Genomic DNA, 60,056 nt, shown 5'->3' on the forward strand with positions numbered 1-60,056 from the left:
ATAGTTGAACCAAACTCCACTAGACAAACTTTTCAATAATGTAGACTGACTAACAAAACCTTCCACTTTACTCTGAAATTGGGACCAGGATATGTAATGCAACATAGAAAGAGTTGTGTGGATAAACAACTTATGCATAAAAAGTCTTTATGCATAAGCTATTTCTATTACAAGAGATAAAATAAAGTTATACGCTGAAAACAACTTATGGACATGTCATAAGCAATTTTCATTAGCTCTTTCAAACAGTCTCACAAATGTTTATGCCAGTTGATAAGCTCAAGTAAAATAAGTCAACTGAAATAGGCCAAAATTTTACATTGAAACATCTCTTAATCTGGCTTTCTTAAAGTGACAGATAATTCGGCTAATACACATAATCTCAAACCAACTCAATTTCAAACTCCATGTGCTACTACTCCCTTCCTCGACATTACTCATCACCAGAAAGTAAAAGAACAGATTTAGACCAGCTCAAAAAATGTTTTTCTAGAAATAAATAAAGTATTAAATACAATAAAAACGGAGAAAGCAATCAACAAACAACTCAAGACCAAAACTATATAATGGGCTGAGCAAATTATGACACACAAACTTCTTACTCATCAAGCTCAATTTTCTTCTTGTATCCAAAATCACTTGAGACGAAATGATTTTCTCTCAATCAGAGTAGGGTTTGATCTTGAACCTGTAAATAAGCCTCTTCTTTTTCACGGTGGGATTGTCGACAGTGAGGAACAACTTTCCAAGTTCTGCAACTTTAAAGCTATTTGAAACCACTGGTTCATCAGTCGGGGTCATCTTTGTAGCCTTCTGTATAATAACTCCATATGCATCCTTATCATCTGGTTTGAATTCAGCACTATAACTAACCTCCCAGCCTACGACACGCAACTCCCAGACAATAATGCATTTCTGCAGATCACACACGTCAATTCGCTGAGATATTCCATTCATAAACTAACAAGTAACAACAAAAACATGATAGAGTCTAGCGTAGTTAGAAAAAGAAGAGCGGAAACACACCTCATAAATAGCAATTTCCACAGTTTGCTTGGTGCTCGGCTTTACAGGAATTTCTGTGGTGGGATCATTAACGCTGAAATCCGGGTTGCAATCACAAAAATCAACACTCAGACCACCATATTGAACCGGCACTTGCTCGGGAGTGATATACCTATTTAATTTCAAAAACAAAAATAGAAAGTAAGTTCACAAATCACAACCCAAAATTAAACCGAAGAGCAAACACTGAAAAAGATTACAAAATATAAGGGTGGTTAACAATGCTTTCATTGTTCACTTCACTAACTTGAAAAGTGTATCAGGAGACTTGGATGTGCCTGCAAACACAAATTTGCTCTTTGTCCTCTGAGTCAAGAACGGATTGAGGATGGTATAGAATGCAAGATACCACCATGGCACATTGATAAAAACCTAGTGAATCGAAATTAAACCACAAAGAAAACACACCATATCAGTCATCATTTCGTAACTCATATCACTTGCTATCTATAAAGCACTAACACTAGACATAACACTGATGCATGAATACCAGTAATAAAAGCTCGAATAATTGAATATAATCACACATTGGACACCGGACACACCTTCAGTGTGAACGGTTAGTTCCACATACTATTAATTTCCCCTTTCTAATTGACTAGATAAATGAGTGAATCACCATTTTAATCCTCAAAATTGTAAGGATCAAGTAATTTGATGTCCAACTATTCAAAATGGCAAATTAGCCCCTAAAATTGAAACTCAAAAATCAATTTTGTCTCTCCATCAATCAATTCTGATAAATTTATCAAATGCTGGAAACATGATGCTACTCAGCATGACCTCAACAACTAGTCAACTCAACATTTCCAACTTTGTCAGATGACATAGGGATTGAATTGACTAGCAAAATTCGATTTATAGTAATAGTACCATTTCATAAATTTGGTGACCAAACTATCCAATCCCTAAAATTTCAATAACTAAAATAGTGACCGACTCATAAACAATAGGGTTAATACCTCAAATTGCCCTTGTGATTCCATAAAATACGAAGAATCCAAAATTACAAAGGTGGAATTGTTCTTTCATTTTACCTATTCTATTTTCAGACCTCGCCCGAATTACAGGGGCTATTTGAGGTATTTTTTTTTTTAAGAAGCTAAACAAGCCCATCCAAATCGGCACCGGGAGAATCGAACCTGAAACCTTAAGGAAGAGCACACTCCCAGGTCCCACGCCAATACCACCAGACCAACCCAAGTCAGTTCGGCTATTTGAGGTATTAACCTAAACAATTAGATAACATAGGTATATAAATAGAAAAACATTAAAATTGAACCTGTTTAGCAACAAACTCAGGATAATTATCCTGAAGCAACTGCAAAGCCATTTTAGTAGCAACCCTTAATTCCTTTTTAGCAGGACCAGGAGAGTTTTTAAGATCATTAACTTGAAAAAGAGTATTAACACCACCAGGACTAAAATCAAGTTTCCTAATACTTTTCTCCAAAAACTGAACCCTCCAACGCAAAAACCTCTCCCTCTTTTCTTCACTCCCAAATGTTTTCTCATAAAGCTCCTTATTCTGAAACTCACCATACACATTATAACAAACAGGATGCCCTTCCCTTGAAAAACCATGCATGAAAACAACTTTATCTAAATCATCGCCAAGATCTTCGTCTAAAAGGGCGTCTATGTTGAACGATTTTCTCCATTGGAGTGTGTTTTGTAGCATTGTGTGTGATTCTTTTAGTTTGAAGTCGCGTGCTCGGAGGAATTTGAGGAGGATTGTGTCTGTGCGTTCGTCTTCGAGAAGAGGAACGCCGTAGATTGAAACGGATTGGTCTTTAAGGGATTCTGTTAGAAGAGTTTTGAATTGTTGAAGGGAGGTTCGTTCGGATTCGGTTAGATCGGTTACTCTGTTGCTTTCTACTTTGAATGAACCTAGATTCTGTGGAATCTTGTTCTGATTGGGTTGGTGTTGTTCTTTTTGTTCTTCTTTTGAGGATTCTGGTTCAGTTGCAACAAGTTCAGCTGGAACAACATCTTCTTCTTGTGATGGGTTACCTTTAGTATCGGTTACTGGTTCAGGTTGTTGTGGAGGTGCATCGGTTAGTTCAGTTTTCTCGGCAACCGGGAGTTCCGGTTCAGGGGTTAGGGTGGATGAATAGGTTTCTGCATGCGGCGGTGTAGGAGGAGGAGGAGGAGCAGGAGTAGGGTTTGGGGGGTTATCTTCGGCCATTTGAGAGAGAGAGAGAGAGAGAGAGAGAGAGAGGTTGAACAAGATGAGCTAGTGTACTTACGACAACTCGTAGATGGTTTCAAAAGACGATATTCAGCGGCCGAATCCTATGCTGTCTGTCATTGTTCTTTTTTGCAAAGTTATCTTGTTTTTTTTTTCTTTTAACATAAATGATATTTATTCAACTACTTTTTATACTCCACCTGTTCCATAATAAATAAAGAAATAAAAGGTATTGTTAACAAATATCTTAGGGCACTAGTTAAGGATTCAAAAATAGAAATAATTGATGAATTTTATATAGAAAAAGTTACTTTTTAAAATTTTAATGTGTTGAATGCATCATTTTCAAGAGAAATTTACTTATTTAAACTTCTTAACAAGTGCCTTGAGTATTGGTGCATTTACCATTTTTCATGAATGTAAAGAAGAATATATTAAACTGGGAGTGATGAAATTAGTATTAATAGTTGAAAAGTGAAATGAGTCAGTTATTTTAGGACAATATTTTTATTTACAAAAAAGCTCACTTATTATGGAACGTACTACTTTCATCACTCTCAATTTAATATATTATATTATGCATTTATGATAATGAGGAATGCACCAATATTTGACAAGACACTCAAAACTATTTTTCTTTTTTTCACTTATACAATTTTTCTTAATCCGTATTATATGAACAAAAAGTTCACTTATAATGAGACGAAGGGAGTAATAAAAGTATGTGAGTTGCTTCAAATATGGTCGTTGTACAAATATATTTTCTTTTACTCTCACATTAATTCTAAAGAGATGAATTTATAGCAATTAGATTACCTGATCAACGAAAGAAAATGAATTCAATAAAGAAGGAAAATATTAGCAAATATCTTTGGGTTTGAAGCAGAAAACAGAGTTCTATTCAAATTCTGAAACAGACAAAGTATGAATGCAGCGGATAAAATAAAAAACAGAGCGAGAGATAACACAAAGTAATTTATACAAGTTTCTTTCACAAATCGAGAGTAGTCTAGCCCCTTTACAATTTCAAAGGATTTTCACTAGAGTCACTAAGAATACAAATGCTAAAACACCCAAGCAAAATACTTTTATAGCTCAATCACACAAGAAAGCTACTTCCTTTGTTCAATCAAAAATGAAAAAGACTTATACAATTTAACTTAATAAAATAAAAGATTGTTTTGGTGTTACACTTGATATTATATTAGAGGTGTAATCAATACAATTCATATTGAACTATAAGACTTAAGAATTTATAAGATATGGAAGTTTATAAGAAATTTTTTTAAGTGTTTGTGCGCTTTTGATTTTGACAGAGTAATGAAACTTGTAAAAGTTCAGAGTTATTTTATTTTTCAAGTCTTTAGCTCATTATATAGAGGGAAATCTGAGAGACGTTGGAGAGAGCCGACCCATAAATTTAAGTCATTGAGAAGCTTGATCAGAGACGCTGTAATGTTTCTTGATTTGATTAATGTGGTTGAAAGGTCATTTGAAATTTCTTTGCTTCAAAATTGGTTAATGTTCTTTTATACTTTGTTATCATCAAAACATGAGAGACGTTGTACAAAATCCATTTGTATCCAACACATTCTCTCATCTTGTCTATTTTGCCTTAATCTCAATTATTCACCGTTCATTTTTCTACTATTTTATTTTCACTTAAATGAGTATTAGGTTTGTTGTTTTCTCAATGATTTATTATGTTATGGATTTGGGCTTGAATGTGAGATGATTCTCGATTTTTTATTGGCTAAAGTGCATTTTTTGCCTTCTAAGTTTCAAAATGTTGCGATTTTTGGCCTCCTATTAAAAAAAATAAAAATTTTACCCCTTAATTTTACAAACTGTTGCAAAGCTGCTGAGAAGACGCCACATGTCCTAAAATAGGGGGCCAAAATTGCAACTTTTTGTAAAGATAAAGGGTCAAAAGAGCTTATTTCACTAAAGATATATGGTCAAAAGAGCATATTTTCATTAAGTTGTAGGGTCAAGAGAGCATATTTTCCTAAACATAGGGGACAAAATTTTCATTATTTTTAATAGAAGACCAAAATCGTAATTTTTTGAAACTTAAGAGGCAAAAAGTGCATTTTATCCTTTTTTATTTATTTATGTTCTGGTTAAAGTTTTGTTAGGTTAAGGAGTTTGGTAGTGTTGGTATTTTGAAATTTTAGGTGCTTTCTTTAATGCTTTAATGCATGTTCAATTTTTGAATTTCTTAGTTTGTGCTTTTGCAAGTTTATCGAGTATTATTATAAATTTCTTAGTTTGTGCTTTTGCAAGTTTATTAAGTATTATTATAAAAAATTATAAATTAGTGATGTGCATAAATGATATCCATTTAGATATAAGAAATGAATATTTTTATTTTGAATGTTCTAAAATAATTTCAATAGTAGTAAGTTAATTGGAACTCATCCATATGCTAGGGGATAAAAGTATTTTTAAAAAATTGATATTTATACAACTATTTTATTACAACTTTATCTCCATTGTTTAAAGAAATGATATTATGTTTTTATTTTCTCACTTCATTTTTCTTTCTCTCTATTGTTTTTACCAATAAAAAGATAATATTGTCACAATAGTTGCCACAAATATCACTACTCATATTTTAACCCCTCATAACTCTCAACCAAAGTATCCGTGTTTGTGATCAAGGACTTTTATTATGAGGATAAGGCTTAGCTTTGAAATTAAACAAGCAAAACACTAACACAGTCCTTGAGATTGAGATTCATGAAAGTAATAACAAAACTAAAAATAAAATTTTCTTTGGCTGACATAACATACACGTGGCTTATAGAAAGATAAATATAGTTGGCCACCAACTAAAAGAAACCACACAAATACCATTGGTCCCACTTTAAATCCTCTCATAGATTTTAAGATAACAATACCAAAATAAAATCAAGGCCTAAAATCAAATACCAATTGTAGAAACTGAGTTAACATTAACAAACTATAGGCTATGAATTGTAGCCTAAAGTTACCATTTTTTTAGTTTATGAATGGCACATTTATTTTCAAGCAACCCCCATATTTCTCATAAGCATGTTATATGTTCAAATTTAAGGTATTATGATGTTATAACAACACCAAAAAATGCATGTTATAGAATAAGAAGAAAAAGAAAAACTTGGAGTGGTTCAAAGTTGCAATGCAGTAGAAGCAATAGTACAAGTAGTTCAGAACAATTATATTTTGCTGATCAGAAAGTGATGTTGGAAATTGAGAATGATAGTGAAAATATGAAGCAAAAGTTGGATTTTTTGGTGTGTGAATATGGATGGAGGATAAGGAGATTAATTGAGAATGCAGATGAGATAAAAATGGCTGCTCAAGTTCAAGCTGAAGCTTTTCATGATCCTGTAGCTCTTTTCAATGATTTGTTCTTTCAATTCTTTAAGGTTCTGCTTCTCTCTTTTTATTAGTGTTTATATTTTATCTTCATTTTTATGTACTTTTCATATGCTATTTTATTTCTTAAGATTTTATTTAAATAGTAACAAGATTTTGAGTGGAACTTGAGTGTAAAAACTGTTTGATCCAAACTCTCTTTATGGTGAAATTGCTTCTCAAATTGTAGGATGGTAAATTTAATTCTTTTCCCAAATTGTCTAGTGGTTAGAATTTCTCCTTTAAGACAATAAGTAGAGAATCTGGAGTTCGGACTCTGACTTTCACATATATAATACAATGTCGTATTAACTGAGCTATGTTCAGCGAGACAAATTTAGTCTCTTTAGATATAAGAAATTTTAAAATAATTTTTAAAAATTGAAAATGATTAATCTAATAATACTTTTAGATTAGTCAAATTAGTCCTTTAAAATAATAAATTTTGACCATTAAGCACCTACCACATTTTATTTGCCTTTAAATGGTTGTTTAATGTTTTATCCATTCTTGACCCAAATAGGCTGAAGTGCTTTCAGGACTGCTTTACAAGCTTAAATACTCACCTCCTGATAGGTACATTTGTTGTTATTTCTAAACAAGTTTATGTAGATTATCATTTATCAATATGAAATTGGTGACCTAAACTAATTATTAATTTTAATTAAAAAAAAAACTCATGATAAATCTGAGCATGAGATAATAAATTGATCTTGTGTAAAACATTAGCAACTAATGTATATACTATTGTTTAGGTATGCTTGTTTGGTGGCTGAGAATGATGAAGATTCATCAAAGGAACTTGTAGGTGTTATAGATGTTACTGTAATGAGAGACCAAGATGTGCTTGAACATCTCCCTGCTGATGCACAAGAGTACCTTTACATTTCAGGAATAGCTGTCTCCAATGCTTTCAGGTGATTAAAAGATTTAATTACTATTACATCTCTGAAATATTCAAGGATTTTTAAATAGGTCATTGAAATAAAATATTTGTAACTTAGTCCCTGAACACACAAAAAGAAAACTGTTATATAGCGACTGATATTAGATATCAAAATATTAAATCGATCGCTACCATTAGCAACTAGTGATTTAGCGACATTTTACACATTGATATTTTTCATGTGATGTGTGAAACTATATGTTAATGAGAGTAACTAATTGATGGCACAGGAGGAGGAAAATTGCAACTGCTATGTTAAAAGCATGTGACATAATATCCAATTTGTGGGGTAATGAGTTTCTTGTCCTAAGAGCTTATGAAGAAGATTTGGGTGCTCGAACATTGTACACAAATGCTGGCTACCAACTTGTGTCTAAAGATCCACCATGGACAAGTAATTGGGTTGGAAGAAAATGTCGTGTTCTTATGATCAAAAGAATTAGTTTATTGCCTAATTAAGTAGAATATTAATTCAAAATTCAGACAAAATATTAGAAATGGAAAATGTATTCTATGTACATATCATATGTCAGCATATTTAGTTAATTATTTCTCATTGATTACACACAAAACAAGTTTATCCAATACTATTTCAGTGTCATCAATCGTGGATAGCGAAAAAAAGCATGTTGTTTAAATCGATGAATATGATACCTTGCAATCGTCTTTTCCTTCTGCAAAACCTAGTTCAACATCTGCTTTGATTGATCTACTGTATAAGGTGACACGAGAGAAGTGCAATCTGAGATCGATAGAGAAGAACAATCAAAGAGAGAGCTCAAGGGAGTGAGAGAGAACCGTTGAACACGGTGTGTTCGTCAGCGATGTACGAGAGAGGGACAGGAGTGTGGTAGGCAGAGAGAGAGACCCTCTTCTTCTCTGAGGAGAATTCTACTGCTGTAGTTATTTTGTATGCAAGCTTTCTCTCTTTTCTTGATACTTAAGTAATAATACTAATACTTCACTCATATATTCATCCGTTCTAACAAAATCTTCCATCCAAACACACTCTAAGTTCCGTCTACAATCTGTTGTGGGAAATTTTGGCTTATGCTAGCAATATTAGAAAGATGTTACAATTAGAGAAGAAAACTACTTTATATCATTAGAATACTGAATAATGATCATCAACAACAGCAAATCACTTTCTCCATTCATAGGATCAACTACGTCAATCAATCGACCTCATGAAATCGTATCAAATACATATCCTACATATGTCATTTATTTTCAAATCACTCCTCAAACGAGAGAACCATTTTATTTCACATACAAACCAGAAAGAAAGAATCAACACATATATATGAATCTAAAATACTTGCAACATATAAAGTATCCAAGGTTATTCATTTCTATATAAAACACAAACAATCATATACAAAAGTAGAAACTATATAAATACAGCATCACCAAGCAAACTGTGCCTATGGTTCGACAATGATTTTTCCAGTAGCATGGCCATCAATACTCTTAGCCCAAGCATCTTCAGCTTTGCTCAAAGGAAACTTGGAGTCAATAATTGTCTTCAGTTTTCCATCCTTCACCAATTGAGCGAGATGTTCCAAGCCCTCACGTTTGATAGTTGAAAAAAACGGGACCAACCGCTTCTTTGAAAAAGTAAGTTTCTGCAGCGCAGAAAACAACATGGAACTTGGGCCAGGTGTTAAATCCACGACAACCCCTTTTTCACTCAAATTAAGATCAAAAGTTGACCACAGTATTCCAGTGGTGCAATGTATCACTGCATCATATTTTTTACCAGATGGACTCTTCAGTGATGTTCCCTCTGGAGTTTTGTAGTCAAGAACCTCGTCAGCACCTAAGCTCTTAACCAAGTCGATGTTGCGAGCACCACAAGTGGCTGTTACGTGGTTGTTCCCTAGTTTGGCAAGCTGAACAGCATATGCACCTACACCACCTGAAGCAGCAGTTACCAAAATATTCTTCTGCTTAATTCCTCCGATTTTGGTTAAGGCACCATGAGCTGTGAGACCGGCTATAGGTAAACCCGCAGCTTCAGCAGCTGATACTTCAGATGGTCTGGCAGCTGTTAAGTTTTCGCTAGCCACCGCAAACTCAGCTAGCCCACCTCCATACTGTCATTCAACATAAAGCAAAATTGAAATCGGATGATAATCATTGTAATTAATATACTGACATGAATAATACAGAGGATTGAAGATAGGATCATATCCCTATAGTTGTGGATCGAGATATATATGTTACCAGTGCATATGTACCACAAATTAAGGGGAAGAGGAGCATATGAATCAATTTTACCAATGTGGGCTACAGAAAATAGCAGAATGCCAAAAATATGCTGTGTGATATAGCAGGTAGCGTTGCGGGAAAATAGAGAGGAAGCCGCACAGTATGTATGTACGTATGTATGTATCCCTAACTCTATCAAACAATCTATCTATCTATGCTAATCAAAGCCTTCCCATATGACACACGGAAAAAGTTTTACACTTCTTTTTCCTACCATGATTTTCCCAGAATCGTGTGTGCGCTGGATCTTTACTAGTGGAGATTGTATACAGGGCTGTCGCTATGAAATTGGAGGCCTGACTATCATAATAAAATAGGCCATAGAATAAAAAAAAAAGATTTAAAAAGAGGAAAAAAATGTGTTTTATTTTATTTTATTTTTGAGAGAATAATTATAATGTTTGTTGTTAGAGTTTTGCTATTTTGTACGACAAGTATGAGTCAAAAATTGCAACAACTGCACTAAAAGTATAAGAAGTAAAAGTTCATTTCTCTTTCATTGATGAATTTGTTTTGAAATTAACTCTTAAAAGCAATAAGATAGATGATAGAAATAAATCAAAAACAGTAACCCTAAAGAAGTAAAAGAAAGAGGTTAGTACTTGATGTGTGAGGACAGCAATAACTTTTATCTCCTGCTTTAAAATCCTTGACTTGGGGTCCAACATCTACTACCTCTCCGGCTACATCAGTGCCTGAATCAAAGTACGAAGATCAAAAGAATTGTTAATGATATCATAAAAGTATGTAGGGATAAATTTCTACAATCAAAGAAAAGTATAGTTAAATTTTTTTCAGATAAGCTATAAGTTATTTTCATAAAATAATGTGGGTATTTTCAAAAGCATAAAATATTGAAAACAGTTTATGAACATGTTATAAGTTGTTTCATTAGTAATGATAAAGGCTTTGATTGGAGAAACAACTTAATTAAGTGTTTAGCTTATCATATGAGTGTTTATGTGTAAATATTTCTATAACAAAAGATAAAATAATGTCAAATTGTTTTCATACAAGCTATAAGTTGTTTTCGTATGCTATAATTTAGACTTTATGGAAATAAGCTGAAAATAGATGGACATGACGCAAGTTGTTTCACAAGTTTTTATGTTAGCGGATAAGTTCAAATAAATCAATCCAAACAACCTCAATGAGAATTGCTTGTGTCAGTAAATAAACTCAAATTATTTTTATTAGTCAATCCAAACTCATATTTAAGTAAAAAAGATGTATTAGTGAGTCATACAAGGTATGTGGGGGGTGTAACCAAAAAAAAGGTATGTGGGGAAATTTTCGAGGAAAACGCATAATGCGAAGAACACCCTTCTGAATCTTGCAATCAAATGGATTAATGTTAATTGCTTCCAACTTGATTAAAACTCCATCGGTCTTTGGAGTTGGAACAGGAACTTCAACATGCTGTTTAAAAAGAGAAAACCCAGTATTAATAACATTTTCATCAATAACTATTTTACAGCTATTTCAGATGAGATTTGAACTCTGTCGCTCCAGAGATTATGAAGTCAAACTCTTACTAGTGGGATGACAACTAGATTTATTTAAAGAAAGAGCGAAAAAAAGAAAGAAAATCTTTTGTAAAAAAGATGAGAAAGAGGCTATCACCTTCAATGCAGATGCACCTCCACCATAGGAATTGTACTGAACAGCTTTCATAAGTTTTGGAGACATGTCTTTCTTCGAACATTGTTTTGCTCACTTGTCTTTAGTTTTTAAACTATACTAGTATGTTATTTTTGACTGGAAACTACAGTATGTTATTGTTGAACATGGACTAGTACTCATTGGAATTCATATGATACCTGGTCGTTACGTAAACATGCATGAAGACCTTTCTCAATAAAAAATAATTCAAACTATATTTTTTTTGTGGATTTTTCTTATATACCTTTCAATAATAAAAAATACCTATAAATATAAACAAAGTCTCTCTCTTTCTCCTTTTCAAACCTAGCCGTCACCACTTTTCTTCTTCTTGATCTACCGAAGAAAGGTGATTTATGGTCAATTTGACCGAAAATCTCCACTCCAAACCTGTTTTCCTTCTTTTTTAGTTAAATAAGATATTTTCACATATTTTCATTCTTCCTTCGCTTGTTTTTGTGATTTCATCGTCTTTGCACGAGTCTGTTTGTTTTGATTTCCCGTCATTGTGCATTGTGTTTTTGATTTCTTGTCTTATTGCGGCGGTGTTGATTTGATTTTGGTTGAAAGATTAGTTTTGAACAAATGCAAATCCAATCAATGACTTTAGCGTCGTCAACGTTGCAGATCTAAAGATATGAGTATTCCGAAAACTTGAATATAGCCATATTTATAAGCATAATTGCTTTGCCGTTTTATGCTATTATGAATGTTGTGAGTTTGTTCGCAGATTCATCCTTTTGTATTGTATCGATGTACTTTATCAATTTGAATGAATGAATACCGTTTATTTTTGTCAAAATAATAATAAGAAAAACCTATATCAAAACAAATTAAAAAGAAAATACCTCCCTCTCCGAGTTAACTACACAAGGGTATATAATCAATGGGTTTGGTTTTAGAATTGTTAACAATAAAAAATAGTTGGGTTAAATAATGTTTTTTCCCATCATTTGGACGAGTTTTCGTTTACTCCTCTCCAAAATATATATTTTTTTAATTCCTCCTTGCCATTCAAATATTCCATCGAAATCCCTTAAAAAAAAAGATTCCATCGAAATCAACTTGATGCCATATGACTGGTCAACTTATTTGACGTGGCATGTTGATTGGATAAATTGTTTTAATTTTTTTTTAATTTCTACGTGTCATTTCTATTATTAAATAAATTAAAAAATTATTCAAAAATAAAATTAAAACAATTTTTTTTTTTGTTTTCCCCTCTCTATTTTCTTCAAGATCCCTACCACCATGATCTTCATCTGTCCCATCGATAACATGTAAAATACACTATCTTAACTCGATTCACACTTGTCTTAGAGTAGTTTATTGCATTTTGTATGGACGTTGGCTGGTGTTTTGTTTGCATTTCAGGTACTTGTGTTGCTATACTTTTAGCTTGTTTCGTTTGGATCAAAGTCTCCCTTCAGAGCACTATTAATTTCAAAGTCCAGTTACCATTAATTCTCAAGGTTTCATTTCTTTATTGTTTCTTATTATGAATGTGTTAAAAGCATAATTTGTATGTTTAACTATGTCTGAGTTGTAGAATTTTCGTAGTTCTGCACTATGAAAAGTCTGTCTGGTAACGCACCAACAAAAGATACATACAGCTGTATTTGGCTAAACATAGAAACAATAGACAGCGGTGGTTGTAATTGGTCTCTGTGGATTCGATAAACCTTTTATACTAAATACGATACCGCTGTATACTTGCGGCTTATCAAGTTTTTGGCGTCGTTTTCGAGGACCAAATTTTGCAATATCGCGATTCTGTAGATACGCCATCTAGACTAACACATTTTTCTGTTTTTAATTTTTGCATGCGAAGAACCTGAAGTACCGATAATCTTATTAGACCCATAGATGAAATCGTGCGCTACTTCTGAGTAAGACGCCGATTGCAGTGTGAAACTCAGTTAGAGTCCGAAACCCAGACATAAATGGGCGACAATAATGATAACCCTTAAGACTTCGGTGTGCCCTCTGATAAGGAGCTCCATTCGAGCATTGTTTGCCCTGCGATTGCAGCGAATAATTTCGAACTTAAACCCTCTCTACTGCAAATAGTACAATAGAACCAATTCTCCGGAAACCCGACGAAGGACCCAAACTTTTGCACCTTTCTGTCTTCGTGTTTTTTTCTGATGCGCTTAAGAGCAGTGGTGTCGATCCTGAAGCCATTCGCCTGCGTTTATTCCCATTCTCCCTTAGGGACAGAGCCAAAGCGTGGCTACAATCCCTACCGTCTAATTCTATTACAACATGGAATGAACTTAAGAAAGCATTCCTCGCTAGATGCTTCCAGTCGAGCAAAACGGCACAACTTAGGAACCAAATTACCTGCTTCAGGCAGATGGGCGGTGAATCACTTTTCGAAGTATGGGAGAGATATAAGGAGTTAATGAGAGCTTGCTCACACATTCTACAATGGTCTTCTTTATAATACAAGAATGGCCATTGATGTCGTTGCAGGAGAGACTCTCATGAATAAGTCATTCAATGATGCCTATGGCCTAATTGAGGACATGACTCAAAACCATTACCGGTGGGGGAATGAACGCGCTCCCGTTGAGAAAACACAACATATAAAGTATCCAAGGTTATTCATTTCTATATATAAAACACAAACAATCATATACAAAGGTAGAAGCTATAAACATAACATCACCAAGCAAGCTGTGCCTATGGTTCAACAATGATTTTTCCAGTTGCATGGCCATCCATGCTCTTAGCCCAAGCATCTTCAGCTTTTCTCAAAGGAAACTTGGAGTCAATAACTGTCTTGAGTTTTCCATCCTTCAGCAACTGAGCGAGATCTTCCATGCCCTCGCGCTTGACATCTACAAAATACGGTACCAACCGCTTCTTTGAAAAAGTAAGTTTCTGCAGCGCAGAAAACAACATTGAACTTAGGCCAGGTGTTACATCCACTACAACGCCTCTCTCAGTCAAATTAGGATCAAAAGTTGACCATGCTATTCCGATAGTGCAATGTATTACTGCATCATATTTTTTACCAGATGGACTCTTCAATGATGTTCCCTCTGGAGTCTTGTAGTCAAGAACCTCGTCAGCGCCTAAGCTCTTAACGAATTCAATGTTGCGAGCACCACAAGTGGCTGTTACGTGGTTGTTCCCTAGTTTGGCAAGCTGAACAACGTATGCACCTACACCACCTGAAGCAGCAGTTACCAAAATATTCTTCTGCTCGCCAGTCCCATCAAGCTTAATTCCTCCGTTTTTGGTGAGGGCATCATGAGCTGTGATACCGGCTATAGGTAAACCGGCAGCTTCAGCAGCTGATACTTCAGATGGTCTGGCAGCTGTTAAGCTCTCGCTAGCCACCGCAAACTCAGCTAGTCCACCTCCATACTGTCATTCAACATAAAGCAAAATTGAAATCGGATAATAATCATTGTAATTAGTATACTGACATATGAATAATACAGAGTTAGATTAGAGATAGGATCATATCCCTATAGTTGTGGATCAAGAAATATTTAATGTTACCAGTGCATATGTACCACAAGTACAGGGCAGAAGGGCATACGAATCAATGTTACCAATAGTGGACTACTGGTACGTCGCGCTTGAGTAATACTCACTGACACTTCAGTTTTATTATTTTAAAAACTCTAAAATTCTGTTTTTATTTTTTTTATTTTTCCGTAACATCCACTAGCAGAAACTGGAAAAGCAGGCGCTAGCGCTACTGCCTGATAGCGAAACTAGGATAGTGTAGCACCACTATTTGACGAAATTGATATGAATAAACCTGTTCCACAACAATACAATTTCACAATAGAAAACATGTGCTGTCATCAAATATTACACTAGTGTTCAGATAAACACATGAGTAGTATACACCTCTATATGAGGGGCAATGAAGCAAAACTACATCTTGGGATCAAGCTGCACAAACTACATCTGCATATAAGAGGGTAAGGCTTCATAAATCATACCTTTCTAGTGTTCCTCCATATACCTCCACGGTCTTACTTGGTTTACCAATTAGAACAAAACAGTAATGTAATAACAATTTATCTATGCTAAGAAAATCCTTTGCCTGATGACACATGGCAAAAGTTTTGCACTTCTGTTTCCTACCATTTTTTCCCTAGATTTGTGCATGAGTGCGGGACATGATCTTTACTAGTATAGATTCTATAGAATAGAAAACCATTCCTTTCATCCCCGTTAGCTTAGCTTAGTTGGTAGGGATATTGCATATTATATGCAGGGGCCGGGGTTCGAACCCTGGGCACCCCATTTCTTCACATTTAAATGTGTGAGCTCTAGTCACTATGCTACTGTGAGCTCTAGCCACTATGCTACTTAACCAAAAAAAATAATTCCTTTAAAAAAAATGTTTGAAATTCACACTTGAAATAACACAGAAGATAGAAACAGAAGATAGAAACAAATGAAAAACAGTAACCTAAGGAAGGGAAAGAAAGATATAAGTACTTCATTTGTGAGTTTAGCAATAACTTTATCTCCAGCTTTAAAATCCTTCACTTGTGGTCCAACCTCTACTACCTCTCCTGCTACATCAGTGCCTGAATCAAAGTCCCATGATCAAAAGGAATGTTAATGATATCATAACATTAAGGAGGGAAATGAGTCGGTTCGGATAAACAGTTTAATTAAGCCCTTTTTGTAGGATAAATGCTATCATATCAGCACTTATATATAAGTTATTTCTACAATCATAGAAAAATTTAGTCAAATTGTTTCATATAAACTATAATTATTTTCATAAACTATTGTGGATAGTTGTTTTCAAAAGCATAAGCTATTGAAAACAGTTTACGAACATGTCATAAGTTGTTTCATTGGTATCACACCAAGGTCTTGCTTCGATAAACAAATTAATTAAGTGTTTAGCTTATCATATGAGTGTTTATGTATAAGTTATTTTTGTAACAAAAAATAAATTGTTGTCAAATTGTTTTCATATAATCATAAGTTGTTTTCATATGCTATCATGTAGGCTGTGTGGAAATAAGCTGAAAATAGATGGACGTGTCGCAAGTTGTTTTCATAAGTTCTTCTAAAATGTCTCACAAGTGTTTATGTCAGTATAAGTTCAAATTAATCAATCCAAACAAGCTCAAAGAGAATTGCTTGTGTCAGGAACTAAACTCAAATAAATTATTTTTGTAAACCAATCCAAACTAAGATTTAAGTAAAAAAGAAGATGGATTAGTGAGTCATACAAGGTATGTGGGGAAATTTTCGAGGAAAAAACATAGCGCGAAGAACACCCTTCTGAATCTTCCAATCAAGTGGATTAATGCTAATTGCTTCCAACTTGATTAAAACTTCATTGGTCTTTGGAGTTGGAATTGGAACTTCAACATGCTGCTTAAAACAAATAATTGAATTGAAACTTATTCAAATGCAAAAGGAATTAGCAATGTGGGACTAGAAACAAGCTATATTTACATCTATCTTGTTAAATGAGCCAGCCGAGGAACCTGAGCATGTAAGACTAGAAACAAACTACAAACAATTTCAAAACCAACTTCAACACCCACCATCACATCTAGCGTGGGTCTGGGTCCAATTCCCACATTGCAATCCTTAACCCGGCTTTGATACCAGTTAAATGAGTTTGGATCTCATCCCAAAAGCTAGCTCAAAGTCAAACGTATTCAAGCATATTTATACACTCAACAACCCAGGATCCTAAGCAATATGAGATTATAAACAAACTACAAACAACTTCAAAACCAACTTCAATTTATCTCATGAGATTTGGTATTTGACTAGTTTGAGGTTATAAAGACAGACTCTTATCTGACTAGTTTGAAGTTATAAAGTCAGACTCTTATCACTGAGCTAACAAATTGGTTAATTTCATGAAAAAACAATAAAAGAACAGTTTCATCACCTTCAATCCAGATGCACCTCCGCCATATGAATTGTACTGAACAGCATGCATAAGTTTAGCAGACATATCTATCTCCGGACTTAGCGTTGTTCATTTGTCTTAGTTTATATAAACTATAGTATGGTATTTTTTTAATGGAAAATATAGTATGTTATTGTTGACCATGTACTCATTGGAATTCAGATACTTGTTCATTACGTAAACCAGCAGGATGACCCTTTCTCTCAAAAAAATAAGGGTTAAATATGTTTTTAGTCTTTACATTTTGCGCCCCTTTGAAGAATAGTCCCTACATTTCATTAAATGTTTTTAAAATCCTCACATTTTATCTCTGTTATCAAAATTAGTCTCTGCTGTTAAATTCTCTAATGGAATGCTGATGTGGTAATTAGTGGGTCCCAATTATTTTAAGGTTAAATATGTTTTTGGTCCCTATATTTTGCGTGACTTTGAAAAATAGCCCTTGCATTTCAATAAATGTTTTTAAAATCCCTAAAATAATAAGGATTATTCTTCAAAGTCACGCAAAATGTAGGGACCATTGACATATTTAACCCTAAAATAATTGGGACCCACTAACTGTCACATCAACATTCCGATAGAGAATTAATAACAAGACTAATTTTGATAACGGGGATAAAATGTGAGGATTTTAAAAACATTTAATGAAATGTAGGGACTATTCTTCAAAGGGGCGCAAAATATAAGGACGAAAAACATATTTAACGCAAAAAATAAAAATAATTCAAACTACAAAATTTTATGGATTTTTTTATTTCATATACTTCTTCAATAATAAAAAAATATTTACTCCCTCCTATCATTATGACAAGCAAATATTTGATTTGTAGATTCATTGAATAATTAATGTATCTAGTTTGTGATATAGACCATATACATTAATTATTAAATGAATCTAACAAAAAAAATATTTGCTTATAACAGTTGTTGAAGGAAGTATATAAAAAGAAAATTAATAAAAAAATATACCTACCTACCCCAAGTAACTAAGCAACTAGTAAGGGTATATTCCATGGGTTTGGTTTTAGCCTTTTAGGTGAAAAATATTGATAACCGGTCAAAAATAGTTAAATTGGTTTGATTTGGTTGCATTTTTGCATTCTTCTCTCACAAAATTCAAACCAAACAGAGTCAATTTAGATTGATTTTTTGTTTTTAAATAAAAAAGATTAGTTTTTATGTATTGGTGGTGTTTTTTCTTCTACATATGCATCTAATCAAATCACACTATGCATCTGATTCGTTCAGCTTCTACACCATCAAAAATAATTTTAGTAGACTCAAAAGTAGGGATGTCAATAGCTACTCATGGATATGGATCATATGATACCGTCAGGGGCGGATCTGAACTCACAATATTAGCGGATTTGAACAGTTTCATCACCTTCAATCCAGATGCACCTCCGCCATAAAAATTGTACTGAACAACTTGCATAAGTTTCACAGACATATCTAGTTTTGTTCACTTGTTTTCTGTTAACAAACTAGTATGTTGACTATTACAGTATTACTCATCCGAATTCAGATGATACTTGTTCATTACGTAAACTAGCCTAAAGACCTTTTCTCAATAATAAAAATAACTCAAATTGCAAAGTCTTATAGATTTTTTTACTTTTGTATACCTTTCAATAATTAAAAATACCTTCTTTCCCCAATTAACTACACAACTGGTTATAACGGATCTTGATTTTTTTAAAAAGAATTATCGGACTAATTTAAATTAGTCTTTTTTTTCCGTCGTAGAACCAATTGGATACATAAAGTAGGTTCTCTCCTCTCAAATAAATTTTCTCTATACACAGTGTCTGTTTGGGCCCACGGTGGAAAAGCCTCAAAACCACGTTTTGCTTAACGCTACAATTCTCAGCTTTGGAAAATCACGGCAAACTATGCATTGGACAGCGTGCACCGTGGAAAAAAAGTGATACCAAACACTGCCATAGTAGCTCTTGAACCCTAACCTTATGAAATCATATCATCTATGTTTATCCAAGACATAAGTATTTATTACTAATTTACTCATCAAAGAAGAAAACCACTGTACACGGCTGGAATAATGTCCAATAAAAGAAAAAAACTACTATTTGTGTGTTCGGTAAATTCGAAATACACGTCGATAACTTGTAGAGTTTATCAATCACGCGTTTACATCCACACTAACGTGAAAACAACCAAATCACTTATCGAAGAAGAGAACCATTCTACATCACATACAGCCACTGTATGAATTGAAAATCCTTACAGGTTACAGCATCAGATGTATCTCAAGTTATCCATTTCTATTTCTATATAAAACACGATCATTGTGTAGAGAAGTTGGAACTATAAATAGAATATCACCAAGCAAACTGTGTTGTGCCTACTGCTCCACAATGATTTTTCCAGTAGCAATTCCGGCGGTACAATTTTCACTGCATCATATTTCCTACCAGATGGACTCTTCCAGTGATGCTCCTTCTGGAGTCTTGTAGTCAAGAACCTCGTCAGCGCCTAAGCCCTTAACAAAGTCGATGTTGCGAGCGCCACAAGTGGCAGTCACATGGTTGTTCCCTAGTTTGGCAAGTTGAACAGCAAATATACCTACGCCACCTGAAGCAGAAGTAACCAAAACATTCTTCGGCTCGCCAGTTCCATCAAGCTTAACTCCTCCAATTTCGGTGAGGGCATTACGAGCTGTGAGACCGGCTATAGGTAAACCGGCAGCTTCAGCAGCTGAGATTTCAGATGGTCTGGCAACTGTTAAGCTCTCGCTAGCCACCGGCTATAGGTAACCTAAGGAAATGAAAGAAAGAGGTTAGTACTTGATGTGTGAGGTGAGCAATAACTTTATCTCCAGCTTTAAAATCCTTGACTTGTGGTCCAACTTCTACTACTTCTCCTGCTACATCAGTGCCTGAATCAAAGTTTCAAGAGCAAAAGGAATGTTTATTATATCGTAGAAGTAAGTAGGGAATGAGTCCGTTTGGATTAATAAGTGTTATGCTTATCATATAAGCTTTTATCAGTATAATTAATTTCTACAATAAAAGAAAAATTATATATTGTTTTCATAAACTATACTTAATTAAAGAGTTGTTTTCATAAGCTAAATATAACTCACAAGCATGTCATACGCTATTTCTTTAGCTTCACGATTCACGCAAACACATTGGAAAAGAGTTTATGTCTATAAATAAACTCATTTCTACAATAAAAAAATATAGTAAAAAATATTTTCATATAAGGTATTATGGAGAGTGGTTTTCATAAACTAAAAAATATAGCTTAGTCATACTGGTGGTTGCGATTTGGTTTTCTTTGATTTCGTTTTGACAAATGAATATGAAATATGATCTAACTCATGCGAATTTCACGAGAGTGGATTGAATAATATCAAATAATATCCAATGTGCTTGTCAGTTTTTTGAATCGGTTTCGCGCTTTGGATACAAACAACCCTATTAGAGATTGTCATGAGTTTGTTTCTTTAGTACAACGCAAACACTTCGGCAAATCCTTATGCTAGTAAATAAACTCAAATAAGTTGTTTATAAGCCAATCTAAACGCAGGTTTAAGTAAAAAGAAGGGTAGATTAGTGGGTCATACAAGGTATATGGGGAAATTTTCGAGGAAAAAATAAAACACGAAGAGCACCCTTCTGAATCTTCCAATCAACTGGGTTAATGCTAGTTGCTTCCAACTTGATTAAAACTTCATTGGTCTTTGGAGTTGGAACAGAAACTTCAACATGCTGCTTAATAACAAATATAAATGTAAATGGACTTAGATTAATTTAACAAAGAAAAAAAACATGCAAATTTAAAAACATAGTACTGAACATAGATTATCACCTTCAATCCAGAGACACCTTCACCATAGGAATTGTACTGAACAGCTTGCATAAGTTTAGCAGCCATATTATCAAACTCTCTGAATCTTGTCTTGTTCACTTGATTTTAGATTACAACTCTGATCCTTTACTATATATTAATAAACCTAGTACTACGTTGACCATGCTATTTATTTTTTATTTTTTATAGATGTTGAGTTTTTTTGTGGTGTTCGGGTTTGAACCCCAGACCTTACATATACTATGCATTGTCCTTACCAACTGAGCTTATCTCACGCGGACAGATGATATATTATTCGTTACTATGCAAATCATAACATGCATACATGATACAGGCATGTGACTGACTCACATGCTGGATGATGATACTGTAATCGGTATTTTCTTATTGTTTAACAACAATTTGTGTTAAGTATTCTAAACACTGCGGATCTAGAACTTCGGGTTATACCTATAGGGGGTGTAAACTTTTTAAGATGTTAGATTGTCCAAGTGTCATAAACAATAAAAATTTCGAAACGTGCAAGTGCAAAAACAAAAAAAAAAGGTTCGAAACGTGCACGTGCAAGTGCAAAAAAAAAAAAAAAAAAAATTAAACAAGACAACTCTTATGTTATTAATGTTTATGCTCCTTAAATAGGGCTAGAAGAGCACCTTAAAGTAATATTGAGAGGATTAAGAAGTCTTGATTCAAGAAATCACTTTATATAACTAGAGAATACTGTTGCTCAAAAAAAAAAAAAAAACTAGAGAATACTGAATCAAGATCATCAACAATAATTAAACATTTCATTACCATATAGGATCAGCTACATAATTGACCTCATGAAATCATTGATATCTAAATCACTCATCAAACAAGAGAGGCAGTCTATATATCACATTCAATTGTACAAACCAGCAAGAGAGAATCAGGACATATATCAATTTAATATCTTACAGCATATGGTGTATTCCAAATTATTCATTTCTACATGAAACACACGTAAAAGTTGTGTAGAGAAATAGAAATTATAAATACAATATCACCAAGCAAACTGAGACTATGGCTCAACAATGATTTTTCCAGTAGCATGGCCATCAATACTCTTAGCCCAAGCATCTTCAGCTTTGCTCAAAGGAAACTTAGAGTCAATAATTGTCTTGAGTTTTCCATCCTTCACTAGTTGAGCGAGATGTTCCAAGCCTTCACGCTTAACAGTTACAACGAATGGCACCAAACGCTTCTTCGAAAAAGTAAGTTTCTTCAGTGCAAAAGTCAACATTGAACTTGGACCAGGTGTTAAATCCACGACAACCCCTTTTTCACTCAAATTAGGATCAAAAGTTGACCACGGTATTCCAGTGGTGCAATGTATTACTGCATCGTATTTTTTACCAGATGGACTCTTCAGTGATGTTCCCTCTGGAGTTTTGTAGTCAAGAACCTCGTCAGCACCTAAGCTCTTAACGAAGTCAATGTTACGAGCACCACAAGTGGCTGTCACGTGGTTGTTCCCTAGTTTGGCTAGTTGAACAGCAAATGAACCTACACCACCTGAAGCAGCAGTTACCAAAACATTCTTCTGCTCGCCAGTCCCATCAAGCTTAATTCCTCCAATTTCTGTGAGGGCGTCACGAGCTGTGAGACCGGCAATAGGTAAACTCGCACCTTCAGCAGCTGAGACTTCAGGTGGTCTGGCAGCTGTTAAGCTCTCGCTAGCTACGGCAAACTCAGCTAGTCCACCTCCATACTGTCATTCACATAATACAAAATTGGATATCAAATATAACCAATTAATATATAAATGCATATGAAATAAAAAAAAAGTTGGATTGGAGATAGGATCAGTCATAGAGTAGTGGATTGGGAAACCTTCAATGTTACCGGTGCATATGTACCACATGTTGGGACAAAGAGCATATAATCAAAACTGTAACACAGCTATATAAATTAACAGTATAAATCATGTGGTATCTTCATATATGACACTTAGATTTCAGATAAACAGATTAATAATACACCTTTACTAAAGAGAAGGTTATTTGATGTTTAAGCTCGAAATCTGAACTTTCACAACCATGAGGGGCAATGAAGAAGTATTACTGTGTAATTAATAGAAGGTAAGGTTAGAGGCAGAGGAAGGTTGATATCTCGTGATCAATCACGTGGTCTAGCTGCACAAACTACATCTCCAAACAAGGAGGGAAGGTTAATCAAATCATACCTTTCTAGGTAAGGCTAATCAAAACAAGGTTGTTATCTTCTACCATTTCCATCTAATTCTTAAAACCTTAGACAACCACTGTGTATGCTTGTATCCCCATGTCTGGTAGGGTCAAATAAGGATGTTAGACAGACAACAAATTGGAATGGTTGGTTCAAAAGATAATTTTTACCTCCACAGCTCCACTCCATGTTGTTGATTGATTTACCAATTGGCCAAAAGTAGTAATCTATCTATAATTGTATTTATCTATAAGTACCCAATTTGGTCGCTCAAATCAGACACTTGCATAAACATAGTCCCTGACTTATCAAAATATTGTCAAACTAGTCCCTCCGTTAATTTCATGTGTTAAGTGGTGATTTTTTTTTTTTTTTTGTAGTGATGTGTCACTTTAAGTTACATTCTGACAAAAATTTTAGTACACGTAAGAAAAAGTCAGGGACCAAATTGATAAAAGCTAGAATTTCAAATTTAAAAACTCGTTTATTTCTGGTTTCTTGTCTAATACCTTAAGAAATTTTCATATCTCCATAATTTAGGGACCATGGGAGTGTAAAGAATGGGTGGTGGATTGAAAAGTTTATGCGATTACACTGCATATTTGTGAATGCCTGAGTCAAGTCTGTCTTTTAAATCTGAAAGCATAAGCAGAAAGTCTTCAAATTTGAAACACGTGCAAGCTTTAAAATCTGCTTATCCTGATAAGTGGCCCAAAAATTTGTTGGAGAAACACAGGCGTGCTTAAGCTTTAAAATCTAGGAGAAGCTTGTAATAGAAATTGAAATATTGTTTGGCTAGTTGCAAATTGTTCCAAGATGATTGCATTTCAATTTGGTTCCCAGATGCGCAAAATGGACCAAAGAAGAATTTATTTTGGTTTCATATTTTTTTTCTGTGTTTACCCTAGATTCTATTTCTAGTGATATTTCCGTTCTGTTAGCATAGACATTGTATGGAGATTACTCAACATGACTACTCCCTCCGTTCCTATCTACAAGAAAAAACGAGTCAAAGAAAGTTGATGTATTTGGTTAAAAATGTGGATCAAATACATCAACCTTCTTTGACTCATTTTTGCTTATAAATAGGAATGGAGTATATCCATACCATGGCTGGTCTATGATAAGCAGTTTATTAGTAATGTGGATCAAATACATCAACCTTCTTTGACTCATTCTCTCTCAACTAATGTGTTGAGCATTGTTAGTAATAAGTAGTTTATTAACATTTAATTTATTTTATTATTATTATTATTATTATTATTATTATTATTATTATTATTATTATTATTATTATTATTATTATTATTATTATTAAATATTGTGGGCAGTAACCGCTTGTAATTGCTGTAGGTAGTCTGAATTATAAATATAGGTTGAAAGGGAAAAGGGAGGGCATTGGATATTGTGCAGTCTGAATTATAAATACAGGTCTGTTACATTTTTACTACTTTAATCCTCTTGCTAAAGGAATTTTAAACTCAAACAAATGGTAAAACCATGGTAAATGGTGAGACCTGTTCAACAGGTATAATAACCACGGTTTTGAGTTTATCTTTTACCCACAAATGAGTTGGTGGTAAGCTGTATAATAATTATTAGTCACAGGAATAAGGCCATCATGGCAGTAAACTTTATTCCGGTTTGTAATAAAATTGCATGATGGAGCAGTGAACAAATACTGTAATACTACGATGGTACATTTCTGGTTTGTGCAACAACCAAGCTATAGATTAGTGATTTAGTTTCTTTACATACTGGTTTCAGCGAATAAAAGAGGAAGAAGACAACTGGAAATAGATATTGGAGATTTTTGTTTAAAAGCCTAGCGTTTTATCGATTTAATCCCCGACTTTTGCTTACGTGTACTAAGACTTGTGTGCCAGAATATCACTTAACGTGACACATCACCATTTAACCGACTGAAACTAACAGAAGGACTAATTTGAACAATATTTTGATATGTGATGGACTATTTTGCAATATCAATAAAATGAGGGACAGAATTTGACACATTGCAAAATTTCTAACTTTTGACACATGTACGAAATTTCTTTTGCACATGAGCACCGTGAAAGGGTATGTGTTATTAAACTAGAATAGATATAGAATAGAAAATCATCTCATTTATGAAATTGTGTTGTAATTTACACTTGAATTAACACAGATAATGGAAAACAGTAACCTACGGAAGTGAAAGAAAGAGATAAGTACTTGATGTGTGAGTTTAGCAATAACTTTGTCGCCAGCCTTAAAATCCTTAACTTGTGGTCCAATCTCTACTACCTCTCCTGCTACATCAGTGCCTGAATCCAAGTCCCAAGATCAAAGGAATCTTAATTATATTGCAAGTAGAAGTGAGTAGGAAATGAGTCTGTTTGCATTAACAGTTCAATTAAAGACTTATATGATACATGTTTATCATTTAAGCACTTATACTATATATAAGCTATTTCTACAATCAAAGAAAAAAAATATAGGAGAATTATTTTCATATAAGCTATAAGTTGTTTTCATAAACTATAGTTCAAAGTTGTTTTCATAAACTCTACTTCAAAACAGTTTTTATAAACTAAAAACCATTCTTAGATATGTCATAAGCTATTCCTTTAGGGTATGTTTGGATGTAGTGTTTATGAGGGCAAGGGAGGGGAGGGCTTATTGTTCTTTTTCAAATTACAGACACTATAAAATATTTTTTAAATGAATTAAGTTTGATTGAAGTATTATATGATCATGTATCATATTGTAATTTCAATTTTTTAAAAAATATCAGTTATATTACAAAATATAGACTTTAACCCTCCAAAACCCCCCTCCCAAACAGAAACTTAGTATCACATAAACACTTTGACAAAGTACTATGCTAATAAATAAACTCATTTCTAAAATAAAAAAAAAATAGTCAAATTATGTTCATATAAGCTATAATTTGTTTCAATAAACTATTATTATTTAAATCTGTTTTCATAAACTAAAAATAACTCAGAGATAGGGGCATGAGATTGGCCGACCAATTCGGTTTTGAAAAATGAACCTGAATCCAGTTCATGTGGTTTTTCACTAAATAAGATCCAGAAACATCCAATAATATTTGGTTTGGAACGATTTTCAGTTTTCTAGATCTCTTTTGATATTAACACTAGATCATGTGTTTCTTTTTCCTGAAGAAACTAAACTAGTACATCCAAATTGGCATCGGGAAACGGGAATAATCGAACCTGAGACCTTGAGAAGGAGCACACTCGAAGGTCACCACCAACCACAACATATCTTAAGTTGTTTCTTTAGTACGACACAAACAGTTCGACAAGTGATTATGCTTATAGGCAGCAAAAGTAAAAAAGAAGGTGGATCAGTGTGTCATACAAGGTATGTGAGGAAATTTTCGAGGCAAAAAGATAGCCCTTAGAGCACCAGACTGAATCTTCCAATCAACTGGGTTGATGCTAGTTGCTTCCAATTTGAGTAAAACTTCATTAGTCTTTGGAGTTGGTACAGGAACTTCAACATGCTGTTTTAAAACCAATAATTGAATTGAATCAGATACAGTGATCAATAATTGAAGAAAAAGATAATGAATCTTTTGAAAGAGATGAGAAATGGGTGATGAATAAATATTACCTTCAATCCAGAGACTCCTCCGCCATAGGAACTGTACTGAAGAGCTTGCATAAGTTTCGCAGCCATATCTAACTTTCTCCAGAATCTTCTTTGTTTTGTTGACTACTTGTCTTAAACTACTCACTTCGTCGTTATCTCTTATAATATAAGAAAGGAGTGCACGCTGCATGTGAGCTTGACATCTGGCTGCCTGTGTGTGCGCCATTTGGCTGCAGCTTTGCTTGACAAGTGGGTTCGTTTTGTGTTTGACAAGTGGCAAAACTTTTTCTTCCCAAAAGCTTTTCAAAACACAAACGTTCCCACACTTTCTTTCCTCTTCCAAATTTGAATTTCAAAACTTATTGCTTTAGTACAAACTTTTGGCTCTTAAATTTGAAATTCAAATTCAAACTCATTTTATTTATTCTCAAAACACTTTTATATACAATATTCAACAGCCCATTTCAAACATTGATCTTTCTCTCTCACCTGTTCTTATTTTTATTTCAATCTTCTCCCTGTTTCTAATCTTCATTTTCTTCTCTTATTATGCAGAGATTCCTCTTTTGATGGACGAAGGTTTAAGTGTAAAGGAGAACACAGGAAGGTAACAATAACTCTTCTTCTTAATATTTTTTTTTCTTCATATCAACATGTAAACTGACTACAGCTTCTTTTTTTCTTCATTTTTTTCTTCAGCTAAATGACTATGACATCATCAAGGTATACAAACAACATTTATAATGTGTATTTCTCCACTATTACTTTTTCCTCATTTTTATTGGAAGAAAAAAAATACATAGAACGTTTCCCTTCATTTTTTGTTTTGAAATGAAGAAAGAAAAAGAAAATACAAAGCCAATAAATTGCAATAGGAAAAAAAGTAGATACAATTTATATGTATATCATGTATGTTTCATCATCTACTCTGTATTTTTAATCATTTTCTTATTTTGCAGGAAATGTAAAGAAAATGGAGGGTAACAAGAACAATTTTTTTTTTTTTTTTCACTTTGCAAACTTGACTTCTTCCTTCTTTATGCCCTTCATATCATCATCTTAAACTAAATAAAGATAATTTAGTTTTTTTTCAACTTCACAAACATAACAAACTCTACTTTAAAGTATACCAAATAACATTCATATCCAAATTATAATAAAGTTATGTCTTTATATTTTTGCAAGAGTAAAAACAACAAGAGAAGGAAGATGAGTACAAATATCAAAAGAAATAGCAATCTTATTTGTTGTGATTATATGAATGAATCATTGAAGTAGCAAGATAAAAGGGAAAAAAAAAAAAGAGATTTGTAAACGTATCAAGTGTGCGAATCTGGATGGGAAAGGTCATAATAAAGAGTTTTCTAAATTGAATACCACCATGAAAGAAATTTTTATTAAAAGCAATGGGTAACAAATTATAGATTTACCTTTTTTTAATTTTAATATTATTATTATTGTGTAAAATGGGAAAGAATATCACACTGGTAAGACTCATGGTATTGTAAATCTCTACAATTTTGAAAAATATGAAGACCCAAATTAAGCCCACTTAATTTGATTTGATGAGTTTTTTTTATCAACAACATATTTTTGATTTATGTTTTTTTGTCAAAGCATAAAACAAATAATAGAAACAAAAATATTTTTTTTTACAAAGAGTGTAGGAAAAAAAAAACGAGATAAGAAAATAAATACAGACATGGGTTAATAGAAAATCAATACACCAGATCTTATAATATCTTTTTATTGTATTAAAAATCAAATCTTTATGATTTGGGTTCAAGAAAAGTGTCATCTATTTATACTTAAAATAAAAATAAAAAACTTGATAAGAAAAGTCCTTTTTTTGAAGTTAAAAAAAAAAAGTCTTCTATCGTATAAAAAAAAACGTGAAAAGAATTCTTCATTGAATTTTCAAAAAAAGAAAAAGGAAGAATTCAATAGAAGAATATTACCAAAAAAAATACCATTAGTATCAGATCTAAAGAAGTTAAAATAGATTCATTGATCTACAAACAAGTCTTACAACCATATCAAATTCCATCTTTTGATTGTTGTTGTTGCTGCTGTTGTTTGTTGATGTTGCATGTAATGCAAAGATGGCCAGAACTTGACCTTGATGAAGACACTGATTTTTCAGACGATAACACACGGTGGTGGCCGGAAAAAAGGAATTCCGAGTTCAGATCTTTTTTGTGGGTTTTGTAGAGGAGATGGAGGAAAGTTTTTTTAGATGATGATTTTTCAAAATATTGTCTATGTTGTCCGAGATCTAGCTGTGAAAGTGTTGGTTGAGATGTTTACAAATTTATATGATCTGAAAATAAACTTAATAAAATAATAGAGGAGAAGAAATAGATGAAGATTAGCCAGAGGCAGTCGGAAATGGATTAAGGAGGTTGTGAGCAGTGATTCGGCGGCTAGGGTTATTTTACACAAGGAGAGCTTCTCATGTTGATTCCTGAAGAGAGAGAGAAAAAAATTAACAAATGAGGGTTTGTGTTGGAGACAGGATGCGGCAGCCGTTTGAGAAAAATTGAGAGTTGAAACTGTCAACACAATATACAAAACAGACTAGGGTTTATTATTAATTGGGCTTGATCTATTGTTATACCCGGCCCAAAAACTATTGTGAGTGGTAGAACTCTTGCTCTCTTCACTTACAAGAGAGAGACTAATAGATAAAAATTAAAAAAGAGTGATGGGAGGCTGATGTACTTCACGTGAGAGAGTAGTACCAATTACCAAAGATGAATGAGACTTTTCACAATAAAAAATAAGAAATAATTACAAAGTAAATGTGATGTGAAATTGAATATTGGAAGGAGTGAGTAGTGATGCTTTGGGCAGTTTTCACGTGGGAGAGACAGTAGTAAAGACAAAAAAAAATAGTTTGTTTGGTAAAAAGTCGAGGTGAGAGAGGTGATAAAAATGGACAAAAAAGATTTTTTAATGGGGGTTATCAAAAGATTGTGACAAATTAGTCACTTTAGTCTCTGAACAAGAACGAAGTAATCACTTTAATTTCTGAATGCAGATAAATTGCAAAACAGTCTCTGAATGTTGACTTTGTTAGTCAATTTCAGGGACTAAAGTGACTAACGAAGTTTACATTCAAGGACCAAATTGACTAACGAAGTTTACATTCAGGGACTAAATTGACTAACAGAATCTACGTTTAAGGACTATTTTGTAATTTATCTGCATTCAGAGGCTAAAGAGACGACTCATTTCCTATTCAAGGATTAAAGTAACTAATTACCCAAAGGTTGTTTTTAACGTGGAATTTCATAGATATATTAAATAATATTCAATGTAGAGTATCTTCTTTCAGTGATATATTAAAAAAAAACATGATGTAACTATAACAATGTTTCTATTATTTATACCATAACTTTTATTATACAACGATATTAAACTCTCTTTAACAAAAATGCATGAAAAAAGCGAGAAGTTGCCACTAATAAAGTTAAATTTCATACGGAAGACAAGTTTTATTGAGGAGAAAATACGCTAGAGAAGTTGTCCCTTATAAAATCTTAGAAATAACTCAAATGCACAAAATAAGTTCACAAATTAAATTAACTCTGATAAAAGAGACAAACAGTCATGGATAAAAAAAAATTGTTAAGTGATTGATAAAATAATATTATTTCAAACATAATGCAAGTTTTTTTTAGGAGCGGATACGCTAGATAAGTTTTCATTTATAAAATTATAGAAATAACGCAAAATGCACGAGTTAAGTTGTCACAAATGAAATTAACTCACTTAAAAGAGACAAGTTGTCATTGATAAAATAAACTTTGTTAAGCGGCCACTGATAAAATGATATTTTTCATAGATATATTAAATAATATTCAATGTAGAGTATCTTTTTCACAGATATATAAAACAACACAATGATATAACTATAATAATGTTCCTATTATTTAGACCATAACTTTTATTATACAACGATATTAAACCCTCTTTAACAAGAATGCATGAAAAAACGGATAAGTTGTCACTAATAAAGTTAAATTTCATACAGAAGACAAATTTTAATGAGGAGAAAATACGTTGTCTCTTATAAAATCTTAGAAATAACTCAAATGCACATGATAAGTTTCACAAATAAAATTAACTCTGATAAGAGATACAAACTACCATCAATAAAATAATTTTTGTTAAGTGATCATTGATGAAATAATTTTTTTTATCGACATATTAAATAACATTCAACGTATAATATCTTCTTTCAATGACATATAAAAAAATCAACATGATATCACTATAACGATATTCCTATTATTTGCACCGTAATTTCTATCATACAAAGATATTAAGCTCTCTTCAACTAAAATGCATGAAAAAGTGATAAGTTGTCACTAATAAAGTTAAATTTCATACAGCAGACAAGTTTTTTTTAGGAGCGAACACGCTAAACGAGCTGTCACTTATAAAATCTTAGAAATATCTCAAATGTACGGGATCAGTTGTCACAAAAGGAATTAACTCTGATAAAAAGACAAGTTGTCACTTATAAAATCTTTAAAATAACTCAAATGTACGGGATAAGTTTTCACAAATTAAAGTAACTCTGATAAACTTTTATTATACAACGATATTAAGCTATCTTTAATTAAAATGCATGAAAAAAGTGATAAGTTGTCACTAATAAAGTTAAACTTCATAAGACATACACGTTTTTTTAGGAGTTAATATGTTAAACCAGTTGTCACTTATAAAATCTTAGAAATAACTCAAATGTACGGGATAAATTGTCACAAATGAAATTAACTCACTTAAAAGAGACAAGCTGTCATTGATAAAATAAACTTTGTTGAGGGGGCACTGATAAAATGATATTTTTCATAGATATATTAAATAATATTCAATGTAGAGTATCTTTTTCACTGATATATAAAAAAACAATGATATAACTATAATAATGTTCCTATTATCTAGACCATAACTTTTATTATACAACGATATTAAACCCTGTTTAAGAAGAATGCATGAAAAAACGGATAAGTTGTCACTAATAAAGTTAAATTTCATACAGAATACAAATTTTATTGAGGAGAAAATACGCTAGACAAGTTGTCTCTTATAAAATCTTAGAAATAACTCAAATGCACGGGATAAGTTCACAAATGAAATTAACTCTGATTAGAGATACAAATTATAAGAATGATACAAACTACCATCGATAAAATAATTTTTGTTAAGTGGTCATTGATGAAATAATTTTTTTTATCGACATATTAAATAACATTCAACGCAGAATATCTTCTTTCAATGACATATAAAAAAATCAACATGATATCACTATAACGATATTCCTATTATTTGCACCGTAATTTCTATCATACAAAGATATTAAGCTCTCTTTAACTTAAATGCATGAAAAAGTGATAAGTTGTCACTAATAAAGTTAAATTTCATACAGCAGACAAAATTTTTTTAGGAGCGAACACGCTAAACGAGCTGTCACTTATAAAATCTTAGAAATATCTCAAATGTACGGGATCAGTTGTCACAAAAGGAATTAACTCTGATAAAAAGACAAGTTGTCACTTATAAAATCTTTAAAATAACTCAAATGTACGGGATAAGTTTTCACAAATGAAATTAACTCCGATAAACTTTTATTATACAACGATATTAAGCTATCTTTAACTAAAATGCATGAAAAAAGTGATAAGTTGTCACTAATAAAGTTAAACTTCATACGACATAGACGTCTTTTTTAGAAATTAATAGGCTAAACCAGTTGTCACTTAAAAAATCTAAGAAATAACTATAATGTACGGGATCAGTTCTCGCAAATGGAATTAACTTAGATAAAAAAGACAAGTTGTCACTTATAAAATCTTAGAAATAACTCAAATGTACGGGATAAGTTTTCACAAATGAAATTAACTCTGATAAACTTTTATTATACAACGATATTAAGCTATCTTTAACTAAAATGCATGAAAAAAGTGATAAGTTATCACTAACAAAATTAAACTTCATACGACATACACGCTTTTTTTAGGAGTTAATATGCTAAACCAGCTGTCACTTAAAAAATCTTAGAAATAACTATAATGTACGGGATCAGTTGTCACAAAAGGAATTAACTCTGATAAAAAGACAAGTTGTCACTTATAAAATCTTTAAAATAACTCAAATGTACGGGATAAGTTTTCACAAATGAAATTAACTCTGATAAACTTTTATTATACAACGATATTAAGCTCTCTTTAACTACAATGGATGAAAAAAGTGATAAGTTGTCACTAATAAAGTTAAATTTCATACAGCAGACAAGTTTTTTAGGAGCAAACATGCTAAACGAGCTGTCCATTATAAAATCTTAGAAATATGTCAAATGTACGCGATCAGTTGTCACAAAAGGAATTAACTCTGATAAAAAGACAAGTTGTCACTTATAAAATCTTTAAAATAACTCAAATGTACGGGATAAGTTTTCACAAATGAAATTAACTCTGATAAACTTTTATTATACAACGATATTAAGCTCTCTTTAACTAAAATGCATGAAAAAAGTGATAAGTTGTCACTAATAAAGTAAAACTTCATACGACATACACGTTTTTTTAGGAGTTAATATGCTAACCCAGTTGTCATTTATAAAATCTTAGAAATAACTATAATGTACGGGATCAGTTGTCACAAATTGAATTAACTCAGATAAAAAAGACAAGTTGCCACCTATAAAATCTTAGAAATAACTCAAATGTACGGGATAAGTTTTCACAAATAAAATTAACTCTGATAAACTTTTATTATACAACGATATTAAGCTCTCCTTAACTAAAATGCATGAAAAAGTGATAAGTTGTCACTGATAAAGTTAAATTACATATAGCAGACAAGTTTTTTTAATGAGCAAACACGCTAAACGAGAAGTCACTTATAAAATCTTAGAAATAGCTCAAATGTACGGGATCAGTTGTCACAAAAGGAGTTAACTCTGATAAAAAAACAAGTTGTCACTTATAAAATCTTTAAAATAACTTAAATGTACGGGATAAGTTTTCACAAATGAAATTAACTCTGATAAACTTTTATTATACAACGATATTAAACTCTCTTTAAATAAAATGCATGAAAAAAGTGATAAGTTGTCACTGATAAAGTTAAACTTCATACGACATAGACGTTTTTTTTAGGAGTTAATGCGCTTAAGATATTAGTGGCAACTTATCGCTTTTTTCATGCACTTATAAAATCTTAGAAATAACTATAATGTACGGGATCAGTTGTCACAAATGGAATTAAATCAGATAAAAAAACAAGTTGTCGCTTATAAAATCTTAGAAATTACTCAAATGTATGGGATAAGTTTTCACAAATGAAATTAACTTTGATAAACTTTTATTATACAACGATATTAAGCTCTCTTTAACTACAATGCATGAAAAAAGTGATAAGTTGTCACTAATAAAGTTAAATTTCATACAACATACAAATTTTTTTAGGAGCAAACACGCTAAACGAGCTGTCACTTATAAAATCTTAGAAATATCTCAAATGTACGGGATCAGTTGTCACAAAAGGAATTAACTCTGATAAAAAGAGAAGTTGTCACTTATAAAATATTTAAAATAACTCAAATGTACGGGATAAGTTTTCACAAATGAAATTAACTCTGATAAACTTTTATTATACAACGATATTAAGCTCTCTTTAACTAAAATGCATGAAAAAAGTGATAAGTTGTCACTAATAAAGTTCAACTTCATACGACATACACGTTTTTTTTTTTTGGACTTCATATGCTAAACCAGTTGTCACTTATAAAATCTTAGAAATAACTATAATGTACGAGATCAGTTGTCACAAATGGAATTAACTCAGATAAAAAAGACAAGTTGCCACTTATAAAATCTTAGAAATAACTCAAATGTACGGGATAAGTTTTCACAAATAAAATTAACTCTGATAAACTTTTATTATACAACGATATTAAGCTCTCTTTAACTAAAATGCATGAAAAAAGTGATAAGTTGTCACTGATAAAGTTAAATTACATATAGCAGACAAGTTTTTTTAATGAGCAAACACGCTAAACGAGAAGTCACTTATAAAATCTTAGAAATAGCTCAAATGTACGGGATCAGTTGTCACAAAAGGAGTTAACTCTGATAAAAAAACAAGTTGTCACTTATAAAATCTTTAAAATAACTTAAATGTACGGGATAAGTTTTCACAAATGAAATTAATTCTGATAAACTTTTATTATACAACGATATTAAGGTCTCTTTAAATAAAATGCATGAAAAAAGTGATAAGTTGTCATTAATAAAGTTAAACTTCATACGACATAGACGATTTTTTTAGGAGTTAGTACGCTAAACCATTTGTCACTTATAAAATCTTAGAAATAACTATAATGTACGGGATCACTTGTCACAAATGGAATTAAATCAGATTAAAAGACAAGTTGTCACTTATAAAATCTTAGAAATTACTCAAATGTATGGGATAAGTTTTCACAAATGAAATTAACTTTGATAAACTTTTATTATACAACGATATTAAGCTCTCTTTAACTATAAATTGTACAACGATATTAAGCTCTCTTTAACTATAATGCATGAAAAAAATGATAAGTAGTCACTAATAAAATTAAATTTCATACAACAAACAAGTTTTTTTTAGGTGCAAACACGCTAAACAAGTTGTCACTTATAAAATCTTAGAAATAGCTTAAATGTACGGGATCAGTTGTCACAAAAGGAATTAACTCAGATAAAAAAGACAAGTTATCACTTATAAAGTCTTAGAAATAACTCAAATGTACGGGATGAGTTTTCACAAATCATATTAACACTAATAAACTATTATTATACAACGATATTAAGCTCTCTTTAACTAAAATACATGAAAAAAGTGATAAGTTGTCACTAATAAAGTTAAATTTCATACACCAGACATGTTTTTTTTAGGAGGAAACACGCTAAACGAGTTGTCACTTATAAAATCTTAGAAATAGCTCAAATGTACGGGATTAGTTGTAACAAAAGGAATTAACTCTGATAAAAAGACAAGTTGTCACTTATAAAATCTTTAAAATAACTCAACTGTACGGGATAAGTTTTCACAAATGAAATTAACTCTGATAAACTTTTATTATACAACGATATTAGGCTCTCTTTACCTAAAATGCATGAAAAAAGTGATAAGTTGTCACTAATAAAGTTAAACTTCATACGACATACACGTTTTTTTTAGGAGTTAATATGCTAAACCAGTTGTCGCTTATAAAATCTTAGGAATAACTATAACGTACGGGATCAGTTGTCACAAATAGAATTAACTCAGATAAAAAAGACAAGTTGTCACTTATAAAATCTTAGAAATAACTCAAATGTACGGGATAAACTTTTATTATACAACGATATTAAGCTCTCTTTAACTAAAATGCTTGAAAAAGTGATAAGTTGTCACTGATAAAGTTAAATTACATATAGCAGACAAGTTTTTTTAATGAGCAAACACGCTAAACGAGAAGTCACTTATAAAATCTTATAAATAGCTCAAATGTACGGGATCAGTTGTCACAAAAGGAATTAACTCTGATAAAAAGACAAGTTCCTAAAAATAGCTCAAATGTACTGGATAAGTTATCACAAATAAAATTAACTCTGATAAACTTTTATTATATAACGATATTAAACTCTCTTTAATTAAAATGCATGAAAAAAATGATAAGTTGTCACTAATAAAGTTAAACTTCATATGACATAAGTGTTTTTTTAGGAGCAAATACGTTTAACGAGTTGTCACTTATATAATCTTAGAAATAACTTAAATTTGCGGGATAAGTTGTCACAAATGAAATTAACGTTGATATTTGTACTCAAGTTGTCACTTATAAAATCTTAGAAATAACTCAAATGTACGGGATAAGTTGTCACAAATGAAATTAACTCTGATAAACTTTTATAATACAACGATATTAGACTATCTTTAAATAAAATGCATGAAAAAGTGACAAGTTGGCACTAATAAAATAAAATTTCATAAGATTAGAATTTTTTTTTTACGAGCAAATACTCTAAACAAGTTTTCACTCAGCTTTATTTCTATCGAATCAAGTGGTGTACTCCACATTTACATATGTTGATTAATAAAGTTGCCTTTTCCTCTGTGTTCCCAGAAATTCACCTAATTATATAAACAATTTTGCTTAATATTAACCCTCATGTTGACCGAAAAAAATATTTATAATACTTTCCATCATTTCCAATCCAATTATTTACTTATTATGGGTACAAATCTGCCAATTACTTATTTGCCAAGCTACCAATGAAATTCAATTTTGATAAGTTTAGTTTGTCCTAATCTTGCTTTTTCCAAAAAAATAAAATTTACTGTCAAATAAAATTATTTTAACAATTTTGCATTGCTTATACACTCAACAATTATATTATAAACATTGGCAAATACTATGACCAATTAACCACAACATGGCATGTCATAAACAAGGGTGCTGAAGTAAATGAACTCAAGTTCAACAATTCTTTAATTTTCCCAACATTTACAAAAGGTTGGAAAGAATCCATTGAAAGAAACCATTTACCTGCAAATGCTGAGATTATTTTCTCATATTATGGGAAAAGCATATTTGTAGTATCAATCTACAAACTACTTCTAGATCCTAAAACTTACCCAAAATATCATAGTAGAAGTATGGATCCAGCTGAAACATTCTACTTTGATGTTGATATCCATCACTCCAACTTACACCAACCTATAATGGTTATTATAACATTTCCTATTTGCTTTAATCATAGTTTTATTCTCTGTTCATTCAATCTGTTCTTGAATATTAATTTATCTGCCTTCTATTTAAGTCTATCGACAAATAACTCATCGTTACATTTTTAATAGGTTCTCCCTACCAAGTTTGGACGCTTCGTCGTACAGTTTTCATATGATGAATTAAAATGTTGCACTGGTAATGGACATTGCTATATTCTTAATGTCCTCCTTCTAAAAAATGAACATTCCACAGTGCAATTAGGAATGGATTGGAACAGCTTATGCAAAGCAAATGCTTTTTACCCAGGAATCATTAGATTCAAATTCACAAAGGACTGCAGTCTCACTTCGTGTCATGTTTACCAAATATCAGTATCATCTTCAAACAATTAACGTTGTTCCCATCAATCGTTGTCACAACTCCAATAATTATATGTCCTGCTTAACTATTTTATTGGAGATGTCTTTTGATTGTTATGTTAATGCAATGTCCACCTTCAATTTTTTTTTGTCCCTTTGTCTATTATTAGTCGTCTTGAATTGAATTTTTTTTTTCTTACTCTATTTAATCAATTACATATATCATGGCTGGACTTTATATCCAGCCATGATATTTACAATATTTCAGTGTTTAGATACTAAGTCGTTTCTCATTGAAGCATACAAATGACTTTATGTATAAATTTAGTTTAAAACTTTGTATGAAATGCTTTAAGTTATGATATAATATAATATTGATTATGTGTGTGTAATGATTAATATGTTTATTAACTCCCTGTCAAAATATTTTATATACATTCACTAAGATATGACAGATAAACTGAGCTTGCATGTGGTTTGGTCTGTAGTAAAGCAGATCTATGCAGTGACGGATCCAGAAAACTTAATAAGTGGGGTCAGTTATATCATAATTAATTATATAAAACTTAATAACCACTTAAGCGTGCGAATTATACAAGTATATATTTATAATTCTCCTGAAATGGTGATTTTTTGAAATTTTTTTGCCCATCTACAAATAAAACTACTTTTAATATTATTGTCCTAAATTAAATTATAAACATTGGCAAAAAAAAATGCGCCAACGGCGCAACCCGTGCGTATGCACGGGTACAGCACTAGTTGTAATAATATAATACACCATCCGGTCACAAATATAAGCAAAAATCCATATTTTAGATTCATTCAATAAATGATGTATGTTGTCTACAATAAAGACCACATACATCATTTATTAAATGAATTTAAAATATGGTTTTTTTGCTTATATTTGTGACCGGAGGGTGTATATTTTAAAATTGATTTGATAATTAATGTATTTGATACGTAATATCGACTAGATACATTAGTTATTTAATTAATTTAAAAAGCGAAATGTTTCTTACAATAGTAAAAATAGATTTGATTGTTGTCTGTTTGGACCGATTTGTGGAAGGAAATAAAAGCTTGAATACAAAATTAAAATGATATTTGCTAAAAAAATAAATTAAAATGATATGTGGTTTGGTTTGGAAAAACTCATTAAAGAAAATCTGATTTAATTAAACTAAATCTTTGGTATGTGCTTTGCAAAGATTTCTCCAAAATATCTAATAATATCTAAATTAAAACAAGATTCCTTAAAAAAGTGGGAAACGGGTTAAGATAGAAAAATGATGCTACTCATAATGATTTTTATATATAAGAATAAGAATTTCCACTTAGAATGATACAATAGTTTGAATTGTGTTAATTTTTTCAAAACTTTTTCTAAGTGTTTGTTAAAAAACGATTCAGAGTCTGACACAAAACAGAGTTTGTTCAGAGTCTGAAATAAAGTTGTAACGGTTTAAAAATCAAACACAGAGAGAAATAGAAGAGAGAAGACACAAAACAATTATATTGGGTCCTCTCACAAATCGAGAGTAGTCTAGTCCCCTTGCACTTCCTTTTACTCAATCACACAGGAAAGAGACTTCTACAATCTGACTTAATCAAATAAAAGTTCGTTTGGTTTTACACTTAATAATTTAAAAATCACCACGATCCAAATCTTCTACACTATGTAACAACTCCAATACCTCCAATTTTCAAGCTCCTTGAAATTGAATGAATCCTAAGGTATTCGGATCAGGCTAGCATGCAATCCTTCAAACTTCTTGCAAAAGAAATCTTCTTTGCTATGACCTCATTTTAGTCCCCTTAAATCTTGATTGTTTGATAAACTACCCCACAATTTTCTTGGAGGTAAAAAGTTTCTTCTTTTTCTTTAGATCATTTATGCTCCATCAATATCCTTGAATTAAACTAAACTTACAGCTATCCTCTAACACCCTAACAATCTAGTTCTCAAATCCCATAAGTGTTTTTAGAAAAAAGTGTTTAACCTAAATAAGTTTGTAGAAAGAGAGAGAGAGAGAGAGAGAGAGAGAGAGAAAAGACTTTAGAGTGTTTTTGCTATTTGATTCAATGAATGATAAAAAGAGAGGAAGCCACTATATATAGGTGAATAATTTGGGCTAAAAATTTAATTGAAAAATTGCATTTAATTCGAATTAGAGAAAATATGAATCGAATCATTAATGTAATTTATGTAATCTGAGATGTTATGAAGTTTGAGTCGATTGCTATGAACACTAATTCAGATAAAATGATTTCCAAATGAAGATTGATTCAAATCAGCAAGAATTTGATTTAAATCAGTCTACTTACAGGATAACCTGAGGGGATGAATGATTCGAATCTTTTATCCCTTTTATAAAATTTGATTCAAATCAATCACCTTATATGACAAACTCGAGAGAATGAATGATTCTAATCAAAATATGCAGGGCATATATTACATAATAAGGAAGAAGAAGATAACTTGCGCAGCAAGTTACCTAATTAGCTTAGGGTTTAGCTTCAATATTCTACAGCATGCATAGCTTTCTTATTGTATGCCCTCATATACATATAAATAAGTGTGTAACCAACTATTATAATCAATGAAAATCACTTTATTCATTCAATAGTTTTAGCTTCATGATATGGTATCAGTTTCTCTCTCCTTAGAGAGTTTGTTACGATCCATTTTCTGATTCCTAACCGTTTCCGCCATTGAAGCTTGAAGCTCAAGCTTTCTCATTTCTTCTTTTCTTCTCTATTTTCACTCTGATTCGTCTCTGTTTTGCACGAATCTTCTTGTTCTTGTTCTCAATTTCTTCATTGAGATTTCTTTCTTCATTTTCTGTGCGTGATTCGTTGCAATTTTTCTCCATTTCATTTCTGGTTTTTGCATTGATTCGCCATGGTTCGCAATCAACAAGCTAGTCAAGATACTGAATCTCCCTATTACGTTCATCCGAGTGAAGGACCTCACTCTGTGTTGATTTCTCCTAAATTTGACGGTTCCAATTATCTTGCATGGAGCCGGTCAATTCAACGTGCTCTTGGTGCTAAGAACAAACTTTCATTCATCAATGGAACTCTTCCTGTTCTTGATGATGATGATCTCAACAAAAACGCTTGGGAACGTTGTAATCATCTCGTTCAGTCATGGCTTATAGCCTCTGTTTCTGATTCCATTGCTCAAACGGTTGTTTTCCATGACACTGCTTTTGAAGTTTGGCAAGATCTCAAGGAACGTTTTTCCAAAGTTGATCGTATTCGAATTGCCAATCTTCGTTCCTCCATTAACAACCTTAGACAAGGATCAAGATCTGTTTTGGAATACTTCACTGAATTGAAAGCTTTATGGGAAGAGTTGCATTCTCATCGTCCTTTTCTCAGTTGCACTTGCCCTGTTCAATGTAGTTGTGCTGCAATGCGTACTAACAAGAATTACAGAGTGGAGGATCAGATCATTCAGTTCCTCACTGGACTCAATGATCAGTTTTCAGTTGTGAAAACTCAAGTTCTTTTACTTGATCCTTTACCATCTTTGAACAAGGTTTTCTCTTTAGTTGTTCAAGAAGAGAGTAACAATGTGTTGATTCCTTCTCTTCCTTCTATTGAAGATGGTTCTGCTTTGGTTAATGCATCAGATGCAAGAAGACCACAAGGTCGTGGTAGAGGCTCTTTCAATAAGCCTTCTTCCAGATATTGCACTTTCTGCAATAGATACAATCACACAATTGAGTTTTGTTACCAAAAACATGGTTTCCCTAACAAAAATCAAGCTCCTGCTCAATCTCAGGCAAATGCTGCTTCAGCAGAGACTTCTGATGCTAGTAATGTTTCTGGTGGTACTGGTTTGGCTCAGGATAAGATTGATCAACTTGTGTTATTGCTTCAACAAGCAAATTTGTTTGCCTCAGCTCCCAATCCTTCTCTTGGCCCCACCACCAATCATATAAGTGCCTCTCCTCAAATTCATTCCAGTCACATTGCTTCCACTTCTTCTGCAGGTATATTCAATGTCAATCCCTGCTCTTTACCTAATACTTCACTTTGGTTACTTGATTCAGGTGCTAATGAGCATATTTGCACCACATTGTCTCTTTTTGACTCCATTTACACCATTAAACCTGTTTATGTCACTTTAACTAATGGTTCCAATGTTACTCTTACCCAAGCTGGCACTATCATTTTCAGTCCTCAGTTTTATCTCACAAATGTCTTATATTCTCCCACTTTTACTTTAAATCTTATCTCTGTAGCTAAAGTGTGTCATGCTTTATCTTGTGTGTTTCATTTCTCTGCTAATCAATGCATTATACAGGACAAGAAATCCCTGAAGATGATTGGTTTGGCTAGTCAACATGATGGTCTCTACAAATTTCACAGTTCCAGTTTATCTTCTGTTCCCTCTATTTCTAGTACAATAAATGCACCTAGTGCATCTGTTTCTTCAATTTCTTGTAATTCAAGTCATTGTATTCCTGTTAAAGCCCTTTGGCATTTTAGATTGGGACATTTATCTCATCAAAGAATGGATAAAATGTCATCTTTGTATCCCTCTATTACTAATGATAATAAAGCAACATGTGATATTTGTCACTTTGCAAAACAAAAGCACATTCCTTTTACTCCTAGTATGTCTCATGCTTCTTGCAATTTTGAACTATTACATCTTGATATATGGGGTCCTCTATCAGTTTCTTCCATACATGGTCATAAATATTTTTTAACAATTGTTGATGATCATAGTAGGTTTTTGTGGATCATTTTACTGAAATCCAAATCAGAAGTTTCTCATCATGTCAAGTCTTTTATAACCATGATCCAAAACCATTTCATGTTACCCCTAAATTTGTGAGAACTGATAATGGTCCTGAATTCATGATTCATGATTTCTATGCTTCTCATGACATCTTACACCAAAAGTCTTGTGTTGAAACTCCTCAGCAAAATGCTAGAGTTGAGAGAAAACATCAACATATTCTTAATGTTGGGAGGGCACTCCTTTTTCAATCCAAATTACCATCTTCATACTGGTCTTATGCTGTTCTTTATGCTGTTTTCCTCATTAACAGAATCACTACTCCTGTTCTTCAGCATCAATCTCCTTTTCAAGTTTTATACCATCAATTACCTGATATTTCATCTTTCAAAGTGTTTGGTTGTTTATGTTTTGCTTCTTCTCTACATGCACATAGAACTAAGCTTCAGTCTAGAGCCAGAAAATCCATCTTTCTAGGCTACACATCAGGTTATAAAGGTTTTACTTTGTTAGACATACACTCTAGGGAAGTGTTTGTGTCAAGACATGTCATTTTCCATGAACACATCCTTCCCTACCCTACCAATCCAGACTCTATCACTTCCCAATGGGAATATTTTTCTTCTACTCCTAGTAAACCTATTTCCACATTATCAGATGCTGTTACCATTCCTCCTCCCATTATTGATGACCCTCCTCCTTCTTTTCATGACACTTCTGATATCCCTTCACCTACCCCATCTGAGTCTGTTCCACTTAGAAAATCAACCAGAAATTTAACCACTCCCTCTTATCTTCAAGATTATGTGTGTAATAATATTCATGCATCTTCTTATCATATCTCTAACTATGTTTCTCATCATAATCTGTCTGACCAACACTCTTCTTTTATTTTTTCCATACATTCCAATCATGAACCTACATCTTTTACTGAGGCAAACAAATTTGAGTGTTGGAGACAATATGCAAGTTGAGCTTTCAGCCCTTGAGTCAACTGGTACTTGGAAGTTGGTTGATTTACCAGAGCATGTGAAACCTATTGGTTGCAGATGGATATATAGGGTTAAATATCATGCAGATGGGTCCATTGAAAGATATAAGGCAAGATTGGTAGCTAAGGGATATAACCAGATTGAAGGGCTTGACTTCTTTGATACATACTCACCAGTGGCTAAAATGACAACAGTTAGATTGGTTCTTGCTCTTGCCTCTATCCATTCTTGGCATCTGCATCAACTTGATGTCAACAATGCCTTTCTTCATGGTGAATTGCAAGAGGATGTTTACATGACATTGCCTCCTGGTGTTTCATCCTCTAAACCAAATCAAGTATGCAAACTACTTAAATCCCTTTATGGCCTCAAACAGGCAAGCAGAAAATGGTATGAGAAGTTGACTTCTGTCTTGCTTCAGGAACATTATATTCAGGCCACATCTGACCATTCTTTATTCATTAAACAAACTGCATCATCTTTTACTGTGTTGCTACTATATGTTGATGATATCATACTAGCTGGAGACACTTTATCTGAATTTGATCATATCAAAAATCCATACTGCATGCTTCATTCAAAATCAAGGATTTAGGTCAACTTAAATATTTTCTTGGCCTTGAAGTTGCTCACTCTAAGCTTGGTATTTCATTGTGTCAAAGAAAATACTGCTTAGACCTTTTATCTGATTCAGGCTCCATTGGTTCCAAACCTGTTTCCACTCCATCAGATCCCTCCATCAAACTTCACAATGATGCTTCTCCTCCTTATGAAGATATTTCTTCCTACAGAAGATTGGTGGGCAGGCTTTTGTATCTCACTACTACAAGACCTGATATCACTTTTGTTACACAGCAACTGAGCCAATTTCTTTCTAAACCTACTCAGACTCATCATCAAGCTGCTCTCAGAGTTCTCAAGTATCTTAAGGGTTGTCCTGGAAAGGGTCTTCATTTTCCCAGAAGTTCTTCTTTACACTTGCAAGGCTTCTCTGATGCTGACTGGGCAGGCTGTATTGACTCCAGAAGATCCATTAGTGGACAATGCTTCTTTCTTGGCAATTCACTGATTTCCTGGAGAACAAAGAAGCAATTGACTGTATCTAGATCTTCTTCTGAGGCTGAGTATAGGGCATTGGCTTCAGCCACTTGTGAACTTCAGTGGCTCCTCTATTTGCTCAGAGATTTACATGTTCAATGTTCCAAGCTTCCTGTGTTGTTTTGTGATAACCAGAGTGCTTTACACATAGCAGCCAATCCAGTTTTCCATGAGAGAACTAAACATTTGGACATTGATTGCCACATAGTCAGGGAAAAACTTCATGCAGGCATTCTGAAGCTTCTTCCTGTCTCTTCCCAGGATCAGTTGGCTGATTTCTTTACTAAACCTCTCCTTCCTCAACCTTTTGCTACATTACTATCCAAGCTGGGTTTGATTGACATTTATCAACCTCCAGCTTGTGGGGGGCTATTACATAATAAGGAAGAAGAAGATAACTTGCGCAGCAAGTTACCTAATTAGCTTAGGGTTTAGCTTCAATATTCTACAGCATGCATAGCTTTCTTATTGTATGCCCTCATATACATATAAATAAGTGTGTAACCAACTATTATAATCAATGAAAATCACTTTATTCATTCAATAGTTTTAGCTTCATGATAGCATATTTGATTCTAATCAAGCTTTCAAAAAACCAAGATTTTATGTAAAAAAATAACCAGAAAAACATACCCAACTTATTACTAATTCTCTAACACAAGAGATTAAAAACAAGGAGTGACACATGAGATTAAGAGATTTAGATCAACAAGGTGCTTTAGAAACTAGACATAGACAAGAAGACAAAAATATAATCATGCATCAAAATTAAAATCATCAAAAACAATTTAGATGATCCAAGAAGCAACTACAATTAGCATTTCAAGAAACGAAATTGGACTCCACCTCCAAAAAAGGTAAGAACCAAGGGTGTCAAAAAAAGAGTGAGATCTACACCAAATGAGGCTTCGACTAGTCGAGTTCCAAATTTGTGGGAGCATGTTGATCTACACCTTCTCCGGTTCTAAGGCCTACTTCAGTCCCAAATCCAAATTTACCCCATATTGATCATATGCCTTTGTTCATGAAACCATATATTAAAAAAATTATGGATGTTAAATGCGATGTAATTGCAGATTTTGGGTTGTAGCTCAACACATGTGCATGCATGAAGAAAGTCATCCTATGATTCGTAAAACACTTATTCATGAGTTGAAAATTCATAAGATTGACTATTGAGAATATTTAGATTTGAGGATTATTTTAAATATATCATTAATGGTTTGTTCCATCTCCAAAATAGTAGTGGAATTTCATTCAAAGATAACTGGTTGACGTTACCGAATATGTGTCACATTGTTGCAACTTGTTACAGTAAAGTTGTAGTTGAGTTGAAAAATCACAAAATCGCTATATCTGAGACTTTTTTTTTTCTTTCAGGTAGTCCACCATTTAACCCAAATACTCACACCACGTGCCTTGACTTAATCTGCAAACATTTTGTTCATCTTTTTTTAAATATAATTTTCCAAATACCACCATTGTCCGCAGAGTTAAAGCTACACAAGAATGATGAGGCTGATACATCAGAATTTGAATTTTTGGATAGACAATATTTGGTATGAGACCCCATGGATATTGAAAAAGTAGAGAAATCACCAAAAAAGAATCAAATCAACTCAATCCAATTCCGTATTATATTGAAGATGAAGAAGGTCAAGAGTTTGAAGTTATAGAAGAGGATGAAGAAACAATTTCACTAATAGGCCTTAACACCTTTTCTATTGGTGTTCATTTTTTTTTTTGTTGGATAATGCACCAACATATTTTTTGCGGTCTATAATGTATCCGGATTTTTTTGGCCAATATATCACTAACATTATATAAGTATTTGTCTTTTTATGTTTTATTTGGTGTACAAAGCACCAACAATTTATGTGGATAAAATTGCACCGTATTTTATATGAATATATGTCTCTGGTTAATCTACAATCATTTTATCGTATCTTTCATTTTATTTTATTCTTATATTTGTTCTTGTATCTACTTCTGTTAAGTGAGTCATGTCTTAGGATGAGATAGTTGAAGCTAATGTCTGATACAAAGCTTTAAAGAGGACGATTAAGGAATAGTCTGTCCATTTTGATGAAAATCAAACTGCCTCTCATGTATTTGTATAGGTACCATGCGTACAACTAAGTGAGGATGTGGATAAAGACCTCTGGAAAACTAGTTGTCATCTTGACATTTTTCATAATGATGGCATGTAGCATCCATGTTTTTCTAGACGGATGAAAATAATAAGCTTTATCACGGTGTTCGTTTCAATTACAAGTGTCCAAATTATCGGCAGAGATTTGATGTCAAGTTACAGAGTTTTAAGTTATTTGTTATTACGTTGTGTAATATGTTGTCAATTTTTTTTAAAAGAATGCTGTCAAATTTATGTAATGATGAATTTTTGTTGAATTTGAATTGTTTGTGTTTAGTTAATGCAATGTCAAATTGGTGTAACATTATTGAATTATGAATGGTTATGTAATGTTGTTGCTTATGTCCGAGTATTGTTGTTGAATTTGTTGTACTGCTTCTAGAATTGAGTGTATGGGTTACAGGTGTATAGACAAGCCGTTTTGTGTCTGGTTCCTAAATCCTAAATAAGTGTTGTTGACTGCATATCAGAGTGACAATTAACTGTCATTGGAACCAACGACACTTGACGGTCGTTGGATACCAAACGATAGTAAACTGTTGCTGAAGGTATTTTGATATTTTTGAGATGAATGAAAAAAGAAGCATAGAGAGCAATTTTCTAATTCTTAACTTGAGTTTTAGTCACATAGCTCAAACAGCGAAAAAAAGACAATCCCAAAAAAGTAATAATATAAGCAAAACCAATTTTGATGGTGACCAAAACAAACATTACAAGTCCTAAAAATGATAGCATTGTATACCAAAAATAACTCCAGCAAAATAAATTGGTGAGGCCAAAAAATGAATATACACTTGCTGAGTGGATGAGGGATTGATTTCCCAGGGTTTCTAAAACTTTTCTCGATCACACATCCTTGCAAAATTGGTCATGACAACTCCACAATGACCACAACCGCAACTCTGACCTTGATAACAACAATTGTTTCCAATTCATTTGTTGTTTTTGGATCAACAAATGCTTCAATTGTGGGAGAATCGTTCATCTTGATGAGGCGTTGCACGATGTAGACATATGTTACATTTCCTCTGTGATGGAAGACTAAATGGCGTTTGAGGGATCAAGATACTCTACCTCCTCGAGTGAGGTCATGTGGAAGGATGGTGGAGGAGATCCCACGGCCATTTTAATTAGCAAAAAGATCCCACAACGGTTTTGGCAATTGATTAGATTCCATGCAAATTATGTTGACACAAGGAAGAAAGGATTCAAAGAAGAGACGAGGTATGCAACAAATACCACTGTGTTCCTTGAGCCCATTGCTAACAACAATGGCCTCACTGTTTCATGTGTGCAAACAACTTGTGGCTTGGATCCTCCCTTGAAATCAAAAGAAAGCTACTGCGGTGAAGAGATTAGACATGTTATCTTTGTAATTGTTACTCCTCGACCAAGACTCAGTGTGGTGATGATTTTTGATTCTTGATTTTATGAGTGTCATGGTTTCTTGATATTCAACCCAATCTACACTACCTAAAACAATATTGCATGCATTTTTTGTAGTCATGATTCAAAATCAAATCATGAATGATCACTTTGCTCACTACAAGAAAAACACTTATTTAAAGGAATTAAAAAATGACTAGTTAAAAAATCTCTCAAAAGGATTTTCTTGTATTGGCTGCAAGTATAACGTGAACATGTTAATCCATTGAAGGCGATGAGGAAACATGTCACTTCCCTAACCATCACGAAGTCAGAAGCTAAATCCGAAACAAATTCTTCATCTTCATGGATGTTGTTTGTGGAAGAAAAATTTGAAGTTCAACGGCTAAAATCTCATGATGCCATGCTAGTAAGTAGTAACCCATGGATCAAGGGGAGGAACATCATGTAAATGATAAATCTAGAGAGCATATTGATACACATTTGCAAGTTGAAAAACATACAAGAGAACCATTATATGTACAAACCAGAAAGAAAGAATCAAGAGGTGTGCAAATTTTAAAGCATTCCATCATATGATGTATCCCAAATCATTCATTTCAATATAAACACACAAAAGTTGTGTAGAACTATGAAGTACTGACCATGACAAGACATTGAAACGTCGACGTTGGTAAAAATTGAAAAAATGAACTAAATATAATCAAATGCGTTAGTGTCGGGTTACTATGACTCCAAGAAAACTGTGCCTATTGCTCCACAATGATTTTTCCAGTAGCATGGCCATCAATGCTCTTAGCCCAAGCATCTTCAGCTTTGCTCAAAGGAAACTTGGAGTCAATAATTGTTTTGAGTTTTCCATCCTTCACTAACTGAGCAAGATGTTCCAAGCCCTCGCGCGTTGGATTTAAAAGAAACGGCACCCACTGCTTCTTCGAAAAGGTAAGTTTCTTCACCGCAAAAGTCCACATTGATCTTGGGCCAGGTGTTATATCCGCTACAACCCCATTTTCAGACAAATTAGGGTCAAAAACTGACCATGGTATTCCAGCAGTACAATGTATCACTACATCATATTTCCTACCAGAAGGACTTTTTAGTGATGCTCCTTCCGGAGTCTTGTAGTCGAGAACCTCATCGGCACCTAAGCTCTTGATAAGGTCAATGTTACGAGCACCGCATGTAGCTGTGACATGGTTGTTCCCTAGTTTTGCAAGTTGAACAACAAATACACCTACACCACCTGAAGCAGCAGTTACCAAAATGTTCTTGGGCTCACCAGTCCCATCAAACTTAACTCCCCCAACTTGGGTGAGCACATCACGAGCTGTTTGACCGGCTACAGGTAAACTCGCAGCTTCAGCAGCCGAGACTTCAGATGGTCTGGCAGCTGTTGAGCTCTCAGCAGCCACCGCAAACTCAGCTAGTCCACCTGCATACTGTCATTCAACACGACAGAAAAATTGGTATTGAACAATTGTAATTAATATACTAATACATGCGATTAAAAAAGAGATGGATTGGAGATAGGATCATAGTCCTAAAGTTGTGGATTAGGAAATCTGCACAACAAGTAGGGAGCAGAAAAGCATATGAATAAAACTGCTACACCGAATCATGTGGCATCTGCATATATTACACTTAATTTAAAATTTCAAATTCTGACGAGACATGGCAAAATTTCAAATTCTGTTTCGTACCATTTTTTCTATACCTGTGCATGAGCACCGTGCAAGAGTACATGTTATTTTAAAACTAGTATAGATTATAGAATAGAAAATCATTTCATTCATGAAATTGTGTTGCAAGTTACACTTGAAATAACATAGATGATAGGAAAAATTAAAAACAGTAACCTAAAGAAGTGATAGAAAGAGATAAGTACTGGATTTGTGAGTTTGGTAATAACTTTGTCTCCAACTTTAAAATCATTGACTTGCGGTCCAACCTCTACAACCTCTCCTGATATATCAGTGCCTGAATCAAAGTCCCCAGAGCAAAAGAACCTTTATTATATCCGAAGAGTAAGCATGGAATGAGTTTGTTTGTAAAAACATTTCAATTGAGCGCTCATAATATAAATATAATCCTTCGGTTTCCAGAGAAAAGAAACCCTGATAAGTATAATCGTACCAAAAATTGGATACAAACTATTTTTACAATCAAAGGACAAATATAGTGAAATTGTTTTTTATAAGCTATAAATTGTTTTCGTAAACTGGAGAGTTGTGTTCAAAAGCCAAATACAACTCACAAACATGTCACAATCTATTTCTTTAGTATCACACTTAACACTTGCTTATGTCTATGAATAAACTCATATCAAACAATTTAAATATAACCTAAACCTAAAGTTTATAATCTATGTTATGCTATGCCATTGAGACTAAATATAACCTAAAGTTTATAATCTATGTTATGCTATGCCATTGAGACAATATTGAAACCCTAGTCGTCTCTTTGTTATTCTATTGAAACCTTATATTGTTAACAAAACTCATATCAAACAATAACCTGTTAAATAAGCTTGGATCTCATCCCAAAAGCTAGTTCAAAGGAGGAGGGAACTCAAGCTATTTATACAATCGACAAGCCGGGAACCTGAGCGATGTGGGACACTAGCTCAAAGGAGGAGGGAACTCAAGCATATCTTAATATATAATACTAAGGTTCACAATGCATACTCATTATGAAACCCTAAACCTAAACCTAATCCTGTCTTTTTTGAGAGGTTTAAAAAAGCTTAAAAAATCTTTCTGAAAAAAGTCTCTGCAGGGAGTTGATTTAAAAAAGCTTAAAAAATCTTTCTGAAAAAAGTCTCTGCAGGGAGTTGTTTCTGAAAAAAGTCTCTGCAGGGAGTTGAACTTGCAACCCATAGCCTCCATCCAAGCACTTTAACCACTTGACCAGTAGTTGTTATAGTGTTGTAATATCACTTCCACTAATACATTATGATTGAAATGAATGAATAACATATCATGAACAAACCAACAATGAATTAATACAGCAGTTGATATCAACAATTAAATAGAATACACAAGGTCAAGTAATACAAGGCACAATTAACTTTTAATTTGACGTTATGCTTTTTGTTTCATTTTACGTTATACCTCCTTCACACATTCTTTACATGTTTATTATGGATTATGGATGGATGGATTCATTTCTATCACAACCTTTGAACTGCTTTTTTTTTTTTTTTTTTTATTCCGTAACTCATTTTTTAATTATGACCATACAGTCACTCATTATATATACAACCACTAATATGATCTCAATATTTTTTAGTTTCTACATTGAAAACATTGTGTATAAATATGTGATTTTGTGCATCATATTTTGGGTTTTGTTCATCATCACTTTCAAGTAACAATTGGATAGTTTATCTTCAATTTTGTATTGTTGTTTTTCCACTCACTTTTACTCTTCATCTTTTGATTATCAAAGTCTAAAACAAGAGTGTTCTATTTGTGGATTGGAGTTTGCAATAGGACAAGCTTTAGGTGGCTACATGAGGAGACATAGAGCTTCAAATATGAAAGGAAATAACAATATTCACAATTCTAATAATACTATGTGGTGGTAGTAGTCTTGATTCGCTGCAAAAGATGAAAGCTAGAAACCAGTGAGTTTTGGTGTTGGATTTGGATTTGAATCCATTTTTCAATATTTCTTGGTATTAATTATATGACGATTTATTCATTAGTGTAGGTACAATTTTTCTCTTATCTCTTGATTATTAACTGGTTTCTATAATATGATAATTGATAGGGAGTCAAGTTACTCTTAGATTGATCAAATAGTTAAGCTTCAAATGTTTATTAGTCTATTTTTCGAACTTTTTTTATATATTTTTTTATTCCTTAATGTGTATGTGGATTTTTGATTTTTTTTTTTTTGTGAATTAGGATAAATGATGCTTCTATTTTTTTATTTTGTTGCATCATTGATGGTGAGGAAGAAGCTTATTAAAAATGGTTGTTTATCGTCACTTTCTCCATAAAACTATTGGATGATTCCTCTTCAATTTGGTGTTATAGTTTTTCTTCTCTTTTTTACTCTTTATTTTTTGGCTATTAATTAATACAAATTGGTAATATAAATAAGGGGCATATTTATAAATAATACTGTTTTTTTATAAAGGTGAAGACAAGTGTCTACCATTTTTTCGTATAAAAATAATAATAAACATATTACTCCAAGTATAATGATAGAGATAAACATTGTGTATGTGTAATTAAGATAAAGATAGATAAAATTGAGATGAATAAAGAATAGCGCCTCTAAAAACAATATATAGAGAAGGTTAAAGGATATGATCCAAGTTACACATCTATCTCTCTATCTTCTATATATTTATATATCTTTGAATTTGTACATCTAAAAAAAATTTACACTATTAATTAACAGCTTGACTTTCCAATTATCTTTGAAGAATTAAAGAATTAATTAATTATCAAATTGAATAGTTTCCTCCACTATTGAAAAAAAAAAGGAACTTCCCATTCTGCATGTCACACAAAATGAAAGGAGAAAACAAAGACTTACTTGACAGTTAGTACTATATAACTCAAAGAAAAATATGTATGCTACAATTATTAAATAATTAAATCCATATGTCCACATAAAATAAATAAAAAAACGTATACACTAATCAAATTGTCAGAAAATTTAGGAAAAGTCAGTCCTAACATGATAAGAAGATTAAAATGATTATGATATCCAAAAAAAGTTCCATTCATTAGATTGGAAACTCTAAAAATGAACGTTTTAATTTTTTTCAATAAAATCTTGCCCCAACTTATCTTATATATGCATGATTGCCCAACTCTACTACCATGATCATTTATGCTTTTCTGCTTTGTTAAGGTGATGTGGTTCTCCTTTTACTTTCCTTTCCTTATTTTTTGTGTTTGGGTATACATTTTCGGTCCATAAATTGGTTTTTTTTTAAGGAAGGTCCGTAAATTGGTTGATATGTTTTCTCAAAAAGAAGTTCATATATCCCACACATATAGCATATAAGATCATACATAGAGAACACATTATTTTCTTAGACTAATACAATTTTATTATCATATTTTATCCATAACAACAGAGAGAGGTGTGATCACTAAGATGTACTTTCAAGGTTTGATACTTACTATTATTTGATACTTACTATTAAAATTTGCTTTTAGGATTTACACAAATGGTTACATTTTCGGTCCATAAATTGGTTTTTTTTTAAGGAAGGTCCGTAAATTGGTTGATATGTTTTCTCAAAAAGAAGTTCATATATCCCACACATATAGCATATAAGATTATACATAGAGAACACATTATTTTCTTAGACTAATACAATTTTATTATCATATTTTATCCATAACAACAGAGAGAGGTGTGATCACTAAGATGTACTTTCAAGGTTTGATACTTACTATTATTTGATTACTTACTATTATTTGATACTTACTATTAAAATTTGCTTTTAGGATTTACACACTAAGATGTACTTTCAAGGTTTGATACTTACTATTATTTGATTACTTACTATTATTTGATACTTACTATTAAAATTTGCTTTTAGGATTTACACATATGCAATTTGTATGACCCGTGCGGCAGCACGGGTGCAAGGACTAGTTTATACACATATGCAATTTGTATGACCCGTGCGGCAGCACGGGTGCAAGGTCTAGTTTATACAATCGACAACCCGGAAACCTGAGCGATGTGGGACATACAACAAACTCCAACATCCACCCTCACGCCTAGCGTGGGACCTAGCATGGCTAGCGTGGGACCTAGCATGGGACTGAGTCAAATTCCTACTATTATTTGATTACTTACTATTATTTGATACTTACTATTAAAATTTGCTTTTAGGATTTACACATATGCAATTTGTATGACCCGTGCGGCAGCACGGGTGCAAGGTTGTATGACCCGTGTGGCAGCGGATTTACACATATGCAATTTGTATGACCCGTGCGGCAGCATGTATGACCCGTGCGGCAGCACGGGTGCAAGGACTAGTTTATACAATCGACAACCCGGGAACCTGAGCGATGTGAATGACCCGTGTGGCAGCACATGCAATTTGTATGACCCGTGCGGCAGCACGGGTGCAAGGTTGTATGACCCGTGCGGCAGCACGGGTGCAAGGACTAGTTTATACAATCGACAACCCGGGAACCTGAGCGATGTGAGACATACAACAAACTCCAACACCCACCCTCACACCTAGCGTGGGACCCTGAGCGATGTGAGACATACAACAAACTCCAACACCCACCCTCACGCCTAGCGTGGGACCTAGCATGGCTAGCGTGGGACTGGGTCAAATTCCCACATCGCAATCCTTAACCCGGCTCTGATACCATGTTAAACTCCAACACCCACCCTCACTCCCACATCGCAATCCTTAACCCGGCTCTGATACCATGTTAAACTCCAACACCCACCCTCACGCTAAACTCCAACACCCACCCTCACTCCCACATCGCAATCCTTAACCCGGCTCTGATACCATGTTAAACTCCAACACCCACCCTCACGCCTAGCGTGGGACCCTGAGCGATGTGAGACATACAACAAACTCCAACACCCACCCTCACGCCTAGCGTGGGACCTAGCATGGCTAGCGTGGGACCTAGCGTGGGACTGGGTCAAATTCCCACAAATTCCCACATCGCAATCCTTAACCCGGCTCTGATACCATGTTAAATTAGCTTGGATCTCATCCCAAAAGCTAGCTCAAAGGAGGAGGGAACTCAAGCATATTTATACAATCGACAACCCAGGAACCTGAGCGATGTGGGACATACAACAAACTCCAACATAACCTATAGTTTGTTTGGATAATCTATTGTAGAGAGCTGTTTTCATAAACTGAAAATTTCTTAGAGATAGGGTGTTAAAATTTTCGTGCAATTTTCACCAAAGGAGACCCAAAGCATCCAATAATATTGAATTAGTTGCGGTTTTTTGGATCGGTTTGAATCGTTTAGATATAAACAAGTCTAGTACATGCTTATGCTTGTTAACAAAGGTAAATAAATTGTTTATTAAATAAATCCAAACAAAGATTAAGAGAAAAAGAACGTGGATTAGCTAATCATACAAGGAATGAAGGGAAATTTTCGTGGCAATAAAGGGCGAAGAAGACCGCTTTGAATCTTCCAATCAACTGGGTTAATGGTTGTTGCTTCCACTTTGATTAAAACTTCATTGGTCTTTGGAATTGGAACAGGAACTTCAACATGCTGCTTAAACCAATAATTTAATTGAATTGAAATGCAATTGGAATTATGTTAATTTAATTCAAAGAAAGAAAAACATAAAGAAATGAGAAATGTGTGATCATAACCTTCAATCCGGAGGGACCTCCACCATAGGAATCGTATTGAACTGCATGCATGAGTTTGGAAGCCATATCAATCGGATCTCTCCTATGTTGGTTATTACTTGTTACTTAAGAGAGAAGATAATAAACAAATTAAATAACTACAAACGCTTTATTTATAAAAATATAATACAAACAAATTGATAAAAATGATGAATTTATGCAGTATGTATTATGAAAAAGTGTAAACTTTTTAAGCAAAAAACGTGATTTTTTTTTGTCTAATTCTAATCTTAATATATACGAAGTAAATTATGAGAAAAAAATAACTATATTTAGAATTAAATATAGTTATGGTCCACATTTTAAAATAAATCAATTTTGCTCCATGTCATAGATTTTGGGACTAAAAAAATGGTGAGATGAAGCTTATAGGTGGACATGTCATCTTACGTTATATACAACATACTTTTCAGTCATTTTAGTTATGTTTTGATCAAGATTAGAAAAGATTTAGAACAATTGTCTATGGTTTACGGGACATTTTGTAATGTTTTCACACGAGTCATGTAATTCTAATTTTTCCAAAACCAAACAATTCTTTGGTTTTTTTTTAATGTAATTCAATGCAAATCGGCAAAGCACCTCGTGAGGATTTGGGAAGACAATGAATGAGAAGATTCAAGAGTCATCTAGAGACATTAGAGAGTGGAGAAATTCTATTCCAAGTCCCAAGACAAGTTCTAAGGAAAAAAACACTCAAAAAGAACAAGAAACACACAAAAACACGCAGGAAACAAGTATCATGAAACAATTGCCTATATGCTTCATCAACTCAAGCAATCTAAAATAACTTTCTACATGATTATTTTAGTTTTGATTTTAAAACTTTTCATAAGTTATCGATATTTCAATTTTCTTTCTCTTAAACAGTTGTTAGATGTTAGGGTTCCAATGTTTTGCACTTAACTGGATAAGATTTGGTTTTAGTGATAAGCCGCAACATGATATGGTTTTAATTACACATGTGTTATTAATTATTATGAATGATCTTATATCATGATTATTTTTTTCTTCATAAACCTCATGTGCGTGTGGAGATTCTGGCCTTATTTAGGGATCACTTCTCGAAGCGTGTGGTGGATCCCCCCACCTTGGACGGGGTTCCTTTGCCGAGTATCTTCGAGGGGGATGCAGAGGATATGGTTGCCCCTTTTAGTTCTGAGGAGATTAGTAGGGTGGTGTCCGAGTCGGACGGGACGAAGAGTCCGGGCCGGAGCGGTTTCAATTTCTCTTTCTACAAAAGATTTTGGGACTTATTAAAGGGGGATGTTAGTATCATGTTCGCTCAATTTTATCATTCTGCAATCCTTCCCCGGAGCTTTGCTTCCTATTTCTTAACTCTTATTCCTAAGGTGGTGTCCCCCACACGTGTTGGTGACTTCCGCCCCATTTCTCTTCTATGGTCTCTCTATAAGTTGGTGGCTAAAGTTTTGGCGGGTAGGCTTGCACCTATAATGGATGAGTTGATCTCGTCTAACCAATCCGCCTTTATTAGAGGTCGTTAGCTTGTGGACGGGGTGGTAGCGGTGAATGAGATTATCGATGTAGCCAGGAAGACCAAAAATGAGTGCCTCATTTTCAAGGTGGATTTTGAAAAGGCTTATGATTCGGTTAGCTAGGATTTCCTTGAGCACATGATGAAGATATTAGGTTTCAAGCCTAGGTGGTGTTAGTGGATTCATGCATGTGTCTTTTGTGGTAGCCTTTCTGTCCTGGTGAACGGTAGTCTGATTGAGGAGATTAACATTCAGAGGGGTCTTAAGAAAGGGGGTCCCCTAGCTCCGTTCCTTTTTCTGTTAGTGGTAGAGGGGTTGAGTGGTTTGGTTCGCTCGGCTGAGGCTAGAGGTTTGTATCATGGTTTCAAGGTGGGTAATTCAGGTCTCTCGGTTTCCCATCTCCATTATGCAGATGATACCTTATTTTTGGGTGAGGCGACTATAGAGAACCTTTCGGCGCTCAAGACCATTCTCCGGTGCTTTGAGCTTGTGTCGGTTCTTAAGGTCAACTTCTCTAAGAGTTCGGTTATGGGGGTGAATGTGGGGGTGGATTTTCTTGGTATGGCGGAGCGCTTTCTCTATTGTAGAGTGGGAAGTGTCCGGTTCACTTATTTAGGGCTCCCGGTGGGCGCTAACCCTCGTCTAGAGAAGACTTGGCATCCGCTCCTCCAGTTTCTCTCTAATAGGCTTGGCTCTTAGGGTAACAGGATTGGCTTATCTCAAAAGAATCCCTTGGGTGTCCTGGTCTGTGGTTTGCAAACCAAAGAGAGGGGGGCTGGGTGTGAGGGATCTTCGCCAGGTTAACCTTGCCCTTTTGGCCAAATGGAGGTGGCGGTACCTTTTGGGGGATGGTGGTATCTAGAGAAATATCATTTATGTCAGGTATGGTGGTTGTCTTCCTTCCCCACACCTTGGTGGTAAGCCTTCCGGCCTTTGTGGGGCGTCCTCCTGGTGTACGAATAATTCTCTTTTTGGGGGGGATAGGGAGGCTGCTGGGGACTGGTTCTCGGATGGGGTGAGTAGGGTTATCGGGGAAGGTCTTTCGACGCAGTTCTGGAATGACCCTTGGCATGGGCCGGTCCTTCTCAGAGTCAGGTTTAGTCACCTCTTTCGGTTATCTCTCTAGGGCGACGATAAGGTGGGGGACTTAGGGGGTTGGGTAGGAATTGATTGGGTTTGAGACTTTAGGTGGAGGAGATCTCTTTTTGAGTGGGAGTCTAAGTTGGTCCAGGAGTTGCTTGGGGTCCTGTCCAACCCTCGTGTGGGTAGGGAGGATGTGTGGTCTTGGACCTATAGTCCTGATGGTCGGTATTCGGTTAAGTCAGCTTATACTTACCTCTCTTTGCTTCTGCCGGCTCCGGGTATCCCTGACTGTGACACTCTTCGTGCGGTTTCTCGTGTTTGGAAGTCTTGGGGCCCCTTCGAAAGTGGTTGTGTTCTCCTAGAAGCTTATCCTCGATAGGATCCTTACTAGGCTTAATCTGGTGAGTCATGGTGTCCCGCTTCCTGATGGGGGTCTGGTGTGTGTGTTTTGTGATGCGCCGTCTGAATCCTCGATGCACCTTTTTCTCTCGTGCCCCTCTATCTTTTCGGTGCGGTACCAGGTGTCTAGGTGGTTGGGTTGGGTGTTTGTGCCCCCATTAGTCTTGCTAGTCATTTCTAGGCTTTTTTGGCCTTAGGAAGGGGTAAGAAAATAAGGTTAGGTCTGCTTCTTGTTTGGCATGATGTTATTTGAGCTATTTGGACATCCCAGAACGACCTGATTTTTGCTGGTGGCGTCCTTCGTGAGGAGCCGTTGGTGGATAAAGCGACACTCTTAGCTTGGAAGTGGTTCTTGGCTAAGTGCCCTGCTAATTCCTGCTCTTACTACGAGTGGGAGGTGCAGCCCGTCCCAGGGTTTTTTTCGGTTCATCTCTTGATGATCGTTGGTGTATCTTGTACAGTTTATATATATATATATATATATATATATATATATATATATATATTTTGCCTTTCAAAAAAAAATTGTTCTTTCTCAAAATTCATATATAGAAAAAAAGTTCCATGATGCATTGTATATTGCTTGAGGTGTTGGCAGTCGAATCTCCATTTTTGTTCTATTGCATATTCTTCTTTTATAGAACTTCTCACATATAACAAGGGCCTATTCTAGGGGATAAAAGTATAAATCTGCTTGCTAACATACTCTTTATTTTAACAAAAACTTCAACGGTTACACTTTATTAATTTTTTGACCCAAGCATATCTATAGGAATAGTGGAAGTGTTGTCCTTATGCTTAAAATGTGTCAGCACATTGAAGCTCCAAAAAGTAAAAAGTTGAATTTGAAGGTGGCGACGGCCATGTAAGTGTTGTCCTTAAGCTTAAAAAGTGGTGTCCTTGTATTTTTTGTGATTGACAGAACTTCATTTTATCATGTATAAGGAGGGACAAGTTTTTTCTGTAAGATTTGTTAGTATTACTTTGTTATGACGTAAGAAGATTGCAACGTGTTGTAGGTTAATTTGTGTTGATGTGTCAATTTGCTTATGATCGTGGATTGTAAACA

The 60,056-nt window shown here is 33.5% G+C and overlaps 6 protein-coding genes, 1 long non-coding RNA gene and 1 pseudogene across 8 annotated transcripts; 3 read left to right on the forward strand and 5 right to left on the reverse strand.

Annotated features, from left to right (window-relative positions):
- Nucleotides 1-274: 274 nt before the first annotated feature.
- Nucleotides 275-3,367, reverse strand: LOC146927720 (Sec14p-like phosphatidylinositol transfer family protein). The gene is made up of 4 exons (XM_085700947.1): nt 2,348-3,367; nt 1,313-1,437; nt 1,027-1,177; nt 275-915 (listed from the first exon to the last, which is right to left on the reverse strand). The coding sequence occupies exons 1-4, from the start codon at nt 3,251-3,253 to the stop codon at nt 661-663; spliced, it is 1,437 nt and encodes a 478-aa protein (XP_085557073.1). The 5' UTR covers nt 3,254-3,367; the 3' UTR covers nt 275-660.
- A 2,828-nt stretch (nt 3,368-6,195) lies between these two features.
- LOC146927721 (Acyl-CoA N-acyltransferases (NAT) superfamily protein) lies at nt 6,196-8,176 on the forward strand. Its single transcript, XM_085700953.1, has 4 exons — nt 6,196-6,669; nt 7,182-7,234; nt 7,414-7,575; nt 7,835-8,176. The coding sequence occupies exons 1-4, from the start codon at nt 6,271-6,273 to the stop codon at nt 8,061-8,063; spliced, it is 843 nt and encodes a 280-aa protein (XP_085557079.1). The 5' UTR covers nt 6,196-6,270; the 3' UTR covers nt 8,064-8,176.
- Nucleotides 8,177-8,725: 549 nt separating this feature from the next.
- On the reverse strand, nt 8,726-13,988 carry LOC146927722 (chloroplast envelope quinone oxidoreductase homolog). The gene is made up of 4 exons (XM_085700954.1): nt 11,499-13,988; nt 11,150-11,294; nt 10,478-10,570; nt 8,726-9,693 (listed from the first exon to the last, which is right to left on the reverse strand). The coding sequence occupies exons 1-4, from the start codon at nt 11,562-11,564 to the stop codon at nt 9,029-9,031; spliced, it is 969 nt and encodes a 322-aa protein (XP_085557080.1). The 5' UTR covers nt 11,565-13,988; the 3' UTR covers nt 8,726-9,028.
- Nucleotides 13,989-14,126: 138 nt separating this feature from the next.
- On the reverse strand, nt 14,127-21,453 carry LOC146927723 (chloroplast envelope quinone oxidoreductase homolog). 2 transcript variants are annotated; one of them, XM_085700951.1, is made up of 4 exons: nt 21,292-21,453; nt 21,047-21,191; nt 20,262-20,353; nt 14,127-14,912 (listed from the first exon to the last, which is right to left on the reverse strand). In XM_085700951.1, exons 1-4 carry the CDS (start codon nt 21,355-21,357, stop codon nt 14,223-14,225), a joined length of 993 nt encoding a protein of 330 aa, XP_085557077.1. In that variant the 5' UTR covers nt 21,358-21,453; the 3' UTR covers nt 14,127-14,222. The 2 variants fall into 2 exon arrangements, with proteins under 2 accessions (XP_085557077.1, XP_085557076.1); XM_085700950.1 differs by lacking the exons at nt 20,262-20,353; nt 21,047-21,191; nt 21,292-21,453 and adding exons at nt 16,008-16,099; nt 16,760-16,904; nt 17,437-17,587.
- A 607-nt stretch (nt 21,454-22,060) lies between these two features.
- On the reverse strand, nt 22,061-27,236 carry LOC146927724 (chloroplast envelope quinone oxidoreductase homolog). Its single transcript, XM_085700948.1, has 4 exons — nt 27,124-27,236; nt 26,869-27,013; nt 25,714-25,805; nt 22,061-23,023 (listed from the first exon to the last, which is right to left on the reverse strand). Exons 1-4 carry the CDS (start codon nt 27,187-27,189, stop codon nt 22,334-22,336), a joined length of 993 nt encoding a protein of 330 aa, XP_085557074.1. The 5' UTR covers nt 27,190-27,236; the 3' UTR covers nt 22,061-22,333.
- A 93-nt stretch (nt 27,237-27,329) lies between these two features.
- Nucleotides 27,330-29,904, forward strand: LOC146927725 (uncharacterized). Its single transcript, XR_015005814.1, has 3 exons — nt 27,330-27,709; nt 27,802-27,825; nt 28,062-29,904. It is a non-coding gene; the product is annotated as an uncharacterized LOC146927725 (long non-coding RNA).
- Nucleotides 29,905-49,167: 19,263 nt separating this feature from the next.
- On the reverse strand, nt 49,168-56,124 carry LOC146927726 (chloroplast envelope quinone oxidoreductase homolog). The gene is made up of 4 exons (XM_085700952.1): nt 55,971-56,124; nt 55,725-55,866; nt 50,505-50,596; nt 49,168-50,058 (listed from the first exon to the last, which is right to left on the reverse strand). The coding sequence occupies exons 1-4, from the start codon at nt 56,034-56,036 to the stop codon at nt 49,369-49,371; spliced, it is 990 nt and encodes a 329-aa protein (XP_085557078.1). The 5' UTR covers nt 56,037-56,124; the 3' UTR covers nt 49,168-49,368.
- A 1,024-nt stretch (nt 56,125-57,148) lies between these two features.
- Nucleotides 57,149-58,967, forward strand: LOC146927727 (uncharacterized; annotated as a pseudogene).
- The last annotated feature ends 1,089 nt before the right edge of the window (nt 58,968-60,056 follow it).

The sequence above is a fragment of the Medicago sativa genome, chromosome 4, assembly GCF_051527215.1.
Source record: "Medicago sativa cultivar Bolivia chromosome 4, Bolivia_mono, whole genome shotgun sequence".
Lineage (NCBI taxonomy): Eukaryota > Viridiplantae > Streptophyta > Magnoliopsida > Fabales > Fabaceae > Medicago > Medicago sativa.

Excerpts from the sequence above, each read along its gene's own strand:
- LOC146927720 (XM_085700947.1), bottom strand. The coding sequence starts at position 3,253 with ATGGCCGAAGATAACCCCCCAAACCCTACTCCTGCTCCTCCTCCTCCT. Across the intron at positions 1,438-2,347 it reads CTGAGTTTGTTGCTAAACAG|GTTTTTATCAATGTGCCATG; the intron begins GTTCAATTTTAA and ends TCGATTCACTAG. Across the intron at positions 1,178-1,312 it reads TCTCCTGATACACTTTTCAA|GTATATCACTCCCGAGCAAG; the intron begins GTTAGTGAAGTG and ends GAAATTAAATAG.
- LOC146927723 (XM_085700951.1), bottom strand. The coding sequence starts at position 21,357 with ATGGCTGCTAAACTTATGCAAGCTGTTCAGTACAATTCCTATGGTGAA. Across the intron at positions 21,192-21,291 it reads AAGGTGTCTCTGGATTGAAG|CATGTTGAAGTTTCTGTTCC; the intron begins GTGATAATCTAT and ends GTTATTAAGCAG. Across the intron at positions 20,354-21,046 it reads AAAATTTCCCCATATACCTT|GCACTGATGTAGCAGGAGAA; the intron begins GTATGACCCACT and ends ACTTTGATTCAG.
- LOC146927726 (XM_085700952.1), bottom strand. The coding sequence starts at position 56,036 with ATGGCTTCCAAACTCATGCATGCAGTTCAATACGATTCCTATGGTGGA. Across the intron at positions 55,867-55,970 it reads GAGGTCCCTCCGGATTGAAG|CATGTTGAAGTTCCTGTTCC; the intron begins GTTATGATCACA and ends TGGTTTAAGCAG. Across the intron at positions 50,059-50,504 it reads TTACCAAACTCACAAATCCA|TATGCAGGTGGACTAGCTGA; the intron begins GTACTTATCTCT and ends GTTGAATGACAG.
- LOC146927724 (XM_085700948.1), bottom strand. The coding sequence starts at position 27,189 with ATGGCTGCGAAACTTATGCAAGCTCTTCAGTACAGTTCCTATGGCGGA. Across the intron at positions 25,806-26,868 it reads AAAATTTCCTCACATACCTT|GCACTGATGTAGCAGGAGAG; the intron begins GTATGACACACT and ends ACTTGGATTCAG. Across the intron at positions 23,024-25,713 it reads TTGCTAAACTCACACATCAA|TATGGAGGTGGACTAGCTGA; the intron begins GTACTTATCTCT and ends TGTGAATGACAG.
- LOC146927721 (XM_085700953.1), top strand. The coding sequence starts at position 6,271 with ATGGCACATTTATTTTCAAGCAACCCCCATATTTCTCATAAGCATGTT. Across the intron at positions 6,670-7,181 it reads TGTTCTTTCAATTCTTTAAG|GCTGAAGTGCTTTCAGGACT; the intron begins GTTCTGCTTCTC and ends TGACCCAAATAG. Across the intron at positions 7,235-7,413 it reads AAATACTCACCTCCTGATAG|GTATGCTTGTTTGGTGGCTG; the intron begins GTACATTTGTTG and ends ACTATTGTTTAG.
- LOC146927722 (XM_085700954.1), bottom strand. The coding sequence starts at position 11,564 with ATGTCTCCAAAACTTATGAAAGCTGTTCAGTACAATTCCTATGGTGGA. Across the intron at positions 10,571-11,149 it reads AAAATTTCCCCACATACCTT|GCACTGATGTAGCCGGAGAG; the intron begins TTTTTTGGTTAC and ends ACTTTGATTCAG. Across the intron at positions 9,694-10,477 it reads TTGCTGTCCTCACACATCAA|GTGGGCTAGCTGAGTTTGCG; the intron begins GTACTAACCTCT and ends GACAGTATGGAG.